Raw genomic sequence first — 57,009 nt, forward strand, 5'->3', positions numbered from 1 at the left:
TTTTTTTAAGCTAGTGCATCTGAGAGGTCAAGATTTGTAATTTGTACTTTTAAAAAGAAAATGTTCATCAATTAAAAATAATATCAGAACTAAAGCTCAGTGCTTCCAGATAACAGCCGCATCTCAAATATGTGGCCTGAGTTGCTCCTTTAAAGTCATTATTGGTGCATTGCTGCATGTCTGATATAATTTACTTGAATACAGCACTTAGATGATCACACACAGTAGGTTACCGTAAGTAACTTTAATTACAACATTAATTATCTATACTTGCAGTGTTGCATCTATATTTGTGAGATCAGCAACATCAATTTTGATTAAAGCGATTATTACTGTAATGCAATTACAGTAATAATACTGTAAACATTTTTACAGTAATTTACTGGCATCCAGCTGCCAGTAAGTTACTGTAAAATTTACAGCAACCTATTTACAGTGTGGTTTTTGCTCATTTAAAACATCAAAACAAACTAAAACGTTCCCTAGCAGGTCTCTGAAGTAACTTTCATCATTATTTGCTTTTGGCAACCCTGATGTATAGCTTGTCATCCAGCATGATGTCTTAAGAGCCAGGAAAATCACACAAAATGCACTGCCGGGCCTGTTTATGATATATGGCCCATTACCCTGGACTCCTTAGCGGTAATCATGCGATTTTTTTTTTTTGCGTCCATTGGGCCAAAGCACAGAACTGACCTTAATATGCAACTTCAAACAGCAAGAAAAGAGCACCGGACCTGAGAAATACAGCCATAATCATTCCCTGTAATGACCATGCTGCTTGAAGTTTGAGACCTGACCGAGAGTTTAAGAAGCCCACAACTGTATATCAACTGCGCAGACTGCAGAGTTACAGCCCCTTCCAGCACATTTGGAGCTGAAACCAAGGTTGTTTATAGCTATAATGGTGCAATATTGCCTGTTTTCATAAATATGGCAGCTGGCAAGGTCTAATGTAAAAAAAGATGACCACAATCACTCATTCTACATCCGTATGGTTGCTGTAAAGCCATTCTTTCCAAAACAAATCCGCTTCATTAAATTCCTCTTTTCCCAGCTTCATTTTGCAATTAAATGCACTGATAAGCATTGAACCATGTAGAGGCCTGACTGGGCTATAAAGTAATTTGTAGCTTGAAAAACTGAGCTTATATTAACACGGACCATTACAGGTAGCATAAAATCTTTGTCTTTTCTTTGGCTTCATACTAGAAAAGAGGCCTTTGACCATGAGTGGCGGGCTTGTTCATGTAGACAGTGTTCATGTCTTTATTTGATGGAGAGGAGCAAAGAATCAATAAAGCAATGGAGCATGAAGACAGGCGGGCAGAGAGAGGAGACATAATACTGCCCACACCAGAGCTGCTGTGGCACACTCATTTGTCACCACTGTATTTGTGTGTGTGTGTGGAAAGAGAGAACGCGAGAGAGAAAAAGGCAAAAATGACATAGAATAGTACAATATATTGGTTGTAAAACACACACAATCAGTGTTTTAAGTCACATTTTAGCATAGCAGGTTTAAAAAAAAAAAAACTTTTTTAAATCTAATCTTTAAATAAGTTTATTTATTTTAAACTAGTATAATTATTTAAATTTTCCTTTTTCTATAGAAATAATCACAGTCATGGTGTATTTACTTTCCATAAGTTTTGTGTTTATCTGTCATGTGGACTTTTGAAGACACTCTTTTGGAAGGTGGATAAGCCATCATCCTGAAACCTAATTTACATCGGTGTGTGATCATCTAAACAGCGCTTTACTCTGGACCCAGAGGAGGATGGGAGTCAGGCAGTGGGTTCTTTCGTCTGCAGTGTGTGTTCTTCTTCAAAAGGTGACCTTTACAGTGCTGAAAGAGCCAGAGTAAATCTCCCCATACACATTCGCACATCTCACCAGCACACACATTGTATGTGTGATGTGTAGGGTAATAAAACATTACTTTTTGAATGAGTCTGATGGATTTATTATTTCATCCTCATACCTTGCCAAAAGTTAAATAAAGCATACTCCCAATGTAATATAATTTATGTTATTTATATATTTCATATAGATTATACAATTTTTGCCATGTAAACGATCTTGATGAAAATGCTAAAGCAAAATGCTAAAAAATAAAATTGTATAACACTGAACTGATTTATTATTATTATTACAACAGAAGTACCAGAAGTACAGCTTATAGATAGGAGAGCTTTGGACAAAGCAGGACCACTACTAAAGAGCTGAGAACCATATCAGTTGTCTCATGTATTTATTGGCTGTAACCTTGTCTGTAAATACTTTGTTTAAAACTACTGAATGTTTCCATTAAGCTTTGCCCTGCAAAGACAACATGACAATGAAACTGATTTTGACTTGACTTTAAGCCACAAGAGGGTGCTGAACGTCTACACGGAATGAGATCCGTTTCACTGTGGCGCGTATTTGCTCTATCCAAGAACCAATGCACTAAATTCAAGAATGCCTTGTCCTTATGGAAGCCAGTGTCTACCTTTAAACATACATACAAAACGGTAAACAAATAAATGCAAAATGTATAGTGAGTTTAAATAAGAAACAAAGTCTTTCAATCCCAAATACAGACACAATTCTACATATATATATATATATATATTTGCAAGAAAAATAATTTACTTGAAATCGTAATTGTGATATATTTAATCACAATGTGACACTGTCACAATTGTGAGATAAAAAGCCACAATTACATTTTATTTAAATTAAAAAAAATTGTTTTATTGATTCTAAGCTTATGCAATGCTGCAATTGATTATTTTCTTAGCTAATGCTGGTTTTTGAAGGCAAAATGGGAATGGTCTCTTTTGTTTTTGGGTGCCTCATTCCATTAGTGCTATTTTAATATTGCAATAATGAGCCTTTAAAATGATAATGGAGGGTTATATTGCTGATGAACATTAGTTCTGCTTGCTAGCATATTACGTCATTATAAGCAATTGTCCCAGCCATTTGCTGTCTTTATGCAAATTAGATTCCTGGACCACACAGGCAATTATCTGTCTCATCTGCAGCATATGTCTTGTTCCTGACTGGTTAAACAGGGGACTTGGGGCTAAAATAACATCAGCAACAAAACTGGCTCAATACTTTAGATCTTTATGGCCTATTCAGTAACTGAACAAAACCAGTAAGAAATCCTGTACACAGCCATTTTAGTTGTATGTATTTTACTACTGTAATTTTTTTCTTCCTCACAGCTTTTCACTTTACAAGATGTAACTCATGAACTGGAGTCATGTGGATTACTTGTGGATTATTGTGATGTTTTTATCAGCTGTTTGGGCTCTCATTCAGACGGCATCCATTCACTGCAGAGGATCCATTGATGAGCAAGTGATGTAAAGCTGAATTTCTCCAAATCTGTTCCAATGAAGAAACAAACTTATCTTGATGAGTAAATGTAGGGAGTACATTTTTGAGTGAACCATTCCTTTAACAAGCCTAAATGCCTGGTGTATTCATACAGAATAATTCTTGTATTAGAAAGGACATTTATTTTAAAAACAATGTGAGATATGTTTGCATGATGTCAGAAACAGAATTCAAAACACACTATGGCTACGTATTATTCCATTTTCTCCTCACAGTAACAGTTATTTTCACTTTATAGTTTCATCTCTCTCCTTCCAGTTCTTTTTTTTTTTTGATTTTCTAGAGAAAAATTCTAGTGGAGAAAAATGCACACGATGCTTTGTTCCTTTATCAAAGGCCGCTCCATGTGTAAAGACCTCCTAGTCATTAAACTGATGAATGACCACGTGGGGCTTTAGGTTGCAGATTATGAGTGAACTGTGCTAAAGAGTATTCCCTCTAATGGAAATTGCAGTCGTGATGTGCACTTACACACGCAGAATTTGAGTCGATACGCTCTTGTTCCATGTCTTGTTCTAATTTCTGTGGCATCAAACTAATTTATATAGACATATGCAAAAAAAAAAAAAAAAGCTCTAGGATTTGGCTTTATAGACAAATACGTGATAAAGGAATAATTTTTTTAGGGTTATTCATGCAGCTTTGGAGAATGTGCATCTGATTCATTGCACAATGGGTCATCAAACACAATATAAAATCCAGCTTCTGACTCATCGAGATGTTCTGTTCTACAGTGCATCATGACAAAAATAGACCTGTATTATATATGTATTTTTTCAAAATAAAATCAGAAGGGCTCCAATTGAACAGTTCATAATAATAAATGCATCCGTTAGATTGGAGCCTTACATAAGCAAGACATGCTCGTATCACTACACCGAGTGGCATCTCCCAGACTCTAGAGGGCCATCTGTTGGGTCCTCACACCTCCTTCTATCTCTGTAATGAGGGCTTAGCAGTGGCTTAACCCTCTCTCATCACTACCCATATAGTGCCTTATATAACAGAGAGGCATATTAAAAAATGACTAAAGCAGAGATGGCTGGCTGACCATTAATGCATGTTAGGATTATTTTGTGCACTTATTCTGGACACTTAGCTCTACGAGGGCACTGTAGCACTGGTTTGGGACAGGATTTGATGGTGCACACATAGTCATTAATCAAATAAGTTATTGTGATGGTCTAAGACTATTATCATCACAGTATTATTATCATCAAGAGCTCAGAATATTTCCATGATTAGGTTTAAATGGAAAGAAAAAAAAAGGGTGGCCGTGTGAATCACAGACTACACTTTAATATTACATGTAATTTAACCTTTTATCATGGTGATTTATAGTACACAATATGTTGGGAACACATTTCTTCGAAACTTTATAACCAGAAAAAGAAAGGCATGAAACCAATTCTATAGTCCATACAGAATGGCTCCTTATTGTAAGTCCTACAGGAAGGGAGTTGGAGTCAAAACTCCACATGAAGAATAACAAAAGCATTCAGTTAGAAATCAAAATGTCATGATGTTCTGGATTCTATCCGTATGGATTAAGCAAAATTCCAACCTCCTACGTCTATAATTTTCTATTTCTTTCCAATGAAATGATAACTCCACCGATAGCAAAACATATAAGACTGTTTATAATTCTTATGACTACTTCTGATATCAATGCCCTTTTTAAGACACCATGGGCCATTAAATCTGAGTCCAAGGTAAGTAGTTAAATCCTGAATACCATGACATGGAGTGTTTTGAATAAATAACAAAATATACCAGATTATGCGGTGTTCCTTGACTATAATAAGCTTTGCTTCTTGTTCTCCCACTCTTCCAGGCTTTATTCATCCATGCTTTGTAATGTTTACAAGTCAAGCATGTGAGCACAGACACGGCTACAAAAAAGGGACAACTCTTTTTTGGATCATGCTGGTGCTGACAAATGTACGGTATACTGGCAGCACTACAAAATCTCACTCTTACCGCTGAGTATTTGGCTAGAGATTCGGAAGCTTACATTTGCAATTGTGGGAGTTTGTTTAGAGGCTTTTCTTTAGAAATTATTTCCCATATTTTAATGGTTGAATATATCAGTACACTTTTTATTGGCATCGATAGCAAAATATTAACATCCATGGAATCTTTTCATTGCTAAAGTTTCTGCTATTACCTTTGTCAGGTACAAGGCTTGAGGAAATATGGTTTGTATTTGGAAAATGAGGTAAGACACCATGGGTCATTAAAAGTTCTTTATAGTGGAAAATGGTTCTTTAGAATTTTTTTAAATGTTCCTTATACACTCAGTTCTTTTAAGAGCGTTTCAATGAATGGTTCTTTGGGGAACCAAAAATGGTTCTAGTGCATTGCTGCAAAAACCTTGAAAACGATATCTGTGTAGGTCATATTCAATGTATGTATACACTGATCAATGTTTGATGTAATTTTGATTTAAGCCTTAAATTTTGATCTGTTCATCATGCATAGTGATCCTGTCCCATTGACTATGTCTATACTATCTACAGTCTATACTACTAATAATCTTCCTTTCTCCTCTCTAAATATTATTTGCGGTTCAAGCTTGCCGTGTTGCAGCCTGTCATGTGACACACAAAAACCAATGCCATTTGCTACCAGAGATATATCCTAATGCTTTCCTAGTATGAACCAACTTCTGCATTTCATGGAAGAAAGAAAATAATACAGGGGTGAGTAAAAGTGTTTTCATTCATGGGTGAATAGTTTCTTAAGGATCAATTTGATAGTGCACATCCTACTAGTTTTGTTTAATAACTGTACTTTCCTTCTTGCTCTTTCTCTCTCTAATATCCCCGCCGTGTCATAATTTCCCCAGATAAAATGCCCTGTGTGGCCATGTTGTAAATTCAAGCCTTGCTGCATGCCCCATTAGGCTGGTGATAAATATCCCCTCCGCCAGTCTGAAGACTGTGAGTGCAAATGAGCCTGTGAACACAGTGTGAAGTCTTATTAACTCAGAGGCTGGATGTGGACTTCATGGACATCTGAGTGGCAGACTTTATAGTGCAGTGTTTAGAAGACTCATTAAAATTATATTTAAAAATACCTCCTTTTCCTCATTTCCTTTTTCTTGAATTGAATGGAGCTTTCTGCATCAGGCTAGCATGTGTGCGCCAGTGGAGAGCATCCACACAAATGCATTTCACTCAAGGTCACAGTGACGCCAGCAAGTTCTCAATAATTAAAGCCTCTCTCTGGGACCACTGTTACAGCCTCACAGTATGGTAAGAATGGCAGAGGAATGTTCTTATACTGTTCTTATACTGATGTTATACTCTTACTTTAGCTAAATGTATTCTGTCCATGCTAGAGTTTTATTGTTATATTATTTGTAATATTTATATACTATTAGGGTGTTACTAATATTTAGGTACTAATATTTTGATTTTGCCTTTATTTTATTTATATTTTCAGTTTTCATTAGATGTGCTTTTGCCATTTTTAGTATTATTTTTAATATCTCTATTTACAGTAGCTTTAATTTATTTTATTTCAATTTTAGTTTTAGTAACTTCAACTTTAACTTATTTTGTTTCAGTTAGATGCCAAGGAAAATTTCTCATTTTCATTTAAGTTTTTTTTTGTTTGTTTCAGTTCAGGTTCTTAAATTTTACCTTTATTTCAGTTAAAAACAAATTAATAGTTTTAGTTTCAGTTAACCATAACAAATCTGGTGTGTGAAGTTCAAAAGATTTCAAACTTAATAAGATTTCATGTTTTATTTCAGCTTTAGTTTTAGTATTTTAGCACTTCAACTTAAGCTTATTTAGTTTCAGTTAACAATAACAACTCTGGTCTAACCTGGTCCAAAAGATTTAAGATGCAGAAACTCAGAAGTATCCATATTTGGGTTACACTTTATTTTATGTCGTCCTTGTTACACGTACTGTTACATGTAGTAATAACAATAAATTATGCATAATTACATGCAACTAACCCTAAACCAAACCCTCATTCTAACCATATAGTTAAATAATATTACTTAGTACTTAAATGTTCAACTGCACTGTAACAAAGACCCTATAAAATAAAGTGTAACCCATATTTGATATAATTGTACAGTATATGCAATATATTCATAGTCCTCCATATTAATGTTATAATATCTGCCCTCGGGATATTATTCCACCTCTTTTACTTAGACAAATCATGGACATAGTTGGTCCTGACCAACAGATGTTTTAGTGTTCGTATTGGTCATCAGACCTCCTAGTATACCTCTTAATTGTGGAGTTCCACAGGGATCAATCCTTAGGCCGGTATTGTTCACCCTGCACATGCTACCTTTAAAACAGAAATAATTATATTTGGGCCTAAGGAAAATTGTGTGTTAGATGTTGACTGTGGCTCTCTGACCCCATATGAAACTCATTGCGCTAGAAATCTGGACTTAAAAAGTTAATAACTTAAAATTTGACAAACAGATCAGTACTGTTGTAAAATCATGCTTTTTTAATTTTTCTAAAGTGAAACCCTTTTTATCACAGAGTAACTTCCAAACATTGATTCATGCTATTGTAACAACTTGTTTAGATTATTGTAATTCACTTTATTTCAGTGTCTTCCCTTTCCTGTCTACAGCTAGTGCAAAACGTAGTTGCTAGACTACTCTCTGGGACCCGGAAGTATGAGCCGGTAACTCTTATTTTACCTGCACTGCACTGGTTATCTATCAAATACTGAATTGATTTAAAAATGATATTATTTGTTAATAAAGCCCTGAGCAATTTGGCCCCTCAGTACCTGGCAAACCTGCTCCGTCCGTACACCCCTTCTAGAACACTGAGATCCAGTGATCTCTGTCTACTCTTCGTGCCTAGATAAACTTTAAAAACGAGGTGATTGCGCTTTTGCAACTGCAGGTCCAAAACTCTGGAACAGTCTACCTCTTCATGTTAGATTAGCTCCTTCTATTTCTGCTTTTAAATCTGCTCTAAAGACATACCTATCCTCTCTAGCATTCAATACTCCTTGATCATTAGTCTGATTATTGTTTTATTATTGTTGTGTTTTAAATTTGATAATCTTGTTTTATTTTATTTTTATTTTTAAGTTTTATTCTAGTACCAGCAGGGATTTTACTGTTATGGGTGAATAAAACACTGGTGCTGTGGCTAATGATGTGTACAGTGTTTGTGTGAAGTAGAAGTCTTAGGTCAGGTGACACGTGCATGCAGCATGTATATAGCTCATCTGTACATACAATATACTGTTTACTGTCTCTTTGTCTTTTTGTTTTTACATATTTATTTTTACTCACTATTTTTATTTTTGTTATCTGTGTCTTGTCACTTGTACTGGAAGCTTCTGTCACCAAGACAAATTCCTTGTGTGTGTAAGCACACTTGCCAATAAAGCTCTTGCTGATTGTAATTCTGATGTGATTTCAGAAGGCAAGCAGCTAGGCATCCCTTTTACCATAATCTGACATGTGTGTGCCACCATGCCCCATTCATGGCACCAGAACATAATTCCAAGTACACACATACACACAGGGAATGAGTCAGAATCATATGATCTGCTGTTGTCATAGCAACAGATCCCAGCAGTGGGCCCTAGCGAGGTGAGTCACATGAGAAGGGTAAGAAGCTCTCTGTGCACCATCACACATGGCACACTGAGCCTTGTGATTCACACACACACACACACACACATGCTGCAGGGCTGAGGATGCTCCAGCGTGCCCAGAGCTACAGGCTTTAACACAGGAATTGCTGGATACTTCAGTCCTATTTTTAGCTGTGTCTGTGCACGTCTGCATGCAGCATCCCAATGTCTTAGACATCTGTGGAAAGGGAGATGCTCAAATCCTCATTGTGCCTTACTAGCGTTTACCTAGAGGATGCATACATCTGATAGTAGTCACATGGGTTATGACAAGGCCCACACCGAATCTACACCCATCTGTAGATTTCCAGAGAACTAGAATGCTGTGTTTATTGACCGTTATCATTCAACCCTAAAAGGAGGCAATGAAAAAAATGTTTTTCTTAAAATTCTTAATAGTAGACATCTAAAAATGACCTCAAGAATTTAGAATTTGTCTTGAAGATATAAAGCTCTACCATAAGGTTAAATTGTCTGCCTGCCATAAGGTTGAAATGGTAAATCTTGCTTTAAATTTGCAGAATTATTTTATAAGCTTTTTTTTTCGATAATAAACATTCCTTTAACTTATAGGTGTTGGATACATTTCATAATTATCAGGATCCACACAAAATGAAACGAATTCAATAGAATAGAGATAGTCTGTATTAGATTAGTATGTTGTGGTCAATATAATATGCAGGCCATTTTCAGTGATTTTAATTCATTTTAAGCCCCGTTCACACCAATAATAATAACTATAAAGATAGCTATAACTATATTAGCATCCACACCAACTCACAATAACATTCTGTTTATTATAAGTGTGCAGCGTGCTTTGTCGTCTCTCACTTTAAATGCTTGTGCTCTTTAAAACAGGATGGATTCTGATTGGCTTTCAATATTTATATTGTTCATCACTATATCTTTTATCAGTATACAGGTGCATCTCAATAAATTAGAATGTCGTGGAAAAGTTCATTTATTTCAGTAATTCAACTCAAATTGTGAAACTCGTGTATTAAATAAATTCAGTGCACACAGACTGAAGTAGTTTAAGTCTTTGGTTCTTTTAATTGTGATGATTTTGGCTCACATTTAACAAAAACCCACCAATTCACTATCTCAACAAATTAGAATATGGTGACATGCCAATCAGCTAATCAACTCAAAACACCTGCAAAGGTTTCCTGAGCCTTCCAAATGGTCTCTCAGTTTGGTTCACTAGGCTACACAATCATGGGGAAGACTGCCGATCTGACAGTTGTCCAGAAGACAATCATTGACACCCTTCACAAGGAGGGTAAGCCACAAACATTCATTGCCAAAGAAGCTGGCTGTTCACAGAGTGCTGTATCCAAGCATGTTAACAGAAAGTTGAGTGGAAGGAAAAAGTGTGGAAGAAAAAATGCACAACCAACCGAGAGAACCGCAGCCTTATGAGGATTGTCAAGCAAAATTGATTCAAGCATTTGAGTGAACTGGGGTGAGGCTGGGGTCAAGGCATCAAGAGCCACCACACACAGACGTGTCAAGGAATTTGGCTACAATTGTCGTATTCCTCCAAGACTCAGGAACAAAGTCTTAATTCATAACCTTTTCAATAAATTAATTGCAGTACACCCAATTCATTCTGAAATGTAAAATATTTTGCTTAACTGAAACATTTTCTACAACTCAAATCTTTCAAGGTTTGTAAATTTTCCAAGTTAATTTATATCCCATGAATTACATGTTTGCTTAAATTCTTTCGGATACAAAGTGATTATTTTTTATATCTGTAGTGAATTTATTAATCATGCTTTCAGCGTTCAGTAAATGCGCAGTCATTTTTAATGATTAATTTAGCAGATATTCCAATAAAAGTAGTGCGGAAAATTCTCATCAGTGCAGATAATGTGGAAAAAGTCAATTCTGTCATGTTCTGAACATTTAGCACTATGAAAACACAGATGGTGTTTCTACAAATGTATCCAGCCTCTACAAAGTCCCTTTGGTGTTAGACTTTCGCTTCTCTGGGCCACATCTGCTGATGTGAGTCAAACATACACTCACACATAAACAAACACATATCCGGCTTATGTGTTACCTGTTTGTTGTTCCAGGCTCAAAACAGTAGCTGCAGACGATCAGCTCTGTATGGACACTGATCTCCCACCCAGGGGACTAAACATTCAGAGATTGGTCTCTGTTAAACAAGGGCTAAGAACGTCTCTCCATGATCTTCCCATGAGGTAAAAGCTGAGTTTTGCATTGAATTGTGATTAGTTGAATAATTGCATTAGGCAACTATAATTCATTAGGAAGCAAATCTGAAAATGATCTCAGACAAAGTATTCTGTTCACTTAAACGGATGCATTCTAAATCACTCTTTATGTTTACAGTAATGCAGACGTGATTAATGGGATGGCTTTTAAAAAAACCTGCTGAAGACATTAATCAGCCATCTGCGATATCCATCTCAATTCAGGCAGCAAAATTGAAAAGAAACTGAAAAGAAAACTGAAAAGAAATTGAGCCAGACCAGCCAGAACCAAGGACAGTATAAATCCTCACATGTCAGGAAGAAAAATGAGCTAGACACAATCAGACTCATCCGTATGTGTGAAGAAAAGGCCTTTCTGATAGCAGAAAAAAAGCATCAACAGAGCTCCAGATTTTAGCTAATGTCATCTCTCACTGTTTTGATGGGTTCATAGTGGAGTTTATTGATTAAAAATGTGGGAAGCAACCTTATCTAAGTATCTTAATAAGTATCGCTTTTTATTTCTCCTCTTTCCTATTACTTGTTTCACTTCTGTTTCAGTTTTTATAACCATTTCTTACTACGTGTAAGTAAGTTGTTGTTTTTTAGCATGTAAGTTTGGCAGTGTTATTTTTTAGGATTACTGATAAACTACTGTCGTTTGATTTGTATTATTTGTCTTTGGATAAAAGCGTCTGATAAATTACTAAATGACTAAATAAATAAATCTAGAACTAAATAAGACATAACTTGACCCCTTTGGATAGATCTGGACAGCATTGTGCATTTGAAAGGTAATAGGTAAGAATTTACTTTGCAATCGCCTAAAGGTATTTCATCAGAATTTGGACGGGATGGGATGCGCACATTACGCGTCTGCTGACGTATGAGCGCGTTCGTGACTCATGCGTACACCTATAGTCATTTGCTCTCTGCCAATCGTGTAAAGAGAAACAAGTTGCGCTTTGAATTTTAACCATTGGAGGACAAATCAAGGAGCGGGTTGGTTAGAAGGGCTGTCGCGGACAACGCCCACGGATGTGTCAGCGTGACCCCAAAATGACTATTTTGGGCTGATAGAGATAATAGCGCGCGGTGGGCTTTGCGTCAGGCGGCGCACTCACTCACTCTGCGCATTTCTGGACAGGTTCAATCGTGAGCGCGGAAACGGCACATCAAGTGTCTCAACGAGGAATCATTCTACGAGAGCCACCAAACTGATTCTTCAGGCTATTATCACTCCTTGAGACCTACACGAGCACATTGGCATCAGATTCTCACTCTTCGACATCCAGTTAGGTGAGTGATCTTGGATTCGCTTCATTTAGTACCCGTCGTAGTAAAAGATGCAAGAGATTTTTTCATCGATGATTGCGTTGTGCCATTGGTATCCCACTCATGTACGAAGCGTTTTATCACGCCGCACGTAGCTCATGTTGATAATTCACAGCTGCAGTTACTGGTCAGTTGTTTGTTATTCACGAGGTTTCTCGTGTTATCAGAGGCGCGACAGTTTTAGGTCAACCTGACACAAATATTTGACCTTGAGGATGCTGCACGACGCGCGTCCCTTTACATACATGACAACATTAAGCCCCGCGTGGTCCAAGTGTTTGTGTTTTTAAACTATAGTAAGCGTATTGCTCGTGTCGATTATTGTTGAAAGATCCGTGAATGGGGGAGGGTATAGGTGAATGCTATCGTTGTCCGTGACCGCAGTCAGGCGCATCCTCAGGTGATGCTTGAGCTGTCGAGGAGTTACTCCCAACTGAAAAGATGCACGTGATTTATTTAATCACATTACTTTTTTCATTTATGTATGAAGTAAAATCATGATGTTTGAAAAGTGAATATAAAGGTAAAATTGTGAAAAATGTTAAAGTATGGAATTTTGTATCAAAACTACCCAAACTGTAAATGGGTAGTTGACGCAGTTTGTCCTGCTCCTTCACTGACCTTCAAGGGGGTCGACTAATAATTTCCACACCCAATAGGTTGAGGTTTGTTTCACCCAATCAAATTGTCTTTTTGTCAGTGAACAGTCATCTTTAAAATGTGTTAAACAAAACACCACGGTTTTTCCTTGTGATATAATTAATAAACTTTAATAAACTGTAGAGTGATTAATAATGACAGGAGTTATGTTTTGTTGTTGTACGTCCGATACTGATCAAGATAGCTCTGTTGCTATGGTTACTTCTGTTCGCGAGCATCTATTTAGCGCACTCTGACTAACTTGTAATGCAACTTTTGTCATTATGGAAACGTTTTATATAGTCCTAGGCCTATGTTTGGGGTCAGCAAGATTTTTTTTCAAGAACTTATTACTTCTATTCGTTATAAGCCTATATTTTAACAGCGTTTTCAAACAGATTTTTAAACAGTATATAGTACACTATTGTTACTTCTCAAGGATTGCTTTCAGTGACCATATGTCGTTTTGTATAAGAACGTTTACTAAATGAATTAATGTAATTGTAAAATTGATAATATTGTAGGCTGCCACAATCCTATACTGTTCAACACTGCTTTAGATGGTTAGAAAAACATTACAACAAATAGATAAGTTTCTCATGAAATGAATGCTGTAGGCTAGTGCAAAGCCAAAAACCAAATGGAATCATAAGATAAGCTTTAATAAATCATAATAATATTTCAGCTTGAGTTATAAACTTCAACAGCCAACAGAACACTCAACAGGAAAAACTCATCTCTTGTGGCCCAGATTCTCATCTTTTCATTTTCATGCTCTTGAAATTCAACTTTGGTCATTATGGAAACATTTAAAAACACAGTTGAAATATAGGCCTGTACATACATTTAAAATTAATACACATTAATTTGAGAGGTACACTCTAAAAAATGCTGGGTTGTTTCAACTCAACTTTGGGTCAAATATGGACTAACCCAATTTTTGGGTTAAAATTTGAATGTAAAAATTTAACCCAACAGCTGGGTTAGTCCATATTTGACCCAAAGTTGAGTTGAAACAACCCAGCATTTTTTAGAGTATAATATATAAAAGAATTAGCAACGTACTGTTAATAGATTTAAATAGCTTTAGATGGAATACACCAAAGGACATGTTAATTCCCCAAATGTCTTTTTTTTTTGTCAACTACCCAAAGAGGCTAATATATTTATTATCTCTGCCACTGGTTTGTTTTTCCTTAACATTCTGTTCTAGCATTGTAGGAGCTAAAACCTTCTTTATCTGTTTACAATATTTACACTATTGTAGAGTCTTTAAAAAATACTGTACTACTCTTCTAGAAAATGAGAGCTTGACATTGCAGTCATACACATGGCTGTCCTCGCAATTCCTATGATTCATTTGCTGCAGTCACAACATGCACTTGCCTTCATCCCTGTATCATATCAGTGTGTGTTCTTTTTTGATATTCAGCGATTGCTCGCTGAATATGAAATCTGATTCTTCTGAACCATTCTGTGTATTTCAAGGATTTGACTAAATTTGGTTCATGTATCCTCTCAAGCACTGGATAGATGAGCTGTCACTTACTGTTCTGATACAGAGAGCATTTGGGTTCACAGGAAGCAGAGACGTGAGAATTTCATCAAGCTCTATTGCCTAGCAACCCAGTCAGATAAAATATGTGCATTTCACATTATAACATGCAGTGGAATGAACAGGATATTTAGCTATACAGACCATTGTTACTAAGGCTCTGATTGGCACCACATTTTATATTCTTGGACAAAATAGTAAAAAATGAATCGCCATCAGGGAGAGTTTAGGTTTGGGTGCGTTTGTTGAATTCCTCAGCATCATCTGACCAAGCACATTAACTTTATTATGAGTGATCAGCGCCCTTGTGTTTAATGCACAGCAAAATGAGATTAAGCACAGTGTGAACAGCATTCTTCAGGTCGAGTTTGCTTCCTACTGAAATATAATCCCTTCCATAATAATGACGTAGAACTGACTGGCCTGCTACCCGGACAGGCTGTTTTGGACCTGAACATTGTGCAAAATTTCACAGTGGGTGCAAAATTTAAAACTCAGCATGTGATGGTCCTTTGATGGTCTAGCATCACTGACCATGTCACAAAAACAATGCACATGCTATTATTTCAAACCGTGGTGATGTCTGCGCTTAAAAGTAGCTGGATTCCTCCCCATATGGTTCCCCGGGGCAGATCTGAGCCTTTTTGGAATACGGTTAGTAGGTTGTCATGGGCGGTGGGTGGGCATCACCTAGCAACACATCAACGTTTTGTGTCCTCTTGTTTTTGAGATAAGCTGTATAGATTTTTTTTCAGTGCCTCAGGCTGCTTCTCATTACAAAAGATAAAGGTGGGAAGAGCAAAGATGGCAGCTTTGTTGCCACATTTCCTATTCAGTCAGGAGATAAACATCTCAGCTCATGCATCACTTCTCCCATATTTATCTCAAAAAGAGGCCCTATGGTCTAGATTAAAAGGTAGTCAGTGGCTGCCTCTTTTTTTTTAAATCTCAGGCTGTGTTTTGCACAGATTCTATCCATTATTTGAACACTAAACTAACATTCCTTCCAATGGGCTCCTGATAATCACCATTTAAGACTAATTAAAGTGCTAGTTTAGTGCAATCAATGTAACACTTTACTGCAATGTTGCACTGTTAAACCTATATATTTTTTTAAGTAAACACATTGATGGATTTACTTCCTTTTAAGGAAGAAACTACTGTGTACAAAATACTGTGTTGGGTTTGGAATTTCAATTGGATGGCACATGTAGCAGAATATATTTGCATATATAAAGACAAGTGAGAGGTTGATTTCAGCAGCAGTGCCCACACACATTGTGTATTCCACAACTGCATCAAAATGCACAACAAATGCAAACCCTGAACTCTATCCAATTCTGCAACTTTCTCCACATTTTACTTGCACATGTATCAAAACTGTTTTTTGTCACTGTTGTTTGGTTGTATTCTAATTAACTTATTGTCTTCTAATTTATTTATTAATTTATAAATAAAAACATTTTATGTGAGCTTGAGCTTTGATGATTACTCTGCCACACAAAGTGCAAATGGCTTTTATTAATCATCTAATATTGATTTGATTTATAGATCAACTGCAGAATGATTTGTATTTATATATACTGCCATTCAAAAGTTTGAGGTCAGTTTTATTTAAAAAAAAATATATATTTTTTTTTATTCAGCAAGGACTCATTAATATGATCAAAAGTGACAGAAAAGACAATTATGTTACAAAATATTTCTATTTCAAATAAATGCTGTTCTTGTGAAATTTATATTCACCAAAGAATCCTAAAATCTAATCATCAAAGAAAAGAAGGATCACTTTCCACAAAAATATTATGCAGCACAGCTATGTTTAATATAATAAAAACATGATAACAATAAGAAATGTTTCTTGAATCAACTCAGCATATTAGAATGATTTCTGAAGAATAATGTAACACTGAAGAAATTTAGCTTTGCCATAACAGGAATAATTATAACAAATACATTTTAAAATATAGAAAACAGTTATTTTAAACTGTAATAACATTTCACAATATCACTGTTTTTATTGTATTTTACATTAATGAATGTAATTGTAAAATTCGCAAAAAGATAATATTGTACCATGGTTAATAAATATTAGTAGGCCTATGCTGTTCAAAACTACTATGCGGAGGGTCTTAGCTTCGATTGCAATTAATGCTGTAGTCCAAAGCCAAAAACCAAATGCAATTTTAAGTTTTAACACATTTTATAATATTAAGAATGGGTTATAAATTTCAACAACAAAGACAACACTCACCAGAAAAAAATATTTTGTTAAATGTAACACAAATGTTTGAGTTTTTGGATGATACTGTATATAATGACCTTCAGTCATATTGTTTTAATTTTTATGTTCTTTTCACAGGAGCACAAAGCTTTATTGTCCACACCTGTATCAAGCCAAAGGGCAGTTTTTGTGACCTCCATTCTGCCCGGCTCTCCTTTCACACCTTTAATTGTTAGGATCAGCACGACAGGGCACAAACATGCCCAAGAGCAGTAAAGTGACTCAGCGCGAGCTCAGTAATGAGCATGTCACGGAGTCTGTGGCTGACCTCCTGGCACTGGAGGCTCCCATGGACTACAAGAGCAGTCAGATGAGCATGAACATGGCAGGAGGGGGCCCTCCGCCCATAGGCAAGCCAGATATCTCCCCTGACCTAGAAGACGGTCGCCCTGCCTGGAACAGTAAGCTGCAGTACATCCTGGCCCAGGTGGGCTTCTCAGTGGGGCTGGGTAACGTGTGGCGTTTCCCTTATCTTTGCCAGAAGAATGGAGGAGGTGAGTTACTTATTAGTGATGTGCATTTGGAACTGATTTGAGGTTAATGGAGAGTTCACCAAAAAATTTATGTTTCTGTCATTATTTATTCAACCTCCATTTCTTCTATAGTACACAAAAGGAGAAATGTTAAAGCACTGGTCACTCTTTTCCATGCAGTTATAATGAATGGGGACAAGACTCTTCAAGCTTCAAAAAAGCAGAAAAGCACTAAAAAGTATCCTAAATGTTTTGTATTCAACATTTTTTTGTCAGGTAGTGCTTTGCACAGATTTATTCTATTGAACACTAATTGAATTCTATTGAACACTAAACCAAAAATCAGTGGGTTTAGTATTTAATAAATAAAAAGCCAGCTGATAATTAAGTTTTTCTGAGCGCTAATTTACAACTTAAGCAATGTTGCACTGAAAAACCTGGCAATAAATTTTGGCTTTAGTATGACACCAGCCTTTTAGGGTCCCTAGTATAAAAACTAAATCTATAACTAAAGGTACAATCACAATTACAGTTGCTCTGTGAAATATTGCACGTGAAATCCAGTCATTCCAACAGGAAGCTGCATAATCGGGGGTTTCATGTCAAAAGAAAAGTCCCCACACAGATTGTATTTAAGTTAGTGCACTGATCAACAGAAAGCTGCTTGGTTTGAAAGTGACTTCTGTGTGAGTAGTGCTTCATACATTGCTACACTAACTGACAATAGACAATGGACCAGAAATAAAAAAAATGTAATGTCCTCCAAGTATTTTATTTATTTGTTTGTTTGTTTTTATAGTTAACATGTTGATGCATTTAGTTCCTTCATAAGGAAATAAAACAAGGAAAAAGTGTTTGATTCTAAAGTTCCTAGGATGACACATCCAAAACATATGTGCATTCATAAAGATAAGTGAGAGGTTGATTTCAGCAGCGGTGCCCACACATATTGTGTATTCCACAACTGCATGTTTTCTTTACAACAATTTTTCAAGTCTTCTGAAGCCATTTAGCTTTTTGTGACAACCAGAATGTAAGCTATTCTCTGATAATATTCACCTCCAGTGAGCTGTTAACCATTGTGACCGGATCATTTAATCAGTGCTCTAAAACTGGATCAGTCTGATTTATGAACATTAAAACATTGAATCATGCACAAATTAGACATGGCTACTACTTCTCTTGTGAACAAGAGCTAGGAGAGATGGCAAAATGTATAGTGAATAACGTAAATTCTGGTCTGGTTATTTGTTTATTTTTTATAGACTTGTAATATAGTGGTGTATTTTTTGTCTTTCTGGAGCTTGATAGCCCCAGTCCTTATTTGCTTTCATTATATAGAAAACAGTGGGCAAGGCTTTTTTTTTTTTTTTTTTTAAAAAAATTTTGCTCTGAGTGAGAATTATGACTAAGTGATATCCAAGACTTCACACTGGGGACATCTTCTACAGATTCAATGTTCCAGTCTGCCTTTTAGATATGTTTCAGCATTATGTTAGAAAAAAAAAACTGTTGTGCAAAATGGATCCGAGTTCATTCGTTTTTTGATTTAATATTGAAAACAGAAACATGAGAAAACGGCACCATTTTTTTTTTTTTTTTTTTTTCAAAAACATGTTGTGTTCCATAAAGACAAAGTCATGCTTGTTTGGAATGGCATGAGAATGAGTACATTATATTTTTCATTTACATTTTTGTGTGATCTATCCCTTTAACATTCTCACTCTTCTTTATTATTATCTTAAGCTCTGTATAATTTCCACTGAGACAGGCTTTTTTGGGTCAGTTGAATGCCTTGTGTGCTGTGGTCCCTCTAAATTTATTAAGGTGACGGTACCAGTGTGTGTTATTATTTCTTGCAGTGTGTTTAATTTTCTTGCTGTAATTGCTCCTTGGCTGCATGGACTATTATTCAATGTTTATATGCTACTTTAATGTAAAATGTACTATTTCATGCTGTTTCACAGTCTCTGGTCAGAAATGTGGTGTAAAATGATTTCAGGTAACGGAAATTAATGAATGAATGGTTTGTTTCAGAAATCAATGACTCAAAGCAAAAAACATACTATATTTTGTAAAAAAATTACCATGAGGTAAAATATCTAAAATGTTTTCATAATTGATAAGATCATTTAGAATTACAGTAGTTACTGAAAAACATATATATATATATATATAGTGCTGTGATCATCCATGGCTCTAATTACACTTAGAGTCTCCCAAGAGGATGGGTTTGTGGTCATCCGCCAGCACTGTGCGCTCCACGTCTACAGAAGCAGTTATTTTCAGATTGTTCTTTGACTTACATTACATTTACATTTAGTCATTTTGCAGACGCTTTTATCCAAAGCGACTCACAGTTGGGGAATACATAAAGCGATTCTTCTTAAAGAAGCAAACAGACACAGGAAGTGCTTGGAATACCAAGTTTTAGGCATTGTTCAAATAAGTACAAGCTAGAAAGGGAAGGAATAAATAAAGAGAAAGACAAATTTTTTTACATTTTTTTTATTTAAGATGAAGACTTCAAATAGAGGCTGCTCTGCTCAAACCAAACTCTTCGTCACCATGGAGCTGGTTTGACGTCAGGGTTCGGCAGCATGACTTGCTGTTTTATTCTGTTGTCTGTCTGTTCATTCATGCCTATTGAGGCTCAGACTGTCATTAGCCTATAGCAGATACCATCTGCTGCATCTGGGTGCTTGAAATTTATCAAGAAAATTTAGGGAAAACAAAACATAAAAAAGGTGTGAAAATAATAAAGCTTTGCCCTTGCTCTTGTTCTGCTTGAAAGTATAGTGTATTTGATTTTATTTGAACCCATATTGTATAATAAACAGTGAGTTAAATATTTTAAAATATGGGGTGACAGATCATATTACTTTAAATACATATTTCTCTAAAGGAAAATGTCATATTTATTACCAACCATTAGTTCAGTGAAATCAAGTTTTCTTAAAATGTAATTAAAAGAGAAGTATAACCAGTGATCCAAATAAATTGCAGTTATGGAAATCTAGTTAAGTCTGTCCAGTCAGCTACACTAATTTTGCAATATTTTGACCTGAATTAATGTTCTGTTCTATTTATTTCCTTTTTCCCTGCAGTTGACGAACAGTCCCAGTACTTGACATCTTTATAATATATCTATTAGTCTAAGAAAAATAATATCTTAAGACAATTAATTATGGTCTTAAAACTAAAGTTGATGAATTAATACTTATGTTGGTTTGTATATCTTAAATTTTTTTATTAAATATTGTATTTAGTAATTGTATTTTGTATTGTATTTAGACTCAATTGTCAAGCTCTTTTGATAACTGTCACACCATATGATTTAACGTCTTACAATATAATGTTTCATGTAGTTAAGTCAATCTATGGCCTAAATGAAACCAAAACATAACAAAATATAAAAACGTGACCTACATATGCATTAATTTTAGAGACTATAGTGTTGCTAAAAACACGTTTATGTTTTACTTTAGTTAAATTAATGTAAATATAGGAAAATATGAGGAAAACATCCCAGACAGTCATATCAAAATTTTAGATACAATCACTCATTTAAATTCTACTGTGTGTTCTGTTTAATTAGCAAGAAACATATTTTAAGACGATTTACTATTTGTATGCGTATGAAAAAAAGCAAAATGGTATTTTGAAAGGACAAAAAACATTCTGAAAGAATAAAGTGAGTTTAGTGTGCAGTAGCTTGATTGATCTTGGGCTATTGGTTGGTCATTAAAGACACTGTTGTAAGGACATTACTCTCTGTGTTTACAAGTGTCGCTGTCTCTCTTTACAGGTGCCTACCTTGTTCCATACTTCATCCTTCTTATCCTTATTGGCATCCCACTCTTCTTCTTGGAGCTGGCAGTTGGCCAGAGGATCCGTCGAGGAAGCATAGGAGTATGGAATTATGTTTATCCACGACTTGGTGGCATTGGAGTGTCCAGCCTGATGGTGAGTGAATGATGTTCTGGTGAAAGTAGTAGACTGAAACACAAGACAGAATGAGCAGTCTAATGAGCAGTTGTGTGTGAAAATGGTTGCGTTTAAATTGCTGACTTTAATGACATCAACTTGTGAGTGTCTGGTGCACGTCAGCTCAGATTGTGTAATTTATACAGTTTGAGATTCTAGTTCATATGCTAATGTTTTGTTGAAAGAGGGTCACAATACAATGAGAAGCCTGTGCATTCCAGACCAATAACCAATTTCAGTGTTCTGAAGGCCCTAACAAAAGCATTTATTTTTGATGAGTCACTAGCCTAAAAGTGCTAACTTATCAGCCATTCTGTGCTGAGTCATCCATTACTAGACTCTGTGCTCTGATCAGTTTAATATAAGCGCAGTCACACAACCTATCAGATGGGTTTCGATATGAAAATATCACTCTGTTTGAACAGTTAATACATTTAGTTTCAGCCCCAGCTGCACCTGGACTTTCTGGTTTCTTTTCCTTGTATAAGCAGCTGCGCTTTGGAGATACTTTAGCAAGTCAGCAAGTATGTAAGGCCTTTTGGAGGTGAGGGTTATATATCATAAGCAATGCACTGGTGCGGAATTTTGGATATTGTGTAAATGCTATTTAATCAGTAGTTTCTTGGGAATGGCTTTCTCATTAGTAACAGAATGAGCTAAATACATATTATATATACAAATATATATATATACATAAATGTATTTTGTATTGTATTTAGTATTTGGTATGTAGTCTGAATGAGACTGCTGGATTCATTGACTTCAGATTCATAATAGAAAAATCATCAAAATAGATTTGCTGTTAACAGGCACAAGTTGCTAAACCCTGAACATACACACTATTTCAGCACACAGAACACATTCACTTCTGTTCAAATTCTATTTATGGACAGTATAAATGAAGTAATGCTATTGAGTTTTAGGAGTTAAAAGACTTCAGATTTTATGAATTAAGTCATCTGATCTTATATCAGATGAGACTCCAGGAGCCAGACTTTTGACTGTCAGCACAGTCTGGTGCACATCATTGCTTATACAACTGCCAGGAAGAGCTACTCTGACTGACATGTACTGTAAAATGACCAACCACAACAATACCAACGATGCAACAATAATAAACTAAACTGGCATATAGGCATGTTGCGGTCATAATTTCTGTTTGTCCAATAAGTAGCTATTATTTCAATGCTATAAGTAAATAAAACATTCACAGAAGATCCCCAGAAGGTGCCAGACAGTTAGATTGGATGTTGCCACCTATATTGCTATTTTCAGTGCACATTATGGCTCAGATGTTCAGTAAATGGTCTAAAGTCAGGCAAAATGAGCCTTAGACTAGATGAGACCTTGAGAGACATTTTTAGTCAGTATTACCCCTTTAATTATTTTATAGTTGTTAACAATATCCTGTTTTTTCTTTCTCTCATTCTGCAGGTGTGTGGTTTTGTGGGTCTGTACTATAATGTGATTATCGGCTGGAGCATCTTCTACTTTTTTCAGTCGTTTCAGTATCCTCTGCCCTGGAGCGAATGTCCTATCAGGAGGAATGGCAGCCAAGCCAGTGAGTGCTCTGCAGTTTTACGTGAAACATTTCAATTGGTGCCTAATGAAATAAAAGGAGGCGCAGCAAGAAGCTTCCTGCTTCCATCACACTCAAAGCTGTAGAAATGTGTAGTATCATCCATTAATTGCATGCAAACATAATGAAAGGGTTTTGTTTTCATGCCCAACATCAGATGACCTTGATAAAGTTGCAGTCTGTTACGCGTCACTATTGGTGGCTCTTGGTGACTTGTAGCATTGCAGTCTTTCTTAAAGTATATTCCACCCTACACACATCATGCACCTTGTCACATTTCCTATGTTTTTCATGAGCCTCGTACTCAAGGGCATGTTGTGTGTTTTAGACTTCCCAGCATGCCCTGTGGCAGTGTCCCCTGGTCAACAAGTAGAACATGAACTAGACAGAGGCTGAGACCTGCAGTCAGTCTCACTCTCAACCTAACTTAGACTAGATACATGTAGACATGCAAGTTAAGTGGACAAAGCACACTGCAGATGTCCAAATAAAATCCAAAACCATAATAATCTAGCATAAATGCATTCTTTATGTTTGTGGTCTTTATGTATTACAAACTTTAAAGAATTGCTGCACAGGCCAATTGTATTGATTAAAACCCCCAAAACTGGTAGTGCACAATGATTTTTAGGTCCAGTTTTTTTTTACTTCTTTCCTGGATACTATACTGTGCTGTTAGAAGCAAAATTTGGAGATTCCCATAGAACTGGCAGTATCCTCTGCTCAATATACTGCCAGTGGGGTAAGTAAAATACTCTTGTTTTAAGAATATTTTACTTACCCCACTGGCAGATAATTTTACAAAAATACTAAGTACAAAGTACTAAGCCATTTTTTGCAGTGCATATGTTATGTTTTGGATGCTGGTTTTCCAACCGGGTTATTTAACTGTCTTTGAATTCGACCTTTGGAGACTTATGAATCTGAATCAAATCCTAAGAAATACAAGCTGATCCACAGAGTCATCAAATAGTCAGTACTATATAGGAATATTAATAGACTTAATTTTGTCCCTCTGGTTTTCCTTTGTCTGGTTAGTTGTGGAGCCTGAGTGTGAGAAGAGCTCAGCAACCACGTACTTCTGGTACCGCGAGACCCTGAACATCACCAGCACAATCGCAGACAGCGGGGGTCTGAACTGGAGGATGACTCTGTCGCTGCTGGGTGCCTGGATAATTGTCTGCCTGGCTGTAATAAAGGGCATTCAGTCTTCTGGGAAGGTGAGATAATGAAATGAGAATCAGCTTAGTTGAGAAACACATCAATTTTTGGATAGCTTGAAGGCAAAAAGTGTGAGAAGAGCTCAGCAACCACGTACTTCTGGTACCGCGAGACCCTGAACATCACCAGCACAATCGCAGACAGCGGGGGTCTGAACTGGAGGATGACTCTGTCACTGCTGGCTGCCTGGATAATTGTCTGCCTGGCTGTAATAAGGGGCATTCAGTCTTCTGGGAAGGTGAGGCAGACTTGCTAATGTGTGAGATAATGAAATGAGAATCAACTTAGTAGAGAAAAACATCAATTTTCGGATAGCTTGAAGGCACAATCTGCAGATGCTGCGTTATCAAGCACTTCCGAACAATTACACAAGTCACAATGTGCAATTATGATTATTTTCTCAGAGTGGAACATTTGTTTTCTCCTTGAAGCAAGGTATGATGGTGCAGTTTTAGCAAGCACAGATTTTACTGAGAAATACCTGTTTACCAGCTGTTTAAAAGTATCTTAGTGTCTAAACAACAAGGACACAAACAGTTCTCTATAAATCAATTTCGGTTAATCTCATCAGGCCAGTAGAGCTTCACCACCTGTTCAGATCATATAACTAGAAAAGAGCCTCTGTAAGGCCAGCTCTTGAGTTTCTTTTTTCTTTTTTTTAATACATATATATTTAATCATTTTATTTTAAATTATTTTTACATTTAATTATTAATTAATCAATAATAATTTGACCTTTTTGTTTATTTATTGGCAACAAATATGTAACACCAGGGTCGAAATCAACCAAAAAGAAGAGGAAAGAATGGCTTCTTACCTAAAGTGTTACATTTATGAACAAAAAAAAGTTCAAAAATAATAATCATATTTATAATGTGCTAAATTTAGGTCTTGTTGGAATAAATAATAGCAAAATCATTTATGCACCTTTATTGTTTTCTAAGAAATGTCAAGGTCATGCCAAAAATCATTGTAAAACATTTGAACAAAAACACAATTAAAATTGTTACACTGTGTTTGTGCAGGTGATGTACTTCAGCTCTCTATTTCCATATGTGGTGCTCTTTTGCTTCCTGGTGAGAGGGATATTTCTTAAAGGAGCAGTTGACGGCATTGCTCACATGTTCACACCCAAGGTAAGGCAAGTGTACATGTGCGCTGATTTCAAACACACATGTGATATTTAGGCTATCCGGATTCAGATTTAATTTTTAGAGACTAAGGGACACATTTCATGCGATGTACGCAAAGCTTTAAGATGGAAGAGTCAGCAATGTAAAGAGAAAATGTATGCGGCTAAAAATTGCACCCTGTCAGGTGGTTGGACTCCCTCTTGTGGTGTAGGTGGGATATTTAATCAAATTCACATTAAGAACAATGACTCCATTAGCTTAATCAAACATTATAAACAATTGAAGGCCTTCAGCCATGTTGGCACTTATTTGGCACTGTTCATTTAAATGTTTAATAACATACTGTAAATGTAATTTTTTTTTAATTACTTTAATTTTAGCTAGAGATCATGTTGGAGCCGCAGGTGTGGCGTGAAGCTGCCACTCAAGTCTTCTTTGCTCTTGGTCTGGGTTTCGGGGGAGTCATCGCTTTTTCCAGCTACAATAAGAGAGACAACAACTGCCATTTTGATGCCGTGCTGGTCTCAGTTATCAACTTCGTGACCTCTATTCTGGCTACACTCGTGGTGTTTGCTGTGCTGGGTTTCAAAGCCAACGTCATGAACGAGAAATGTGTGGTGGAGTACGTATGACCTCCTAATATGTCTGTGAATTTCTCTCATAAAAGGATCATTTTTGTGATCGAATTAAGTTACACTTTCCATTGTAAAATACTATCTATGCTTAATGCTTTAAATCTAAATGTGGAAGCTGGATTCCAAGGTCATCCAGCAGCCTCATGTCTGTTGTTCTCCTGTAGGAATGCTGAAAAGATTCTGGGCTACTTGAACTCAAATGTGCTGAGTCAGGATCTCATCCCCCCTCACGTGAACTTCTCCCACCTCACCTCGTCAGACTATGCCGAGATGTACGGCGTAATAAAGATTGTGAAAGAAGACAGTTTTGCACAGCTGGGGCTGGAGCCGTGTCTTCTGGAGGATGAGCTCAATAAGGCAGGTGTTCAGCCCATGAGCTGTCTTCTTTCATTCACAGGTTTCAGCTAAGCCATTTAGCATGGATAAAACTTACATTTAGGCTTAGTTTTCTTTTCTTTTTTTTTACCAAGCTCAATAGGCAAAAATGTCTATTGTAATAATTTCTTTTACTAATTCATAATACTATGTATACTGTTCAAGCTATATTTGGGAACTTTTTAACATTTCTTTAAAAAAAAATATTATAGCTCTAGGGTCTATGTTCCCAGTTTCAGCTTAGTTTTGGCAAAAGAAACTTTACATGCATTAATCTGTCCATTTTGGGGTCAAAAATTGTGTGTACGGTTCTAAAATTAAGAAGGAAAATGGAATCGGAGCAAAAGTACGCTCTCATTTTAGTATAGCTTTTTGATTTCTAGTTTATTTTCAGTTTGTCCTTTCAGTTTAGTTTGTTCATCTTTACTCTATGACTGTTAGCTTTGGTATTTCATAATTTTAACTTTATTTTAGTTTTAATATTTTGGTGTTTAGTGTGTTAAATGGTTATTTAAAGGGGTCATATGATGCGATTTCAAGTTTTCCTTTCTCTTTGGAGTGTTACAAGCTCTAAGCTCTTAGATAAGATCCCTGAAGTTGCAAAGACTAAAGTCTCAAAAGATGAAGCTGACGATTATGGTAAGGGGCATTACATTTCCGACGAGTGCTTGCGGTGTTCGGCCAATCACAATGCACTGGGTCAGCTGGCCAATCAGAGCAGACTGCGCTTGTCAAAGGAGGGGGCTTTGTAGAAAACTAAGCGTTTGAGAGAGGCGGGGCATATAGGACCTACAATAATGTACAGTATTTGAAAAATAATGTTTTTTGAACATTAAAGCATGTCAACATATTCTGTTACACCAAATACACAAAATAATGATCTTTAAAAAAAGCATCATATGACCCCTTTAATTACTGGAGTTACATTTCTCAGGGCCATCTGGTGGTATCTTGTGGTATTTTCATTTATAAAAGCAGGGTATATAATTTAAAATCTTTGCAATATATTCTATATCAAAAACTACAAATAAAATTGAATGTTTATTTTAGTTTTGGCGGTTTTATTATTCATTTTTAAATGAGTCTGTTTTTATAATTATGTTTTTCTCTATCATCAGGCTGTTCAAGGCACTGGTCTGGCTTTTATTGCCTTCACCGAGGCCATGACCCATTTCCCCGCTTCTCCCTTCTGGTCTGTCATGTTTTTCTTCATGTTGATAAACCTGGGCCTGGGCAGCATGATTGGCACCATGACTGGCATCACCACACCCATTCTGGATACTTTCAAAATTCGGAAAGAGGTCCTCACAGGTGAGAGCTCCTGGTTTCTTCATTTCTTTTCCATTTCTTAGTCTGAAATGAGTTTACTTCATTATTCTTATTTTTCCAATGTATATTATAATATAATTATGGTGATGCTGGGCCACTTTTAGGTGGCACTGAGTAACCTGTATGATCTTATATTTCTCCCAGTGGGCTGCTGTATTGTGGCTTTTTTGTGCGGCTTGCTGTTTGTCCAGCGTTCAGGGAACTACTTTGTTGCCATGTTTGATGATTATTCTGCTGGTTTGCCCCTCACCATTGTGGTGATCTTAGAGAATGTATCTGTAGCCTGGATCTATGGCACTAAAAGGTGGGCAAATTCACTTACTATGCTTGTGAAGTTCTCTGGCATTTTGCTTCAAGATCTACTTAAAATAGGACTGTATCTCTGAAAACAGATCTCCTCCTTGTCTGTTCTTGCTAATGCCAAATATAGTCTCAAATATAGTTTATTTTTGCCCTGTAATTCTGCATGCTTTGCGGTGTTCATCAGGTTCATGCAGGATCTAGAGGACATGCTTGGTTTCAGACCGTACAGTGTTTACTTCTACCTGTGGAAGTATGTGTCTCCAGTGTGTCTGCTCATACTGATTTTTGCCACTGTGGTAGAGATGGCCATCAGCCCTCCGGGATACAATGCATGGGTGCAAGACCTGGTTAGTTACACACTAGTCTGTCTAGTCCTTTTCTCGCTCCTATCCTATTCGTATTGTCCTAGTTTATATTAATACCCCTAGTCTACATATGTGGGTCAGTTTCCCCCCTTTATTATCTGTATATGCAATTACATCTATAGTGTCCAAATTCAGATTTCAAAAATTTGGGGTTGGTAAGATTTTTAATGTTTTTCAAGTTAGTCTCTTATGCTCACAAAGGCTGCATTTATTTGATCAAAAGTACAGTAAAAACAATAATATTGTGAAATATTATTACAATTTAAAATAAGTTTTTACAGGATTCCTTGATTAAAAGTCGAAAAGAACAGCATTTATCTGAAATAGAAATCATTTGTATCATTATAAATGTTGTTGCTGTCATTTTTGATCAATAGAATGTATCTTTGCTGAATAAAAATATTGATTTCTTTAAAAAAAAAATTTGAACAGTGCATGTATTTCAAGGAGGAAGTTAGCAATAATTTCCAGATTTTTATGACATTTAAATCAGAAAATATTATTCAAGGACTTTAATATTTCACTTTGTGACTTCTATTCTATTTAACCATCTCTTTCTCTCCTTCTCTCTATAATCAGGCCATGGAGAGGTTTCAGAGTTATCCTCCTTGGGCACTAGCCATGTGTTTTTCTCTGATCATTGTGGCCATGCTTCCTCTTCCATTGGTCTTTATTGCCCGTCACTACAACTGGCTACCAGACGGCTCCAACAAGCTATCCGTCTCCTACCGGAAGAGCCTGGCAAAGGAGGCCTCCACCCTGGAAGATGAGACCAGGTTCATCCTTGGGAAGAACCCCAGCGAAGCCCCTTCTCCCATGCCCAGCCACCGGGCCTATCTGGGTCCTGGCAGCACCTCTCCTGTGGAGCTCATCACCAACTCTACCTCCATCAGTGGCTATGGCAGCGGTTACCAGACCAACCCCGCCCCTCCCAAATCTGAGTCATGATCCTCCAACCCACCAACCCGAGACTGAGATGGAAAGAGAAAGAAGATGCTGAACAGATGAGAAGGTCCTAGTGTTGGTCACACCTTAACCCAAGCCATTCTAAGGAGCAGGACGACAAGAAAACAGACAGAAAGACACAGAGATCCTTCCTTTTCCCCAACTAGAAAGGTTCCCTTGAGCCCAATTATTCATACGGACTACAGATGTTGGTCTGAAGGTGAAAGAGAGTCTGAAGCTTTCAGATCAGAATGTAAGGTGGCTTACTTGGTGAGTTGGGAAGTTATTTTTTGTATACAGATAAATAATGTCAACTCTAAGAAGTTTCCAACATCCAAGCTTCAGGATTGGTCTCTGTGATTCGTTCGAGGTCATAGGGTTAGTAGCACATCCCTCTCTGTGAGTGAGTGCTGAGGTAATAGTTGACGCTCAGGTTAAGGTGTTTCCAATGCTGCTGAACTCCAGACATCTTACAAAATGCATAAGAGATGCCATGCAAGGGATTTCATTTAAACTCATCTTTAGAGCTCATAAAGGGAGACGACTCAGAGGGGCTCAGAGAAACTAAAGCTTTCACTTCTTATAATGAGCCCTCTAGTGGATATTATGTAAGAGTCACTGTTAAATACAGACCACCTGAGAGTAGAGTGAATTGATAGCTTGATTTCTGTTACTGACTGAAGTACATCCTCATTTAATAAGTGTTCTTGGTCATAGACTGCACATCAACAGTCTGTCATGTCCACATCTCAGCACAAGAGGGCGACATATATGTATTCATACACAAAGCACATACGTATGTAGTCTCAGTGCAGTATCAAACATACAGTATAAGTGTCAGGTTCAGGCTGTTTATGTGAAACTGGATTTATCTTTTTTTACGTTTATGTTTAAGTTTTTTATGATCGAAACAAATGTGACTGCCTGATGAGAGGATTTCCACACAGCACAAGATATGACATTTCAGGATGCAATACGGGGTACGGTTTGAGCCAAGTAAACTCCACCAAGCACAATAACTATATCTTAATAAATTACACATGAATTGAATGGGAACAAATATTTAATTTCCATGTCAGCAGTGGCAATAATAGTAATGAATTGAGTGGCATTAGCTGCAATTGTGAGCTTTACTTTAAAGCCCAGTTCTACACCTGTGGAGAAATTGCATTTGCTGTTCTATTAACTACTATTTTTTTTTTGTTTTGTTTGTTTTTTACTTAAAGTTATCATGCTTGGTGGAGGCTAGCTATTTTAGGTCTATATAATTATTCAAAGTTAAATTTATAATGAAGATAATAAGCTCCAAATAGGGAATGGTACTGAAATAAATATATATATGTTCAAAAGTCTGGTCAGTAAGATTTTTTTAAGGGTGAATTCTTTTATTCAGCATGGAAGCATTAAATAGATCAACAGATCAAAAGTGACAGTAAATACATTAAAATAGATTTTAAAATCTAATATTTTACAATATTACTGTTTTTTCACATATTTGTCGATTAATGCTGCATTAGTAAGCATAGGAGACTTTCAAAGACTTCAAAAAAATTCTGACCCCAAATTTTTGAACGGTAGCTCGCTCATGTGTGATATTTGTTGCATTTCCTTTCCTTTTTACTCTCTAAAAAAAAAGTACACTACACAATAGCAGGCCAAAACATATATTTTGTTTAAAATGTGATTTTAAAAGATTGCTGCAAATCAACCTGATGTGGAAAAGCAACTTAAGTGTCTTTATAAGGTAACATACATTGAACTGGTAGAAGAGGACCAGTTTTCTCGAGGAACCAAAGTATAGTAATGAAAAGTAGTGAATACTGTGAAGACTGCCTAATGTGGTTGAGAATTGCTGCCCTTAAAAGCTCGCTGCCTAATAACCTGTAAACCTAACATACTCTCCTTTTCATTATGGTTTATGTGCTCATAACAGATACACTGGTCCTAATGAATGGGGTTCATTTTCAGTATTTATTCCAGTAAGAATAGATTCAGGAAGCTGAAGAGTGCTGGAGAGCAGACGAAAGTGTGAAGGAGAGTAGGACAGGAGTTGTGGGTCTTATTGAAACGATGAGTACAACGGCAAAGCTTTTGATCATCCAGCTGCTTGTAGCTTTCGAGCCAGTCATAAAGGCTGCTGCGGTAAAAATAGACACGTTACCCAGGGGAACCTGTGTCAGAAACAGCACGGCTGCATGTTAATGAGTCCTCCTTGGGTGTGTGTGTTTGTGTGTTGAGGAGGGGTTTCAAGACGTTCTATAAGGCCCTTGTTGTATCCCTAGCAACCACTGCATTTCACAACAACAAGGGGAAAATCATTTAAAGGGACAATTAATCTAAAAGCATCATTTACTCAAGCTCATGCTGGTCCAAACCCGTATGACTCCCTTGCTTCCATGGAGCATAAAATAGGAATTTATTTAATATACTGGTCACTTTTTTCTAACCAATGAAAGTGAACAGGTACTGGGACTGTCAAGCTTTTAAAAAGGAAATAAAATAAAAGTAGTCCATATATCTTCTCAAGCCACTTATTAGAAGAAATTCAAGTAATTATTCACTCACAATTTTCGCCTCCGTTGTAGTGCTTCTTTCAAATGTGATATTTTGGAGATTGACAGCTCCAGTCCTCATTCACTTTCATTGTTCATGCTGATTTTTCCATCCATTCTTTGAAACATCCTTTTGTGTTTCACATTCGCAATAGTCACATGAGTTTGAAACAAAATGAGAATGAGTCAATGATGATGAATGAGTTTTCAATTTTGGGTGGACTTTGGAAGAGCCCACACTTGCTTGCCTGATTGTGCCGCCATTCACAGAAAGAGACTTAGGCAGTAAGAAATATGTGAAGCCATCCCTCTAGACAAGAATTGCTAAAGTGGTCTTGTGCATTGAGCCTGCCCTTATCACAGATGAGATGGGATTTCGAAAGAGCACATTGATTCATAAATCAGGACAGATTTTAGAATTTTACATACACAATTTGTTTGTTGTAGTGTGTAGTTGTCCAGTGTGTGGTAAAGTACAATAATTTTAATGTTGCTCCTGTAATAGCACAATATTGTCCACAAGGTGTCGCTGTTTGCTGTTGATTAGTGTGTTAAAGGTGTGTCTCTGTGCCCGGCCTCATCCTCTCACCCCTCCGCTGAGCACAGCTGGTGCCTCTCATTATCACTTATACTCTAATGGTTAGTGTGAAACATATATTGTTTGTTTTGTTGTTGTCTGCTTGTGGCAGTTTTGGGTTTGTGCACTTTACCTTCTTTAGACAAGAGGCCCCAGAGCTGCATCTCACAAGCACAAAACGACATTAGGATTGTTTTTAAACTATACTGACAAACAGATACAACTTCAATTGGTTTACTACAAAAAAGAAAGAAAGAAAGAAAGAAAGAAAAAGCCAGTCAAGCAAAATTTGAACTTGTGACCTCTCACACTGAAATAATAATAGAAAAAAAAGTCCACAGAACCACAACAGCTCATATTCAGACTGAAATACAAGAATTGTTCCTAGTTTTAACAGCACCAAGTTACTAACAAGAAGAGACATAGAAAAGAAAGGAGAGTACAGCTATCCAATTAAAATCTCCTCTGTGGGCAGCTTGAATATTAAAGTGTACATCAAGGATCTTCAACGGTAGTCCACTTTTATCAGAAGTACTATTAATTTTGTCTAAAACTTTTTAGGGAGAAAAAAAGAGCAGAGTGCACCTTTAATGGACTGCATTAGCACAAAGCCAAGCACAACATTCAGCAGCAGATTTACATGGCATGATCTGAACATGCATTAGAGTGCATAATGTACATACAAGCATTAAAATACTTCCTCTGGACTCTTTTGGTTGGTAAACAATAATCATATCACTCATATCATTTACACTGATAAGCACATGCCTCTCTATATGTAATGGTCAGAAACAGTGGTAATAGATTAGTTGTACATCTGCTGTGATGACATGCAGCAGGAACTCATTAATACATAATCGCAAATACACTCTGTTCGAATAGCGTGCGTTCACTACAATCTTTACAGATACCAATCAGACTCAACTACTGAGATTAATCCACTAAATGTCTTAGACAATCTGGAATCATGTGGCACATTTTTATCTTTTTGAAGCACAGACACAACTGCACTTTCATTTGGCCCTGAAAACAATGAAAACTGCAGCTCTGAGACCTCTTGAAATTAAATTCATTCTAGTGTAAACGCTGAGCCATATTTTAGCTGATGAAATGTACAAGCAGCATCTCTTTCTTTTTCAAGAGGTGCTGAAGGCCATAATGTTTGTGAGCGAAGTGCTATACTGTATATTTATGTACATTGTGATTCTGAATATTATATCTGTAAATATCGGTGTACATTTTGTTAAACCAACGGTAAGAAATCTATGAAAAGCAAACAGGTGAATTCTTGTAACACTGACGTGTATGATATTGTTGTACAGTTAAACTGTAGAGCATTTAATTTTGTACATTGTGCAATAGTGTGTGTGTTGTATATGGGGGTAGTGTTTGTTGTATCAAGTGTGTGTGTGTGTTTAAAAAAGCGGTTTTATTTTTGCTATTTTGATGTCGTGAGTCCCTTACCTCCCTTAATTCACCTCCAGCTGTGAGTTTTGTTTCCTCTGTGAACATAACTCACTTATTTGTGTGTTCATGCCGCAAAAATTGTTGGTTAGTGCACTGAACTTACGTTTTCTTTCATGCTTTTAATGTAAATGTTGGTTTAAATTTGATGTGGATGTCAGCTTATCAAACAGAGAGCACCTTCTGTACGCTCCTCAGTATTATCGTTTGCTGCTTCTAGGTTTCGTCAAAAGTCAAAATGTTCCCACACTTTTTATGTTTAGTCCAACTATATTCAGCACAATCATTATTAGTAGTGTTAGATTATAGTAACACACACTTAGCTGGGACATTTTTGCACTTTGTGTTTCAAACATATACGAGCACTAAGGAGGAAAGTCAAAAATAGAGTACGTTAGCACTCTGGAAGTGCTATTTTAATCATTAGAAATATACTTGATGTGAATGTAAATGTATTTTTAATCCCCCAAAGTACTGTAAAGATCATCCGCGAGTAATTTAGTAAGAAGGACACCTATGAAACGTGTATTATTACCTTCCAGTCTACACTTCTGTGCTGTAGTCTTTAGATTTATAAGCAATATTTCTGCAGGCATTTACTTTGGTTGGACGTTGGTCAGATGGTCTGTGAGGCCACGGGAACCGCCGTTACTCTGAGAGTAGCAGCATTGGAGGGCTTCACTGCCGAAGAAGAGCAATGCTCTTAAAACTTTAGTCAAACCCTATTCTGTTGGGTGATAGCACATTCAGATCACTAGCCACAGTATACTGTTAGCTATACAAGGACTATTTTAATGTCTCTTAGTGTCATTGATATTGTACAGTATTTCCAATTCACTTGGGAGAAAACAGAGTTATGAATATTAAATATGGACCATCACAAAAACGAACAATAAAAAGTTGGTTCTCACACTGCAATGTGTGTTTGTTCTTTGAATTGCGACTCAAGTTCACAATATTAAAAAGATAACAAGGGGGCTGAGCATCGCTGTGTTTTAGTTTCGGTGTGAGTCATCTGTGTTGAGCGTTGGCCAGATCCATTGACAGACTGAAAAGGTTTCTGCCACAGCTTGGTGAAAGCCAAGAAAAAGACCTAAAGCTTTCATTAAGAGTGAAACCTGATACACTCAGGATGAAAGGTACCTGAAAGCCAAAAAAGTCTTAATTTTACCATTTGTGTTTGGGGGGGATGGGGGGCTTAATAAAATAAAGTTTGGGGGCAGTATGATTTCTTGAAAGAAATTAATACTTGCACTCAGCAAGGACACATAAAATTGATTAAAAACTGACAGGAAAGACATTTATAATGTTACAAAAGATTTCAATTTCAAATAAATGCTGTGCTTTTAACATTTTTATTCATCAAAGAATCCTAAAAAAAATATTTTACGGTATCCACAAAAACATTAAGCAGCACAACCATTATTTATAATGATAAGAAATATTATTTGAGCACCAAATCAGCATGAATGATTTCTGAAGGATCATGTAACACTGAACACTGAAGAAATGACTGATTAAAATTCAGCTTTGCCATCACAGGAATACAATACATTTTAAAATATATTAAAATAGAAAACAGTTATTTGAAATTGTAATTGTATTTCACAATATTACTGTTTTTTTGTTTATTTTTGATTAACAATCAGATATTTTTATTTAACTTTCAGCATGTCTTTAAATAAATATAATTTTTACTTTAAGGCTACAAATTATTATTTCAGTTTTTAATTTTAATAATTTATATATTCTAAATAAAATACATAATGTAAACAGGTGTTAAGGGAATAAGTGCACCATTTTATCTTCTCTTTATGGAAAGATGTTCAAACAGGAACTTAAATTACAAATATAAGAATTGTCAGAAGAATAAATAATATAAATGATTTTTTTGCACTGAACACCTTAATACATTCAGTTCCTTTAAACGAATAGTGAAAATATGCTGAAAACTGAGCCCAAAACATTTGTAAACAAATAGTGGATGGACATTTTCACTGGAGAAAGCATTATGTAAAATGGAGTAACAAAGGTTTACATTTAAAACGCCTTGATGAATTTTATTTCTCACGAACATGCAATTTTTCACTTCACGAGATGTTGTGAGACACATGACATTCACTGCAGAGGATCCATTGGTGAGCAAGTGATTAATCCAACGCGGTTCCAATGAAAAGTAAACAAAATCAAGTTTAGCTGGATGGTACTTTGTGTGTTTATAGCCATAAGCACACACGTACTGTACATGTAATTCATGTGTTTCACCTCATCTACCTTTTATCTGGCTCTCAATTGGCTTTTAGGGTCATCCAGCAAATTAAATACATTTGAAAAAAAAATAATACATTTGCGTAACCTTCCACCAAATGCCTTTCAAAAGCATGTTAGGCTGTTGTCAACGTCACATGGGCCAATTCCACCTTGAACTGTTGCACTGTTTTAGCATGAATCTCAGTTCATCAACGCTGACATTTATTAGGCTGTGGGAGTGTGAGGGAGTCGGGTAGCAAAACTAGTGTTATCGCCATCTGAGTCTCTGATTGTGGCTTCTGTTCTGTCAAAGTCACACAAATGCTTTTGAGGAAACCTTTAGAAATGTGTGTAGTGTTTTAGGTCTCAAGTAAGTTGGCAAATTTTTATTGCACTGTGTGTTAAACTGTAGTGTTTTTAGCACCTGGTGACCAATATTACAGATTTGTTGTGGTCTCAGAGGAGATGCCATGTGAAGACACTTTTGCATGCGAGTGCGTGTTTCTGTTTTAGAGGGCAGAGAGTGCGTCATGCCCGACCCCTCACACTCTCCACTTTGCACACTCTTGTTTCATCTATGGTATATCCTGTAAACAGACTTTTCCTCCGTCACAAAAGACACAGCTGCACTCACTATCTCTATCTTTTTTCTCTCACACAAACAGAGGTAAATCTAGAAGTGACATCCTTAATTATAGAACAGGACATCGACGTCCGTCAGCAGATGTTTACTTGGCTGAGATGCAGCTTCCTATTTTCCCATCACATTCTACCAGATTTAGCATCAGCCCCTCAGGTGCACAAATAAAAGAAATTTAAATGTCTAAGCAATAAAACTCAATTGCAAACATTATTATTATTCTTTTGCATATTACACTAAAACATAAGTCCATCCTTTAAGATTTACACGCCTTTAAAATCTATTAAAAATAAATGAGTGGTCTTGCTGTTTCTCTATCCACTGGTCTTATTAATCAGTATTTTTGCCTTGTTTTCCAGTATCTAAACATCTTTAAAAAATAATTATTAAAATATACATTTACTTGAGAAGCAAAGTTGCATAAGATACTGAGACTTGTTACATTTTTACATTAATTTCTCCTTCCTTATATGTAGTTTTATCTTGTATTTAATACATCATGTATTTCGGTGTTGGCAAATCTGAGTTTTTAGCAGTCATTGCTCCAGTCTTCAGTGTCAAATGATCTTTTAGAAATAAATCTAATATGCTGATCTGGTCACATTTTTTTCTTATCACTTTATCAATTTATAGTGAATGGATCCTTGATAAATAATATTATTATTAAAGTATTAATTTAATTACAAAAGAAAAAGAATAAGTGAAACTGAAATAAGGCAACAGGTGAATCAGGAAGATAAATGCTTTTTTCCTGTTTGTCTGTTTTGGCGATTGCTGCGTGACTTTTTCAGCATAAGCGAGCTGGAAGAGGAGTGAGGAGACTGCTGGGCCATTGTTTTCCTCAGCCCAGGGGAGTGATGTTCTTGGGTTGAGTCGCTGTAGGAAAAGAGGCCTGAGCCAAGAATGTGTGCAAACGATACGTTCCAGCACCTGCAAGCTTACACCTCACAGTCCTCCATATCCTTTCACACTCTCACAGAAAGCGTCAGACAGAGAGAGAGACTATCTGGTGCTAGCTATGATGAATTAACAAACAAAAATAGGACAACTTCTATCCAAGTAGAACAATACTGAACCAGCATCAAAACAATTCCTACTTTACACCTTTTTTTAATGCGCACATTTATGGGAAGAAATATTAAATATATCAGTTTTAGTATATTTCTATTAGGTATCTTTTATTGCTCATACTTGCACATTAAAGGGATAGTTCACCCAAAAATGAAAATTTGATGTATATCTGCTTACCCCCAGGGCATCCAAGATGTAGGTGACTTTGTTTCTTCAGTAGAACACAAATGAAGACATAAGTCTGCGATCCGCCGTAAAGCAAGAAGAAGAAGAAGCCTCACACGCAGGCTGAAGAAGAAGACGCGAACGCGCTCAGGACAGTTCGGCCATTGCAGTAAATCAGAGGTAAAAAAACGATATAAATACTGTTCCGTTTCTTGCACAGACCGATCGTTTCATGTCTTTACACATCAATGTATCGTCACGAGCCGCAGGGTTTAATTTGGTTTCGTTTGTGTATGTTTTTTTTTTTTTTTTTGACTCTCAAAGCCGTGATACCCATTCACTTTCATTATACGACTGACAGACTGCAACGGTTTGAGTTAAAAATCTTCGTTTGTGTTCTACTGAAGAAACAAAGTCACCTACATCTTGGATGCCCTGGGGGTAAGCAGATAAACATCAAATTTTCATTTTTGGGTGAACTATCCCTTTAAGCAGTCTGCAAAAATTATTTATGTAGACGTTATGTTGTTAAAGCAGAAATTAAATCGGAACAAAAAACAGAAAAAGACAACTTGTGAGGTATAGCTTGATAATATCACGCACTGATATTAATCCAGACATTCACAATTGATCATGAACCCCTCTACTACAGTAGATAACTTCCTCATAACACTCTTTATGCACTACAAATGTTACTGTTGTTCAAAAGAATATTTGAAACAACATCCCTATCAAAGCTCACAAAAAGATTCAGCGGTGGGCCTATATGGAACCAAAGAGAATAAAACATCCAAAATCAGCCATACCTCAAGGGTGCTGCTTTGCTATCAGACTCTTTTTATTGTTCCTCACATTTGCTCATGAAGCTACATCAAGGCATTTAATTAAAGGTGATGATGAGACTGTGAACCACCACACTCCAGCACCTCTCTTACGAGTCTGACTAAAGGCTTATAGATTAAGGTTTACCCCTGACAGGGTGGTCTGAATGAGTGTCTGCTGTGTGCCATGAACCCTTCAACCCACAGTTCTAAAATACTTTAGAAACAAAATCGCATAGAACGTTTTCAGAGATGCAGTAATATCATCGATTTGACGGCACTGTATCAGCTGAGAACTTGAATTGAACTGAGCTGAATATTGTCTTCTGCTTTATAGATGATCAGATTAGATCAAACAGATAAAACGTGTTCAAATTTTATGAAGTTCACAACATCGACACTGTTACTGAACTGAATCAATCAACACTGAACTAACTCGAGCTGATAACGACAATACTATCTTCAGCTGCAGATGCTTATCGCTGAACTTGTTTTATAATGTAACTTCACAGTTATTGAACTAAACTGAACCAACTAGGCTGAATAATGACAATAACATTGTCTCGATACAGCTGCTTTACAGCAGAATTTGGATCGATACTGTCAAGCTGCTTATAGAGAAATATAGAGAGAATATAATGAGTAATGAGAGTATATATTCTCATTATATAGAGAATATATCATTATGTAGAGAGAATAATTTAGAGCTGTGTGCCCAATGCAAAATCTGGTAATAATCTGGTAATAATTGTCTCCTCTCTTCTACTGCCAAAATTAGCTCTTTCACCCCCTTTGAATATGATATGTCTTCCTCTTCCCTCCTCATTCCAAAGTTTTTGCCATTTCCCATTTATTGTTGTTCTAATTTTGGCCTTAACTTCTTATTTGCTAAGTGGAATATTAATTTCTGTATGTATAGCTTGTTTTGCCTGTTTTCCTACATTATCAGCTTCCTCATTTCCATCCACTCCCACGTGTGCTGGAACCCATAGGAAACATCTTTATTCCTATCTTATTTACTCTATACAAACTTAAAATAATTTCTTATAAAATGTCTTGCCTTGAGGATCTCCCACTAATAAGGCTTGATAATACAGAAAATGAATCTGAACATATTACCGCATTCATTGGTCTATTGTCCTCCATCCACCTGATAGCTGATAATATTGCTACTAGTGATGTTCGGTTTTTGAACGAATCGTTCTTTTGAGCCGGTTCTCAGGAAGTAACCGGTCGAGCCGGTTCACAAATTGAACTGAATCGAACTTCAGTTCCGGGTTGATGACGCAGGACGCACAGCCGAAGTAGCACGTCCAACTCAAAAAGAACCGAATGAGCCGGTTCAACCAACTGTCGAAGTTTGCCGAGGATTACCGAGGACTCAACAAGAAACGAATGAGCCGTGGCGAAGATTGGCGAGGATTACCAAAGATTCTGATGAGTGAGTTGACGATACTGTGCAAGCCTGAGCCCTGAGGCGCGTACTGGAAATATGCTTATTATGACTGTTATTAATTTACATTTTATTAAAACCTGCAAAAAACTTTCTGTCGAGTGATGTAAATAAATTTTACAATACTTTGAGCATGCATATTATATTTAAAGTTGCTTAATCGAAATCAAGGTTTATTCATTCTTGATAGTGTAGACATCTGCATTTGTGCATCAATGTCTGTAATGTGTGCTGTAGGTGTGAAAATTTTAGGAATCTTATCCAAGTTGTAGGCTTGTCAATATTGGTCAGTCAGTCGTATCGGAGGATCCGCGAATGAAACTGTGACCAAATTCCATTAACTTAAGTGAATTATATGGCAATAATCAGCAATATGCTTTCACACAAATAACTTTATTTTTTTAATGTTTCAATATGTGTTGACACAAATAACTTATTTGAATTTTTCATTGATACAACATGGAACTGAGTTGTTAGAAAAGAAATGCGTAGAGAAGTTATTGCTTGATGACGTCAGGAACCGATGAATCGGCTTTTTGAACCAGTTCAATGAGCCGATCTGTCTGAAAAGAACCGGTTCGCGGAAATGAATCGGACTTTGCATCACTAATTGCTACCATCTCTGTTGAATAAACTGGCACCTAACTTCGCATGCACAAACGTTAATGAGCACACGAAATAACAAGCGCATGCTAGCATATTACCATTTCTATCTGGTTGGCTTCTTTTTTTCATGCACATGCGAAAATCTCCGTCTCTGTAAATGTATTTAAAACGTATCTAATGTATTCAACAAAAACAATTTGTCAAGCGAGTAAAAAAAAAAAAAAAACGTAATTTCACGTATATTTTCTGAAAAAAGTTACTATAAATTAAATTTTTGCAATTTACTTTGGAGTAGACTGTACAAGATTTACAATCACGTTTGACATGTAAAATAACTAATGAAAATCTAAAATATCTCACCTATTAGACAGCACTGGGGTGAACTGGGGAGTAGGCTTGTAAACATCCTGCTCTTCAGTCTCATAGTCTTACATTTGTCTTCTTGGAAGCTTAAAGTTCTCAGCAACGTCTCAGACGTGCTCATATTAGCATTTGCACTTTCTGCAGTCAAAGAGATTTCAATATGAACTCAAAGATTTCTGTTTTTGTGCATGTGTATGAATCTGTATGAAAGTGTGTGAGCCCACATGAGTGTGTCAGTTTTAACAGCACACATTATCAGTGTGACGGCATTGCAAGCACTCTCATGCCCCTGTGCTAATGGGCTGTGGATTGAAGCGCCCACTGATTGGATAATTACAGTGGTGTATAAAGTATCTGAAAGCCATACTCAAGTAAAAGTACAGATATCTTACCAGAAAATGACTTTAGTAGAAGTTGAAGTCACCGTTTAGAATATTACTTAGAGTAAAAGTCTTAAAGTATGTGACACAACATCGACACTGTATGTACTTATTGTACTTAAGTACGAAAAGTATTTTTTAAATCTTAAACGTACTTAAGTATTGAAAGTAAAGTACAAGTAAATGGAAAAGAAGCAAGTTTATGTATCTCAGAGGGGACATGGATGCATTTCAATTGCAATTACAGATGCATAAATAGGCCTAATGTTTTGTTTTTAACATAAAACTTTGAATACTGATATTTGAAATAATTTAAAACGTGAAAAATTAGTCGAAATGTGAAATTAAAACCACCAGTAGGTGACAGAAAGTGACTGTTAATGAGTGAGTCATTGAGATTCAACCGATTCATTCAAACGACTGATTCATTCAGAAACAAAACATTTGACTGTGTTAATGAGTGAATCACTGAATCATTTATTCAACCCATTCGTTCAAAGAGCTGATTCATTCAAGAAGTAAACTGTCCATTGCTCAGAGACAAAACAGTGCTGTGATCTTTGTTTGGAACTATTTTATTAGCAAAATCAAGCAATACTATGTCTAAAATGTAAGTCGACTGCTTTACTGAACTTGTATAAAATGATTATTAAATGTGTTCATGCTGATATCTGCAGAAAAACGGTACTCTTTGTGTGAAATAGATTAAGTTAACTATATTAAATTATATAAATATAAAAAGCATACAGAAGCATTTTTGCTGTCTACAATTTAGAATGCCTGGAATTTTGAGTTTTAATAGACTAATAAATCTACGTGCGTGCACTGTGTGTGATTTGGTGATATAGCCTACTTGATAATGTCAGATAGCACATCATTACAACAACACTTACCATATTATCGCAGACGATGCTGTATCGCACACCCAAGCCTCGCCTTGAGTGGAAAATTAATCGTCCGCGGTTGTGCACATGAGCATGAGTTTAATTTGCAGACGCCAGACCACTGATTCGTCAAACCTGCTTTCCTGCAGTCCGTGTTCTTCTTCTTCTTCTCTCGAGTTTTCTGGCGGATTGGCAAACCAACGGTGCATGTCCGCCACCTACTGGTCTGGAGTGTGAAACGTACACGGTTCAGCTATGAATTATTCAACTATTATAGATAAAAGAATAAAATAAAATAAAATAAAAAGAATAATATTAATAATAATAATAAAATAAAATAATAAAATAAACCAATTTTTTTTACGTAAATAAATACAAAATTCCAAACTTCCATTAATCTTGTCTTTTTTAAATACTTAAACAATTCTCCATATATTCTTGATTGCATTACCCCATAACCTAACAGTGTCTTTAGAGATATACCGGTACTATTAATTCCCATCAGTTCCAGTTCTTGGAACATCTGATGTCTTTCCCTTTCATACGCTATACATAAAGAACATGCTCAACCGTTTCTGGTAGTCCACATTTATCACAATTGCCTGTTTCATGTTTCCCTATTATGTGCAAACTGTTATTTAATGCTACATGTCCTATTCTCAGTCTAGATAAGATCAGTCCGTGTTCTTCTGACTTCTGACTATTTTGTAGTAAGTAACGAATATGCTTCGGGGAAATGTATCGGAGTAAAAGTATACATTTTAATTAGGAAATGTAGTGGAGTAAAAGTAAAAGTTGGCTGAAATATAAAAACTCAAGTAAAGTACAAATACTCCCAAAAATACTGTAACGAAGTATTATTACTTCGTTACCTTACACCACTACAGTAACACGGTCTTAACCACTTTCACATTGATTTTAAAGTGAGGTGGCTTTTTCCTCTCCTCTTTAACAGAAATCGTACAGGAAAAAAAAGTAATGCTTGAATCAAGCTTTTAATAGTGATCTTATCTCACCCAGCCAGTGCAACTCTACTCATTACAACACACTCACAGAACAGAGCTAGAAATAGAGGGGTTAATGTGTGCCTTACCCCAAACAAGATTAATATTAATGCTCTTTGTGAGAGTGGACATTTGAAATGCATAGTAATGGCTTCTTTGTTTCTGTTGGTTTACTGTCAGTAAAACTCGTTTGTAAGCGATGGTGCAAGTGCATACTAATGGCTTCATATTTGTCCACTTCATGGTGATAAAAACCTCTCAGATGCAGAAGCTTTTGACTCTTGAACAGATACATGCCCATTTCTCTTACAGCATGTATCTTCATATTTAAAGAAACAAGTTGACTGGTTATCAGATGGTACTGCATGCTCCTGTGTGCCTGATTTTGCCGAGTTTCTATAGACTGTGATTAATGCTTGAAATTTATTTTTTATTTTGTATGTTCTTCATTCATCAGTATGCTGGTGTTTACACAGAATGTGTCAAACAACAAACTAAACTAAAAAAAAAACTAAACTTCAGAAATGTTACTTCTGTTGACTGATAGCAAAGTTAATGCCTGCAGGTATTTGGTTTCCTTAGATACAGTATATGAATAAATAAATAAATAAAACTAGCTGCTTGAAAGTCCCTGTTAGCAAAGATTCAATATGACCTTTTCATTTCCAAAATGTTAAAAGTACATAATAGGGTCGAACAGGACTAAAAGATAATCATCACAATATTTTGAGATAAAAGACAATTATACAGACAGATAGATAGATAGATAGATAGATAGGTTGATCACATGGGTCCACTGGGCCTCTAACAGGACTCTGAAAGGAAAGATACACAAGGGTGAACAAGAAACGTTCAAAAACAGTGTGTTTTCAAGGAAAGATTTCAAATTCTTCCCAGATGTTCACATTTTGAACAATACTTGGAAGCATTTGTGTAATAGGACTGAATTAAGCATAAATCATGGTTTCCATTATATTCAATATTCACCCCAAATTAAAATTGGCTGAAAATTGACTCACCCTCAGGCCTTTCAAGATTAGTTTGTTCCTTCACCAGAATATATTTGGAGAAATTTAGCATTACATCACTTTCTCACCAGATGGATCCTCTGCCATGAATGGGTGCCGTCAGAATGAGAGTGCAGATAGCTGATAAAAGCATCACAAAGTAGTCAACACGACTCCAGTCCATCAATTAACATCTTGTGAAGTGAATAGTTGCGTATTTGTAAAAATCCAACATTAAAGCTTTTTAACTTTAAATCCTGGCTTCTGGGCAAAATATGAGTCCATAATCCATAATAACACTTCCTCCAGTGAAAACTCCCCTGTTATCCTCTCACAGTAAAATTGACAACATTTAAAACAGTTTGAATGGTGCATGATCTCTGCATATTTCTCTCCTGATTCAGATAAGATGACTTTCACTGGAGAAAGCAATATTAGAGATAGAGGACTTGTATTAGCCAGAAACAATGGTTTGAAGTTTCAAAATGTCTTAAAAACATGCATCTTTTCACTTCGCAAGTTGATGGACTGGAGTGGTGCGGATTACTTGTGGATTATTGTCATGTTTTTACCAGCTGTTTGAACTCTCATTGATGAGCAAGTGATATAATGCTAAATTTCTCCAAATCTGTTCCAATGAAGAAACAGATTCATCTACATTTTGGAAAACCTGAGGGTGAGTGTGACCTGAAGGTGAAGGTGAGTACAAATGTTCATTATTTAGGTGAACTATTCCTTTAATTATTATGTTAAAGCTCAGTAAGACATCCTAGTACATTAGAAGTATATACAATTAAACACATCTTCCAGTCTCCCATGCACAAAAAAAAATCCTAAAGTATGTAACTTGAGATTAAATTAGAGACACAATCAGAGTGACCTCTCAGTCTCCAAACATGAAAAGATGTCTGAACTGAGAAAGGAAAGGGAGAGAAGACAAATTGACCTTTGGAAGAAATAGCGGGACCTGTCCATAGACAGCATGAATCTTAGGGATAATGACCCAAAACCTGTCTCGCCGTTTCCAGTGTTGAGAAGATGATGAACGGGAAGGGGGGGAGAGACATCCGAGAGCACCGTAACCATGACAACTCCATCATGGCACCTCTTTTATCACCAGAGCTCGGGGTAAAACAAAGTGGGTGAGCGTATGTCAGTCTGTGAGCGTGCATTAGTGATATTAAGAACTGGATTCGACATGAAACAATATGGCCTGCCCAGTGTCAAAAGCTTTTGTTTTTCTTTTAACTTAATTCTATTTTCCTGTATTATTGACTGATATTTATTACAGATTGCCTCATCCTTAAAGGAGATTTGGTCATTTTCTTGTTCCCTAATGTATAATTTCAGCCACTGCAACATTTATATATATAAAACGTCCTATTTCTATGCATCTGATAGACAAATTCTGAAATATAATCCACTGCATTGTTTTACCTATGATTTATCTTTCCCTTGAGGACAATATAAGTAAAAACAGGCTCATTTTTATACCGTTTACAGCATAATATTAAATGTCTACACTACATTCTGTTGTAGATGTGTTTATGTAGAGATTGAACATTTCTATGAATCACAAGCCCTCAGAACAGAATGTCTGTCACCGCTGTTACTCTTAATAACAAACATTTGTTACCAGGGAACCCAAATGCTCAATCAGGCCCAGCCAGAAAACAAGCCAGAAACTAACTGGCCACTTATGCATTTTCCCTTTCAGCCTTTTTTTCTTTCTTTCTTTTTTTTCCAAACTAGCCACTTCTGCGACCCGGCTGAAGTGGTGGATGAGCAGCTCTCCATGGTAACTGCGCTCGACATTGCCATGACAACCCATTTTATGGGGCAAAAAAAGACAACAAAAGAGGGGGAAATACAATGGAATTAATTGGAGTGAGAGTGGATGACAGAACACATGAAATGCTGCCACCCCTTTCCCTGCGTGAAAGCTTGTGTGTCACTCACTTCAAGCCTTAGACACAGTGAGGTTATTTAGTGCATGCTAAGACTATTAAATCATTCACTGCGGCACACTTCCTGTGCTTCTGATACTCCTTTCAGCTGATGGATTCAGCAAAATCAGGAGTCGTGGCCTAATGAGAGTTGGACTTGTAACCCAAAGGTCGCGGGTTCGAGTCTCGTTACCGGCAGGGATTGTAGGTAGGGAGAGTGAATGACCAGCTCTCTTCCACCCTCAATACCATGACTGAGGTGAGAAAAATTAACATGGTTGTTGTAACATTTTTCAGTCCAAGGAATTTTTCCTGCCGATATTTAGTTGTACATTTTCCAAAGCATTATCAAAGAGCTTCATACAATTTCAAAACTGTAGCTTGTTTTTTTTTTATTAAATAATTTCTTAACGTAACTATGTGACATTTTGACTGTTTGCATTTTTCCAACTACAATGAAAAATATGAGTTGTTAGGTAACTTAAAAATGTGCTTAATGGCATAATGACTAAATAGACTTAATATAATATAATATAATATAATATAATATCATATAATATAATATAATATAATATAGAGTGATTCAACTTGACTTACAAAAGTAATTTTGGGGGTCAGATCAAGTAGAGTTTACCACTTTTTAAAGTGGTAACGTATGGAAAGACATGGAGAATACAGGGAAGAAAAAGAGAGAAAGACAGGAGGGGAGAAAGAGAGAAAGATGAATATAGAGAAGGAAGGAGCTAAACAGTAATTAATGGGGCTTATCGCTCAGTCTCCATGGAGATGGATGTGTATTCCGCTCTGTTTAAAACTGTACGAGTGGAGCCGGCACAAGCTCAGGTCTGCAATCAGACAGACGCGCTGAGGCTTTGGCTCTCCTTCTCAAATCAAATACACAACAGTGACTGTGTTTCAAAACATACAGCTGCATCTCAGACATCAACTTTATGGATGGGACAGCGCTTGATAAAGCAGCGCAAACCTCATTATTTAGATTTTATTTGTATTCCTTCAGAAATGCATAGACACACATGCCTACAAATTACAAGATATGAGCTGCTTTAGACATATAACATTGTATATGTTCATCCAAAAGTTGCAGTGCTGTACACTCTCAGGAAAAAAAGGTACAAAAGTAGTCACTGGGGCAGTACCTTTTCAATTTAGGCACTATTATGTACACTTCAGGCACTAATATGTACTTTTAAGGTATTAATATAAACTCATTAGGGCTAAATCAAGTACAAAGGTATACCTTTATCAAAGATACCGTCCCAATGACAGATTTTGTACCTTTTTTTCTTAGAGAGTACCATATCATCTATTAGTATAAGAGCCTCATTTTTAGCATGTTACGTCATCCCTGAAACACACAAACATACTCAAGGTTACTGGCTAAAGGCAGATACTACTGGACCATTATGAAAACGATCTGTATAGACAGTGAATGCATCTTCTTGCTAGTGAGTGATACTCTGCTACATACAGTAGTACTGATATTTACATTTTCTGATCTAAATAGCATGGTGTTGCACCTGAACTCTGTTGTTATGAAACATAAGGCAACTATGGCAGACAACAAATTGGAAAAAAGTCTCACATAAATTTTGTGTTTGTGTGTGCAAACATGATTGACATCTCAATAATATGAGCCTCTCTTAACAACAAAACATTTCTTTTTTTTTTGTATTATAATAATTAGTATTATTAGTAGTATTACAAGACAGTAGGCACAACTTGGACAGGTAAGACAGCATGTACTTGCAAAAGAAGGTTAGATTACAGTGAACTAACACTGCAAAACAAAGTTTTCTGAGTTTGGTCCCATCTCAACCAGCGATGTTATGATTATTAATGGCTGATGATTTTAAATGCAGGACTTCATGTAGTTTGGTTACAGAAAACGATGGTTGGGAAAGCATGCAGGTGCCACTGTGCTCTTTAATAAAGCTGCTTTGTGGAAAATGTATTTTTTATAAGAAAAACGGAAACTTTGTATTGTATGTATTTCCTTTTGATATTTTGAATGATAATACTTTTGTAAAACTGTTCTTGAAGATCCTTTTTCAGCAGTTTGTATAGTGATAAATGGGACATTCTTAGAGTCGTGTTAGTTGGCCTGTGATCTCTGAAATGATACTGTACAGACACAGACCGGTTTCTGCTTTTGTCCAAATAAAGACAAGCTGAGAATCCTAGGGAGAGAAATGCTTTATAGATCTTAATGTGCACTGCTGTTCAAAAGTTTGGGGTCCATTTTTTTTTTTTTTAAAGAAATTAATACTTTTATTCTTCAAGGGCACATTTAATTGATCAAAAGTAACAGTAAAGACAATTACTGTATAATGTTAGATATATGACATAAGGTAACGTAACTTAAAATAGAAAAGTTTTTTAAATCGTAATATTTCACAATTTTTTACTGTAATTTTTCTCAAATAAAGGCAGATTTGATGAGGAAACAAGACTTTAAACACATTTCCTTAATGAAATAGGAAGTTGGAGAAGGACATATCGAATAAGTCTCTAAAAATAATATTACGTAATTTAACTTTTAGGATTAAACTAGCATTTAAATGGCTTCAAAATTTTCCTATTTTGATTTAATGAGGACTTCAGTGACGTCATTACTTTAAGATTTTATGTCCTAAATATAAAAGTACATTATCGTTACATTTTGACCAAAAGTACTTATGCTCTATCATGGAAATACATGCCTGGCAGCTTGAAAATGGACAGATGTACATGATGATTTGACTAGAAACATTCCATATTCTTGACTGAGAAAGACAATGCATGATTGATGAGAAGATGAAAGACTGGTAAGCATCCCAGACGAGTGACCCACTCGTCTCATCAGGACAAACCCCCCTCAGGTCAGGGTAGTAACTTCTGCTTGAGTGTAGTTTGCTGGGGATGTGAGCGCATCTTTACAGCTCTCTGAAACAAAGACCCAGAGAGAGAAAAGAAGTTGAACCAAACTTAAGCAAAGTGCCAAACAACCAAACAAAAAGTAAACTGAAGAGCATTAGTAAATTAATGGAAGAAAATGCAAGTCCCTTTAAGACTTTAAATACATTTAAGACTGATTTTGTAACAAAACACTGAATACTGAGTTTAAATTATACTAAATAAGTCTACTTTTTATGTAATTTTGCTTACCTCGTTGTAAGAATATTTAGACATTTTTACCGGAAGACACAAGAAAACTTGGGTTACCTAAAATTGTTTAATTGTATCTTAGAATTTTAAGATTTTATACTTTTTTTTTTTTAACTGTGAAATTTAAAGACAAGTTGATACACAAAATGGTATTGTATTATATTATTTGAACAGCCATAATTGCTTAATTATTTTACTTTAATAATGTATTTGAATTAATAGATGGAAACAAAAATGCACCAAAAAAATCAATAGCAGAGGAAAAATATCCTCTTAATAAAGTTCATCTCTGAGCCTGACACGTTACAATGACATGTACAGTAGTGGGATTTGGATCACTCAATCAAGCAAAACCTTAGACAACAGCACTGCAGATTTATGTATTACTGTCTATAGAGAAAGATTCCTGCCTATTAAAACAAGAAGACTTCTGGCCTTCAGAGGCCCTCCAGTGAACCTAGAGACTGGGGAAGCCGTGGGGTCTGCCCATGCTGCTAATGGAAACCTATTAGATGCAATTAAGTTGAGTTGCCTTTCGGGACCAGAAGCAGATCCATAACTCACTTCAGTACTGCTGTAGATGATGCTTTTCAGTGCTGGATGACTGGCTCGCCACATAATTACACACAAATCAAGAAAGACGTCAGCTTGAAAAAGACAGCGCTGTATGAGAGAAGACAGTAGACAAGGAGACTCTGTCTTTACTGCAAAAAATCCTTTTTTTTTCTTTTTTTTCCAGTAAAAATACCTAAACATGCTTAAATCAAGATAAATGCATTTAGCACAATTGTATAAGACATTAAGAATTGTTTTCATGGACAATATCATTTGAATTAAGTTTATTTTTACCAATGGGGAAAAAAACTACAAAAATGTTATTTTATTTTATATAAATATTACCATATATATAATATATTTAAAATATTTCGATTTAATATTATTTCATTTTTTTTATATTATTCATTTGATTTCTTTAAGTCTTTCTTTCCCTAGCTTTATCTTACGTGTTTGACAGGTACTACATTATATGTTTCACACAGCAAATAAACAAACATACAAACAGAAGAATAGCCACGAGTTTCTGATCTACAGATCATTCGTACATACAGTATTTATTTTTAACATCAGCGATGACATTTCCAAGGATGGAGCATCTTCACTATGTCTGGTGAGGGAATTATTGCCTGTAATCACTGATCGTTTTCTGACAGGACCACTCATTGATTCCCAGAGTGCATCACTCCCCACATCAGTGAGGAAAATTGCATGGCTTTTCACACAAACGAGAAATCAACCGTCACAGAATGTCTGAAGGGCTCAGATGACCTCTATTTGAATCTTCTAAGAATAGAGGGAAATCAAAACAAACATGCATGCAAACTGGTATAATTAAAATTCATATTTCCTATTATTACCCCATGAAATAAAAAAAAAATCATGCTACACCAACTCCTCATAGATGAGATCACAGAACTTTATTTAGTTATTCATTTATGGAAATATTAATTAATTTAGTTACTGAACCCAAATGAACGCCTCAAAACGCAGTAATGGGGAATCATAGCAAACATCTAAATAGCAAATTGTTGCAATCCCAAGTTTTTCCAGTGCAATGTTCTGTTACGGCTTTCAGATGATGATTCCCACCTATAACCTGTCTTGCTTCAGCAACAGGTGTTAATAAGCTCCTGTTTTACATTAGCACTGAGAAAAAGACTCCTCCTTCAAGTGGAGACAGGGGCTTCTAGGATGTAAAAGGTGGAATGTTTGCTTAAGCAGCTCGTGATCAAGCGGTTATCTCCAGAAATAGACTGCCAGCAACCTGTCAGAGCTTTTGGGAATTTGGGGGCCGAGGTGCAAGTCATTCAGGCTGAGTCGAAGTCTGACTTGACAGCAACCAGTAATGAAGGAAGTTGGGTTTGCTGTATGCTTTGTCTGTTGTGATGCTCTCTTGTTTTGTGTGATGTTATCATCCTATTTCTCTCAGTTTTGAAATGTCAGCTATAGAATGACATGCCTGACAAAAAATGCATTTCTGTCATGACAACTCTCGGAGGGACTGGCATGGTAATGTACATGACTGTACAATAGATCTGCTAGTGCTACGCTGCTGCTGCTGCTGCGGCAGAGCAAGTACCGAGGCTTGCTACTGCCAATTCATCCACAACATGCTGCTGTAAGCATGTAAGAAATACTGCTGCTGCACATATAGCACATATGAATAACCCCCCTATAGCATACATGAATCACCCCGTAGCATATCTATACAGGTGGAGCTGAGGAAGGTGGAGGATTTCTGAAGTGTGCTACCAACTGCTACAGCAAACAAAAGCCAGGTATTTGAATATTGAGCAGTGAGCTCATTGGCTGCCGATACAGGAGAGAACCAATCAGCTGCCATGTGACAATGATGTCACCAGGTCAGATTGAGCTAGACCTATCGGACTGCGCCATCTAGAGTTTCATGCCAGAACTCTGTATTTATTTTGCTGTGCTACAGATTACTTTATTCTGATTTGTCAATCGAGGCATTTTGCAGTCAAATATTTTTTATAATGACTCATGTACAACTGTACAACTGAATGATTTCCTGTACAGCTTTGATAGTTTCATGTTCCTCATTGTACTCTACAGACTCTTGTTTTTCATATAATAAAATAATATTGACGTAAATCAATATTTCATATCCATTTATTTGGGAAGAAACCAGATAATAAGCAGGATAAAGTGCAGTAGGCTGGTCATTTTTTGCAAGTTAAAATAAATCCAAATAATTGACACAAGACCTAATTACTGATCATTTTGCAATATATATATACATGTATAGTTTTTCCTTTAAATTTCCTAGACTGTTAATTACCATTAAATTTAAACCATTAAATTACCTTTAATGAACTGAAATATTTTTACAATTCTCATAATAACATATATCTCTAATGCTGTGTTTTGCACCATTACTTTAGCAAAGGTTGTCAATTGAATCAAAAATGTTTATAACTTTTTATAAAACTCATTATTATTAGTTCATTATAAATGGTATAAGGCAGTTATAATGCAGTTTAATTTGGACACTGAAAATGGGTTGGAGCACTTCTCTTTGAACTCTCAAACTACACCAAATGAATGTTTTTTACTTTAAAATGGGGAAGGGGAGGTGGCATAGGAAGCAACATATATATTTGGCAACAAAATGGATTTTAATATAAAAAATTAAATATATATTTTAAATTCCAGAATTTATCAGTGATATTTACCCTAATAGACAGGACAAACTCTATAGCCACCAGTTCCTGTTTACCTGTGTGGATGGTGGGTTCAGCTCCACAAGAAAAGTCTCCAGAATTTAGCAGGAAGCAAGTTGCCTCTTTCATGGTCTTGTCTCTGTTGCGTGAGCATCGGAGCGTCCACCTCTCGCCCGAAGAGAGCGGTTGGGTCAGACTGCAGCTCTCCTCTTCAGAAAGAGTTACGTTAGCATCACCATTCTGCTTTGAATCTGATAACAAGACAAAAGTCAAAAACATGGATGTTAATATTTTAAATGGATGTTAAAATTAATATTTTAATTTAAATAATATATGATCCATAATAATATATTTAATGTAATTACTGTAATGTCCCCAAAGTTTATTCCCAGTATAATGCTCTCTTAAGGATTTCATGCTTACGTTTTGCTAGTATTTTAGGAGAAAATAAAATTAAAATGGGCCATATATCCCAAGTGTCTTTAGCCTCATTGTATCAAACAATTGAATTCATCCCTTTGTTGTCTCAGAATACACTATTGTCACTGAAATCCTGATGCTCTACCTGAGCGGTTGCTTCCAAGGTTCTCCTTAGCGGCGAGTGGGCGCGTGTCGCTCTGTGTGCTGTTCCTTGGTGAGTTGCTTTCAGACTTCCCAAATGAGGCAGAGTTCATCACCATGTGTGGGTTTGGGTTGTGTTTCTTCTTCTTCTTGGGCAGCTTCTGCTTGGCCATTGCCAGTGAGTAGTACATCCCAAAATTGTTAACGATAATGGGCACTGGCATGGCGATGGTAAGCACACCTGCTAACGCACATAATGCACCGACCATCATGCCCAGCCATGTCTTAGGGTACATCTTCCAAGGTTCTCCTTAGCGGCGAGTGGGCGCGTGTCGCTCTGTGTGCTGTTCCTTGGTGAGTTGCTTTCAGACTTCCCAAATGAGGCAGAGTTCATCACCATGTGTGGGTTTGGGTTGTGTTTCTTCTTCTTCTTGGGCAGCTTCTGCTTGGCCATTGCCAGTGAGTAGTACATCCCAAAATTGTTAACGATAATGGGCACTGGCATGGCGATGGTAAGCACACCTGCTAATGCGCATAACGCACCGACCATCATGCCCAGCCATGTCTTAGGGTACATGTCTCCATAACCTACTGTTGTCATGGTGATCACCGCCCACCAGAAGCCGATGGGAATGCTCTTGAAATGCGTGTGGTTGCAGCCACTAGGGTCTTGGGGATCTGCGCTAATACGTTCGGCGTAGTAGATCATGGTGGCGAAGATGAGCACCCCGAGTGCAAGAAAGATGATGAGCAGACAGAACTCATTCACACTCGCCCGCAAGGTGTGGCCAAGAACCCTGAGACCCACAAAGTGTCGAGTGAGCTTAAAGATCCGTAGGATGCGCACAAAACGGACCACGCGCAGAAAGCCCAGGACGTCCTTGGCAGCATCGGATTTGACGCCACTCAAACTCATCTCCAGATAGTAGGGCAGGATGGCAACAAAGTCAATGATGTTTAGCTGGTTCTTGATGAAGAGAAGCTTGTTCGGGCAACATATGATGCGGACCAGGAACTCGAAGGTAAACCACACCACGCAGATTCCCTCCACCAACGTGAGCACTGGTTTGGGCTCCATCTCCATCTTCGGGATGGCAGGGGTTATGGTGGTGTTACTTTCAGTATTTGTAGATGTGATATTACGAAGTTCATTGAAGACCTCATGAGTCTCCAGGCAGAAGTTAGTGATGGACACCAGGATGAAAAACAGGGAGACAAAAGCAATTACCTGAAAGATAAGACCAGAAATTAAACACATCTCAATAAACAGTCACAAATCCCTTAATGGGGTCATGAACTGCATTTTTTAATTATTTCATAATGTTTCCTGAGGTGCACTTATAATGTTAGTATGATTTTACCTCAAAAAATAGCATAATTTAGAAATAAAGGGACATTTTGTACCCTGATTTTAGCCCTCTGATTTGAACACTCTGTTGGAAGGGGCGTGTCTGCTTGAGACTTCAATGTAAATGCCCACTGCTATGATTGGGTAACATCTTTGCATATAAAATAAGTATTAAATAAGTATGTGGAGCTCTCTCGAAAACATTTACTACATGTTTACTATTACAGCTGTTGAGATTAACTAATCATGAAAAGTGTTGATTATAGCATTATATTTAAATCAACTCCTGTCACATGAAAGGTTGTAGCGATGAGCACTGTATCCGATGACAGACTGTTGAGCGCATGTATGCAGTGATCTCGTCATCGCAACTTGAATTTTGCACTCTCGCGAATACTTTCATCATAACTAACTGTGCAAACATGATGTAAATAAGAGAATTCATAGTACAGTGTAGACTGCGTCATTGATTGTAAACTCACGCTATGTGATTGATTATAAAGGGGGAGTTCTTCGATCTTAACTTTGATATGCTTTAATCACAATTTAAATAACAGTTTATTTTCACGCTACTAAGAGAAACAATGTGTAGTTGACCATTTCGTCACTGGCTTGATTTACTGACACAAAGAACATCTGACTGTACATGAATCATTATACAGTATATCAGAAACCGCTGATCACAGATTAGGCATTACAATGAACACGGTTACTTACAGTACATGTTGTAGTATTACTGTCGGATCCGTAACTTACAGTAAAAGTCAGTTTGCAAAGCCTGACTGATTTATCAAAGAATCCATTCTTCCATCTTTCTGAAGGTAATGTTATTTTTAGTCCAGTGATCCTGTATTGCTCTTCTGTCCTTCTCATTTTGCTAATGTGTCAGTGGGCGGGGTCAGAAATGTGATGGTGTAGAAGTAGGCGTTGATCTGATTCTGCAGAAGCAGACTTTTGTCACTCTATGATGTCATTTTCTGAGCTTGTTTTTTTTAGTCAGTTTTAACCCACATTTAGCTTTAAACAACTGTAAAAACCCAACAAAGTAACTCATTTCATTTTGAGGAAACTGACTGCCTTAAAGCAATTATGTTTAAAAATATTCATGAGTACAGTACATATATTTCATTTGAGTTAGCAAAAACTACACTGAACAAAATTATAAACGCAACACTTTTGTTTTTGCCCCCATTTTTCATGAGCTGAACTCAAAGATCTAAGACTTTTTCTATGTACACAAAAGGCCTATTTCGCTCAAATATTGTTCACAAATCTGTCTAAATCTGTGTTAGTGAGCACTTCTCCTTTGCCGAGACAAACAAAAGTGTTGCGTTTATAATTTTGTTCAGTGTATATTTCTTAATAGTAACTAAACTCTATTCAGACAAAACTCTATTTAGCTTTACATTGTATAGCTAAAACCTAAGTGAATTAATAAAACCATTAAACTATGCTAAGGTAACTATAAGAGAATATCACTGCTCTGACATTTGCAGTTATTGCTTTTCAAATAAAACAACATGCAGCATATGAAGTCATATCATTACTGGCCCATACTCAACCTAATCACAGGCTCTCCTCGGCATAATGGCAACCCCCAAACCTCCAACAAAACAGAAACCCCTTTAAATCCCAACATAACAGAACAATAAACACTAACAGATCACCCCCTATATTATTCTTATCCAAAAACACCTTTTATAACAAGTAATTTTAATTTTCAGATTTCATTTTTTCTCTACACCACCCGACCTTATCTGTTGTCCTATTAATCTACTTCCTTGTTTACATACTGTTATTATCTCAAAATTTACAACAAATGGAGGCCATTTCTTTTTCCTTCGTTAACAGCAAACAATTAAATTAGTTCAAATTATCTAACAATGATGCCATGCAGAGTTCCGTGGAAATTGTCAGCCGTCATCTGAAAACAGCAGCAGCCTAGATAAATATGTGCACTAATTGGCAAATCTTTTAAACAGAATCATTAATAATATTGTTTTCTTTAAGTAACTGAAAGAGAAAGGATGTATGTGAAGATGTAGATAAAGGATAAGACCAGCAAAGCAACTGGTGTTGGGGGGGGGGGGGGGG

At 36.4% G+C, this 57,009-nt stretch overlaps 2 protein-coding genes across 3 annotated transcripts in view; one reads left to right on the top strand and one right to left on the bottom strand.

Moving 5' to 3' along the window:
• The first annotated feature begins 12,259 nt into the window (after positions 1 to 12,259).
• On the top strand, positions 12,260 to 30,739 carry LOC107678997 (sodium-dependent neutral amino acid transporter SLC6A17-like). 2 transcript variants are annotated; one of them, XM_016474410.1, is made up of 13 exons: positions 12,260 to 12,557; positions 17,150 to 17,565; positions 21,353 to 21,510; positions 22,966 to 23,092; positions 24,149 to 24,330; positions 25,357 to 25,467; positions 25,845 to 26,086; positions 26,264 to 26,456; positions 27,593 to 27,785; positions 27,948 to 28,107; positions 28,291 to 28,453; positions 29,051 to 29,442; positions 29,473 to 30,739. In XM_016474410.1, the coding sequence occupies exons 2-12, from the start codon at positions 17,271 to 17,273 to the stop codon at positions 29,417 to 29,419; spliced, it is 2,193 nt and encodes a 730-aa protein (XP_016329896.1). In that variant the 5' UTR covers positions 12,260 to 12,557; positions 17,150 to 17,270; the 3' UTR covers positions 29,420 to 29,442; positions 29,473 to 30,739. The 2 variants fall into 2 exon arrangements, with proteins under 2 accessions (XP_016329896.1, XP_016329889.1); XM_016474403.1 differs by having other exon boundaries at positions 29,051 to 30,739.
• An 18,460-nt stretch (positions 30,740 to 49,199) lies between these two features.
• Positions 49,200 to 57,009, bottom strand: part of LOC107679013 (potassium voltage-gated channel subfamily C member 4-like) — a 27,632-nt gene continuing 19,822 nt past the window's right edge. Inside the window, exons 2-5 of the mRNA XM_016474422.1 lie at positions 54,090 to 54,795; positions 53,572 to 53,808; positions 53,063 to 53,257; positions 49,200 to 49,542 (exon numbers count right to left, since the gene is read on the bottom strand). Of these exons, the coding sequence (XP_016329908.1) occupies positions 49,475 to 49,542; positions 53,063 to 53,257; positions 53,572 to 53,808; positions 54,090 to 54,795 (1,206 nt within the window). The 3' untranslated portion in view covers positions 49,200 to 49,474. The remainder of the gene's footprint in view (positions 49,543 to 53,062; positions 53,258 to 53,571; positions 53,809 to 54,089; positions 54,796 to 57,009) is intronic.

Source organism: Sinocyclocheilus anshuiensis, unplaced genomic scaffold (genome assembly GCF_001515605.1).
Source record: "Sinocyclocheilus anshuiensis isolate Anshui unplaced genomic scaffold, SAMN03320099.WGS_v1.1 scaffold13, whole genome shotgun sequence".
NCBI lineage: Eukaryota > Metazoa > Chordata > Actinopteri > Cypriniformes > Cyprinidae > Sinocyclocheilus > Sinocyclocheilus anshuiensis.

Coding starts and splice junctions, on each gene's coding strand:
- LOC107678997 (XM_016474403.1), top strand. CDS start 17,271: ATGCCCAAGAGCAGTAAAGTGACTCAGCGCGAGCTCAGTAATGAGCAT. Junction 25,468..25,844: donor CTCACATGTTCACACCCAAG/GTAAGGCAAGTG, acceptor CTTTAATTTTAG/CTAGAGATCATGTTGGAGCC. Junction 26,457..27,592: donor TGGAGGATGAGCTCAATAAG/GCAGGTGTTCAG, acceptor CTCTATCATCAG/GCTGTTCAAGGCACTGGTCT.